Source organism: Anopheles merus, chromosome 3L (assembly GCF_017562075.2).
Source record: "Anopheles merus strain MAF chromosome 3L, AmerM5.1, whole genome shotgun sequence".
In the NCBI taxonomy this organism is placed as follows: domain Eukaryota; kingdom Metazoa; phylum Arthropoda; class Insecta; order Diptera; family Culicidae; genus Anopheles; species Anopheles merus.
Genome location: NC_054085.1, coordinates 1,274,158 through 1,335,105, shown reverse-complemented (window position 1 = coordinate 1,335,105; position 60,948 = coordinate 1,274,158). Strand labels below are relative to the sequence as shown.

The following is a 60,948-nucleotide window of genomic DNA, read 5'->3' as shown; positions in this document are numbered from 1 at the left end:
TTAATTATTTGATATGTTTTTACTGAATTGAACAGTTTTAAACCTTTTGCAATGGTATTTTACATTCAATCAATACGGAAACTATTTTGCATTTGCTAATTTATGTGTCAAATCAGTACAATTTGCTCAAAGAACTGTCAAATTTGGAAAACCGCGTATCTCCGAATCCGCGTATAAGAGGTACCGTGTATCTCGGGGACCGCCTGTATTATTAAAATCATCCAAATAATCGCAATATTATACGAAAAAGCGTTTGACAGCACGTGCGATAAAATCGCATGCGATGGAGCACAGACACGGGCCTAAGGCCGCTGTCAGACTCACCGAAAACATCTTCAAACCAAAAAGTGTGTATACCAGGTGGTCTCGTCCCATACAAATTGCCAACTAAATTCAGAAACAAAAAAAGCTCCTTTTGACAGAATGGGTGAAATTAATTTGCACAGGAACGGTTCGCATTTCTTCGCAACATATACGTATTATACATTGGTGTCCTCATCGACGACATTATTTTGATACAAAAATGGATTTTAATTAGTTCAGATTTGGTTTAGCATACAATTAGAAATATTTTACGTGTTTTTCAAGGTATTTTATTGAAAGAACGAAGAGTTTAAGCGTGTTAGGCTGCGGTCTAATGTTGTTAAGCGCAACATTTTTGCTCGGAAACATCCCAAATAGCCAGAATTGCTTAAGAAGCTCATTTTGGCACGCTAAAGATCGCTGCTCGAATTCGCCTTTTGCAGTAGTTAAACAGCACCAAAATTCTAGGTGAGTCTTTCAAACAGCGCTTAAGCAGCTTCCTTATGCTACGGTGCCGGGGATTATTTTTCTTTGTGTTTTATTTTCAAGCAAGGGTCATCGATGAAATAAACAACAGGATTTGTTTTGTTTGTGTTCATGTGTATATTTTTAAATCCTAAATATTCATGAATTATACAAAATGTCACACAATTTACTGTACAATCACAATCACTTCACTCAATATTCCTTCTTCAATTAACTAATCTAACTTGTGCAGCAGCAATGAGATGATTGACGGCGTCAGACTTTGATAATTTGACAAGAGCCACTTTGTACCGATGTCATGCATTAAAAAGCTATAAAGTTCCACCAAGTTCGGTACGCTTTCTTAACAAGCCTTCAAGTTCCATCATGAACCCTACACATAGTGCTAATCAGCCGCAAAGTTCCAAAGAGTACCATGTGCCTGTTAAAAAGCTCCATAGTTCCGCAAAGTACCGTCTATCTCTTAATCAGCCACAAAGTACGACATCGGAACGATTTTTCGTTAAACAGCCCCAAATCAGCTATGGAGTACGAGCAGGCTATTTGGGATATCGCTGAGGTGGTCTATGAATGTTGCTGGCAACATTTCGCTTTGACATTGTTTAACGTCAAAAATTTGCCAATTAACAGCTCAGAGTTTATTTTTTATGAGTCACTTGTTGAATAAAGTGTTGAAAAAATAATATATATAGGCGGTCCCCGAGATACACGGTTAATGGGGACCTTTTGGGGAGGCGGTCCCCGAGATACACGGTACCTCGTATACGCGGATTCGGAGATACGCGGTTTTCCAATTTGACAGTTCTTTGAGCAAATTTCACTGATATGACACATCCATTGTGACATACCAAATAATTTCCGTATTGATCGAATGTGAAATACCATTTCAAAAGGTTAAAAACTGTTCAATTCAGTAGAAACATATCAAATAATCAATTTGGTAGCTAAAACAACCCCCTACTTGCAAAATTGCACGAAAATTAGGGATATTTTGGCTGGAAATCACGAGATTTGACTTACGCGGAAATTCGAGATACGCGGTATTTTGCGGCCGTTTTCGGTCCCCATTAACCGTGTATCTCGGGGACCGCCTGTACTATATTTGAAGAGTTTAAAAGTGATAGATAAGAATTCATGTTCATGAAGTAGTTATGGTCAAATGTTAATGGTGTAATGTTTGTACCATGGTCGACCTGAGTTCAATTCCATTTTTATTATTTTTTTGATGATTTAAAGTTTTATTTAATTTTTAAAACATCCAGCTCGAATAACTTCAAACCCATTTACTCATTGTTAGAAATGCGTGTTTAATAGTTAAGCTGTTATTTTTATTGTTTTATTTATTTCTTTTAATTCATTTAGTATCAACACCCCTTCATACAACCAAACCAGTAAATAGCACGATAATGAATAATAATATGGTGGCGCAACTGGCAAAGTGATTCGAAGTAGAACTAGCGATGTGGTTGGTAGCATCAAGGATGAAGCATGAGCATGAATTGGAACATGAGTGGAGGGAGTGATTCCGAATTTTCATTTCTATTTTTAGCTCTTTTTTGCATGGGTTCATCTTTCACGTGTGTTCACTACCCCCAAAAAGGATCTGTCCCAACCCAAATAGCCAGAATGGCTTCAGCAGCTCATTTTGGTACGCTAAAGATCGCTGCTCTAATTCGCCTTTTGCAGTAGTTAAACAGCATCAAAGTTCTATGTGGGTCTTTCAAACAGCGCCTAAGCAGCTTCCTTATGCCACGATGCCAGGGATTATTTTTCTTTGTGTTTTATTTTCAAGCAAGCGTCATCGATGAAATAAACAACAAGATTTGTTTCGTTTAAACATATATGTATATTTTTAAATCCATTGTATTCATGAATTACACAAAATTTTACACAATTTACTGATAATTCACAATCACTTCACTCAATTTTCATTCTTCAATTAACGAATCTAACTTGTGCAGCAGCAATGAGATTATTGCCGGCGTCCGTCTTTGACACTTTGACAAGAGCCATCTCGTACCGATGTCATCCATAAAAAAGCTATAAAGTTCCACCAAGTTCGGTACGCTTTCTTAACAAGCCTTCAAGTTCCACCATGAACCCTACACATAGTGCTAATCAGCCACAAAGTACGACATCGGAACGATTTTTCGTTAAACAGCCCCAAATCAGCTATAAAGTACGAGCTGGCTATTTGGGGTATTTCGTTGGTCTTTTCGGGGATAATTCGTTAACGAATTATACCCGAAAAGACCAGCGAAAACCAGCGTGGTCGAGAGCTTGGGGTGTCAATTCATACACCCGATCACCATGACCTAGGTAGGAATAGAGTGCGGGCGTTCGTGCGGAAAAATCAAAATTGTTTGATTCTGACCGTATTAATCAAAGTGTATGAAGATCAGGTGGTCTCATAGCCTGTTTTTATAGCAAAAGTTGAACGTCACTTTTTGACAGCATAGGTGAAAACATTTCCTCAAACAAGCTTTCTGATGACTTGCCTAAACAATCTTAAAATCTTCGTTATTTGCATTGCAATACTTGAAAAGCACTCAAAATATTTCTTTTTGTAAGCTTAACCAAATCTGAACTAATTACAATCCATTATTGGATCAAAATAATGTCGTCGATGAGGACACCAATGTGTACTACATATGTGTTGCTAAGAACAAAGCAAACCGTTCCTATGGAAATTCATTTCACCCATTCTGTCAAAAGGAGCTTTTTTTGATTCCAAAATTAGTTGTCAATTTGTATGGGACGAGATCACCTGGTCTTCATACACTTTGGTATTAATACACGATGCGCAATCTCAGATTGCGCATATATTCGTTTTATCAAAACATATGTCATTTCGCGTAGCCAACCCTGAGCTATAAACGTCATTTGCATACAATTTCAGATTGCACCAAGATTGCGCATAAATTTTAAAGATTATATGTCCGAGATATATATGTATATATATTTTTTGACAGATAAATATATCAAACCGATCCGTTTGACAGAGAAATATATGCGCAATCTGAGATTGCACATCGTTTATTGCTACGGTGACGCATGCGGTTGGAATCTGTCACCCGTTGCGGGTGTCAAATTCCATACATTTTCAGAAAACGCACGCACGCCCGCATCAGCGATTATCGCTACCTTAGGCTGCGCTCTGGCTCCAATCGAACAAGACATCCGACTCGAACAAATCCATATAAACATATGGAGGTGCACTGTCAGACACAAACAAACAAACAAGACAAACATGTCAAATCCCATACATTTTTCATGTTCGATGTCGTGTTCGATTAGTGCTAGAGCGCCGGGTTAGTTTATTCGGCAACCCGCTGCGCAAAGCGACGGAAGGCGTTATGGCGTTCTGAGAATTTTATCATGCCTTCCTTTTCTCTCCAACGGCAAATTTGTCAAGCAGCTCGTCGAGCTACCCGTCCCTGGCTCCGCCTCGTACCCCTCGCCTGAACGCGCTGCCGTAGGCTTGGATGTGTTGGTGCATCAGACGGCGAATCGCTGTCAGCCGTCGTCCGTGCTTTTTCGCTCCATACCGCCATCTCTTTCTCGCGTGTGGTCAATGCTCGCGAGCTGTTGTGGCGGCTAAAAATGCCGTTAACAAACATTGCGGCGATGAAGTTGCATTTTCACAAATCAAACCAAAAAATCGCAATGAGTTCAAACACTGCAATATAAAAATGACTAAGGAATCGCTAGTTTACGCAGGAGGGTTTGCTGTGCAACGCGCAGAATCCTAATCCGCATTAACACGTTCAGTTCGGCGCTGATTTTCATGAGCTTACCGTTCCGCCGGCATCTAGAACGCAAGCTGATTGTGGAACCGGTATACTGGAAAGTTCACTGGCAGTTCCTGGGGCCTGCCATCGTGCTGAACGTGTTAAGCAGTAAGCATAGCACTAAGATTTTGCTTTCGCCTGTTGCAAAAACTGTTACCCGATTACATAGATATGCTAAGCATCCTGCGCATGGTTGTGAGTGTGCGTGTGTATGCAAAACTGTCGCCGAATGTATGCTCTTCCGGAATGTTATGATCCATAGGTCAAAGAAAGAAAGGTGTTCATGAAAGGCGGAAAGACGAATTGAGGCCCCTGTAAATGGTAACTGATGACCGGGAGGAGGGGGTACTGGCACACAGCTGTTGGGAGATAGATTGAACATTATACTTAAATTGCAGGCGGATGGAGGGGGGATGGATGGATTGAACATTATACTTCTCTAGCCACGGGGCACCAACGACCATCTTTCCGGGGGCCGTTGTCGCTAATACTCTGTCCACTTGTAGACATACGACATACTACAGACTAGAAATCTTCGGCGACCGCCTAGTCCGCCTACCGTTAGATCCACCGCTGGTTCATGACGGTGTTTTTTTCTATCGTGGAGGTGCATCCTTCCCCCTGCCTGCAGCGTATGCATCGAGCAGGAGACAGTGTGGCAGTATGCAAGTTGCCCGCTGGATAGGAGCGGTCCCGCGGCACCGCCATCATTCCGCACATCTTAACAGCATGCCCGTCATGGGTTCTAACCGCGTATGAACCGTCCGCCGTAGCAACAATCCGGCTACGTGGTGTTCAAGTCCTGAAATGGCCGGCATGATCGCATAGGCTATTACCCCTACAATAATAATAATAATAAGAAGAAGAACTTAGCATAGCAGTTTACACCTGGGGAAGAGTTTGTCTCGACTTTGTTGCTGCCGGGCTACCGCTGTGACGCGACAAATGCACGGAATGCACTCTACCAAAACATGAACCTACCGATCCGAACTCATTCCAAGGCATTGCCGGCAATCGGCGTCATGATAACGACTACAAACCAACAAGCCACCAGATTCTGGACGGACAGGTGCAGCACCATACGCAGTGGCGGATTTAACGGTGCGCGGACTGAGCGGCCGCGGGGGGCCCCGTCAATGTAGGGGCCCCGTGTATGGTAATTCCAGCATATAGAACAATGTGTACAGTAGTATCAGCGAGAGCTTCTGTGCTAGATAGGGATGAATGGATGAAGGGACTCATAAACTATAGGGCCCCAGCACAGAGAATTCTGAGCACCCCCCCCCCCCCCCCCCCCCCCATCAGCAAACCATTAAAGTGTGTTTGATTCAAAACCTAATGCAACAATATGCACCCCCCCCCCCCACTCGACACCAACCGTGGGGCCTCCACTCCTTTTAACGCTTAGGGCCCCCAATACCCTAAATCCGCCACTGACCATACGCGCATCATAATAAACAAATCCAGAAACCTCTTTTGTATGGATTCAATTAAAAATGTTGTTTCCACTTGCGTCCGCTAGCTGAATTAGAAAGAAATGTGCTTCATATCACACGCACGTTTGCTTCGATCGTGTTTCTTTTTAACACCTCCAACAGCAGAACCGATCGCAAAGATGCCAATGCCAATGGTTGTGTTGTCTGTCAGGTAGCGAGATCGAAAATGCATGGACTTTGATTATGCGTACATTTTCATTCGCTATGGCTACAAATAGTTATGGGGTTTCCAAACGCACACACACAAACACACAAACACGCGCGCTCAAACTCACACACACACGCACGCACACATGCATGAACGCGCGCACGCCAGCACGCACGCACTCACGCACACTCACGCACGCCCGCACGCATGCACGTACGCGCGCACGCGAGCACGAGTGAACGGTCACTTTCCCCGCGCTGTGTGTGTGCGTGTGTGTGACAAGACCCGAAAACGCGAGACAGATTTCGGCACATTAAAAAATATATTTTATTGCCACTATACACTGTGCTACATGATGCTTAGAAGGTCGTTGAAGCGTCAAACATGTTCAAATTAAAAAATATTAGATTAGTGTTAGACGTTCTCCTACGCTTGTTTTAAATAGGCTTCTTCACCCTCAATTGGCAGGGGCATCGAATGGTCTCATCAGCAGCGGCACGAAATAAAATAAACAATCAATAAACCGATAATGCTTTGAATCCCAATCCAGCTTCTCCCACAGCGTCTCAAGGTCACACACAAATTAATAAATGCTAACATCCACCAATAACAATACACAACCGCAATGCACATATGAGTATCAACGCATACACCGCAACAGCCAATCAGCTGGCGGCGGAAGGCACGGGCAGAAGCGCAAGTAAGGCAAGGCAGGGTGAGGGAGGGAGAAGAAGCGGACGAAAAAATGGGCGCCAATATTTTTAAATTTTTTGACCGTTTTTTTTTTGCTCCGCCGCCATAAATAGTTCGTCCATTTCGCCAACAGATGGCGCTAAACTTGCTCGACCCAGCGCAGGAATCGCTGAAGTCCAGCGCGGGGATCGGGCCAAAATCTGCGCTGGCCAGCGCAGATTTTGGTACATTTCCTGCGCTGGAAACTGCTCGAATTTGCGCAGCGGGGGAATTGATCAATACATGCAAGTAATTGCAAGCAAGAATAAAACCCCTCAAAATGTTCAGCGGGCTTATCTCTGCGACCGTTATTCCCCAGTATTCCATACATTTTGTAGGAAAAGTTATACTTTTTCATGTTAAAACTTCAATAATTTTAGTTGTATTGAAAAATAAAATTTCTAATTTGATACAAAGGTATGGACATTAGTCTTATTTACTTTGATGAACAGACGCTAGTTGAAAAATCCTGCTTACTATTTAAATTATTATTTTTAAGTTCGACAACTCACTTCTTCGATGGAAGTCTTTAGTTTTGTTTTCTGATATTACTTATCATTACTTATTTATGAAATACATGGATATAAATTTTATTCATACATTTTTCATGTAATTATTATTACATTTTTTTCCTTTTTTATTGTTTCATAGTAATTCGATCTCTCTTTTCTCTGTTCGTGTTTTTTATGTTAATTGAAATATGAGAAGGATCTTGAACATTTCATAAAATTAAAGAAACATTTAATATATTTGAATCGTTTGATTCAAAATATAAAAAAACCTTATTTAAAAAACTTTTTTTGTTATAAATAATAAAACGCATTAGTCACAATCGTGAATGAATTTCTTTACTAATGTATTTAATAAGGTGCAGTATCAAAGACATGCATATGAAAAATAACCAGTTGTCATAGATCACAAAATATTTTCAAAAAAGGTAAATGAAACCTTAAAATTCTAATTTCTTCATTAAAGTAAATAAGACTAATGCCTTAATCTGTATACCCAACCCAACACAAGATAGGCCGGAACACAAGAATGCAGCGCGCGCCCGCAAGCTACGGTTAAGGCAAGAAACCCGTCAGAACGTGGAGAGCTACAGACGACTGACTAAACAGTAAACCCTGCTCTTCCAGGCCAAGCAGCGCCATTTTGAAGAGTCAGATGAACAGGTGCTGGAGTGGATAGCCCAGTCGAGGGACACCCGCTTATTATACAGGAGATTGAAGGAGGTACGGAGGAAATCTGGAAGGAAATCTCCAGATAGATGAGTGGGAGGTGATCGAAAGGTGGAAGTGCTACTTTGAATGACACCTGAATGGAGCAGATGCAGCTAGTCTACAAAAAGAGCGACAGGCTGAATTGCTCGAATTGCCGCCTACAAGATCCTGTCCCAGATCCTATTCTGACTTACGCTCCTTGCTAGAAATTTCGTCGGCAGCTATCAAGCTGGGGTTGTTGGTGGCAAATCCCCCACCGTCCAAATTTTTATTCTACTCCAGATCCTCCAGAAGTGCCGAGTGCGCAAGATCATACACCTCCTGTTCATCGACTTCAAGGTGGCCTACGACACCATACCGACCGACCGGAATAAGCAATGGAACATTAGAAATATCACAGGGGTCTGAGGGAAGGTGACGGACTCTCCTATATGCTCTTCAACATCGCCCTGGAAGGTGTCATTCGAAGCGCGGGGCTAGACAATGACATCTGTGACACGATCCTCTACCGGTCTCTCCAATTACTTGGCTTCGCGGATAACATCGACATCATCGGGAGGACAACGACGAAGGTGTGTGAGGCGTACACACCACTCAAACGCGAAGCAGCAAAAAATGGATTGAGAATCAATGCGACGAAGACAAAGTGCTTGTCGGAGACTCACACCATCTGAGAAACAGTCGGCCTCAGCACAATTTTTTCGATAGGCGCTCATGTAAAACTGACAGTATAACTATTTCTTTCATACTCTTACATGAAGTCGATTGCCATCGAATTCAGTATTTAGTGTAGGCAAACAATTTTTTTATATGTAACAAACTATTTTTATCACCCAAAATATTGAAAAAGAACCAAAACATTTACCAACTTGCTTTCACATAACATTTTTCAAAATCATTAACCTTGATTTATGGCATTTTTCTGATATTTGATAATTTCCGCAGCTCAATGCGTCGCGGATTTTTCCCCATACAAAGCGGAACGATCGAATTTTTGTAGTATAGTTCATTTTGCTCTTGAGTGTCATGGTATACCAGTTTTCAAAAAGACCAGTAAAATGAACATCTTGGCGGTGAAATGAGTGTCAAATGACATCAAAATGACAGCCGGATCGATCGATTTTTTTCGATCGAAAAATTGTGGTGAGGCCGAGTGACTTTTTGTTACCGTATCAGGATAGTCAGTCCTACGTATGGGGGCACGGTCTATTTGGAGCTTGAACCCATGACGGGCATGTTGTTAAGTCGTACAAGTTGACGACTGTACCACCAGACCGGCCCAAATTATTATTATATTTATTATTAATTATTCCAATCTCTCATTAGCTTGAGCAATAATCAAACTTAAAGAAATGCTCAGTGTTAATCGAACGTGTCGAATTTATCAGAAACATGACTGATATTGCTCGTTATGCGAGATTTTACTCGTTTAAATTAGTATTTCCTGAGCATTTACATTTGCTCGTTATGTGGGGCACTCATAATGAGGGGTTTCACTGTATGTTCAAATGAGCATTTTAAAAGCATTAACCACTTTGATGGTAGGGCCATATGATTCAAAGCGGTTTCCATTAGCCATTTGATAGCAAATTTGTCGATTTCAGGAGATCATATTCGATCAATCCTTCCGGGTATCTGAAAGTTTGTCTTGGGAAGAATCCAGAATAGGTTAGTGATACCACTAATGAGCTATTGTAAAATTAGGGAAATCGAAACAATTGTAGTATGTTATGAAAATAAAATAATTATATATGTCATAAAAATAAGTAAATAAACAACAATAGCCAAGTTTAGAAGAAAAATATAATTGATGTTTTGCAGTTTTCAATAAAGCATACTCGTTGTTTTGCGTTGTACAGCTTCATTGTTTGTATTAATGTGATCTTAAGAATCGTGTGTAGTATAGCAATGCGATGCAGTGAAAAATAAGTTGCAAAATTTGCTGTTCCTCTTTTTATGATAATTGATGTGTGTTTTTGTTTTAAATAGATGAGGGTTTCATATTAGATTGAAGAAAAACTTACACGGATTTGCATTTTTAGACGTATTTAGTCTACCTAATCATAAAACGACACAATCGTAACGACGGCCAAGACCAAAGTCCCATTTGCAATCTTCGTTAGATGAAATAAGAGTACCGAATCGCATGCTACGTTCCATTACTTATTCAGGGCATGTCCATTTATCGCCAAAGTCCAGTTCGACTGCTGAACGTCATCTGTCGGTTCTGTATCCGGGTCTCCCTTAGCATATCAGCTCATCCCAAACTTACTAAGCGACTGGTATGCGGACAACATGAGCCCTTTTGTACGGGATAACAGCATTGCTAGAAAAGTTTACGTGTATCAACGCACCGTATTCCTCGTGTGTGCTGTGAACTGCGGGATGCCGAGATGCAAATTCTTCTCTCGGAACGAAACAATCTCAAAACTTCGTTTCCGGTACCTCATCTACGCAGGGCTTTAGCGCACATGAGTATGCATGCTTGCGTACGACAACGGAGGGAGTCGCAATTGCAAGAGAAAAGCAAAGCAAAATGCAATTAAAACCGGCCGGGCTGGACAAGTTTGGTCGAAATATTGCCACATAATAGCATCAAACTCATCACAAACCGTTGCAGGATTGAGGAAATGGTTTGGCGATGCATAGATTAAGGGAAAATTGCATTGTGTTTTATCGATTGAAACGTATACCACATGCTGGAACTTGTGCTGCGACATTTTATCATAAATGCAGTAGAGACAATGGTTTAAAGAACCTGCTAGCATAGTGTACGTGAATGTTGCGTTGCAAAATCATAAAGTAACTCTCAGAACATGTCACTTGAAACTGCAATCTTACAGCAAAATTCGGAAAGCTTTAAGTAACGGTATAAGGGAATGAAAAAAAATCTTCAACGAATTTAGCAACACTAGGAGTTCATTTCATCTTGTGTTTAAAAAAAGTGTACAACGCACAAAAAAGGTCTTTTTAATGTATTATAATAATTTATTTAATACACCAGTGGAAATGTGTTAGCATGATAACTGCATTGTTCATCTTCCTTATGAAGAGTTCCTTTTGAGTTATCACTTTTTTTGTTTATTTTTTAGAGGCTTTGGGCCGATTGGCCTCATTCGCCTCTTTATTTATCACCTTTGCTGTCATGTAGGAGTATATAACTAAACCTAAACTTGTTAGTATCAAGCAATCATGCTGGTAGACTTTGTATTTCAATGATAGTAATAAAACTTGTCGAGTTTAGTAGTTTATAGCACAGATCCTCCCCGATATACGTTATTAATGTGAACCGGAGGCAATAGCACATCTCGAATATAAGCGGCAAATTTCGAGGTTTTCAAACAAATTACAGCCTCGTATAATTTAGTTTGAAGTGGAAGGTTTTAACCACTAAATTAGTTATTTGATCTGATTTCAACTGATGATTATAATATTGCAAAATTTAAAATTCGATCAAACTAGAATTTATTTTGTCTCTGACATTTGATGTATCAAATCAGTACAATTTGTTCGAAGAACTGTAAAAGAAAATCGCGTATATCGAATATGGCGTATATCGGAGAATAGCTGTATAAATAGTAAAAAGAATAACTGTATATAGCAGATAGTAAAAACTATGTAGTTAATGGAATATGTTTTACATGCAAAAACTTTCCAATTTGAAACATTTTTAACACATTTTAAGGTAGCTGAAACTTTCCTATAATTTTAAAACTATAAATAATTTATTACTTTCCTACAACTTACCTTTTTTGAAGCTGTTTGCGTTGTTTTTTTTTTTGATTTCTAAACGTTTAGTTCTAATTTAAGAAAAAATGTAAATATCTTACCCAGTAATCTTTCGATAAATAAAAAAAAACTTAATTTTTCGATTCATTTCATTGAACTGTATTTCAGCTTTTTTTTCGTTGTTACTGTATTGTATATCGTACCTTTGGATCAATTGGATGCTTCTTTTGTATAACTACACTTTCACAATCAGTACAATTATTCGTTGTACTGTTTGGGACACATAACGTTTGTGGTTTTACATAGCTCGTCCGTGAATGATTCTATTGCTAAGGTTTTTTTCATCTGATGATGATGAAATAAATAATATTTTCATCTTTAATCATCTTCTATGTTTACATTGTGCTTACCCCAGATGTTTTGTCTTTTTTTATTTTGGGTCTATATTTTTTAGATATGATAATTTCAAGCTTTTTCGAAATTTCATAATTTTGGTTGAAATGAATCCATGCAGCAAATGTAATGGGATAGAATTAAGATTTTCTCCATTGCACAATCGGTGCTTTGTATGCATGCAATTGTACATGCACACATACAGATAACGTTTATATTACTATAAAACTAGGAGATTTTTACAGTGCCTTTTACACAATTTGAGCAATCGTTTATGTTCACACAACTACCCTTACGATGCTTTTGGCTTGTGTTCAAAATGATATGGCACGTCTCATATTTGGAGAAGCCGCTCGGCTTGTGCAAGCGCACGAGTCTACCGTTTTCATCTATGATAATTTTCAAAAACAACTCGACAAAGAGCTTTCGTTCGTCACAGTCAGGTGAGCTTCGCGGTATGTTAGCAAAGTGGTGTATACACAAACGGGTAAAAATTTTCTGCTGGGGTTATATTGTTTCAATGATTATAGCATGAAACGTGTAAAGCACGCTTTCAAAAAGTTTTACTTCAGACGTCGTTTAATATACATCTCGTCAATCATTAAGTATACAGGATGACAACAAGCTTGACTTGAGAAGAATTTTCTGTACTGCCGTTAAGTGGTTGATTCTGCAAATCCGGTAGCGAACCGTTGTTGAACAATAAAATGCTGGCTTCTGCTGCTTGACCCAGGTTATAATCTAATCCAGATTGGGGCGTGATGTTAAGCTATGTAGTATGCAACTCTCTTAAGAGTTGAATAAATTCTTAAAAACGTACTGTACAGCGTACGCCAGGCACACAGCTTGAAAAACAAAGTTTAATGGAAGTTTTTTGTTTTTGTTTTAGTTAGAAAAAAAACTGCATGTTATTCTAATTTTTGTTCGGCAATATGTTCGGTAATTAAATATGTATAAGCTCCTATCTTGAAAAGCTGTAGTCAAATGCAAATCAAAACGAATATTTGCTAACATACTACTTAAGCGAGCTGTAATTTACTCCGTGTCAAAGCTTTCTTTGCGTCTTTGTTGTTTGAATCTAAAAAATAATAAAATAAATACGGCAAAGCCCTCAAAATTGTTAATCAGATTTTCGTTTCATTATTTTCTTTGTTAGAGTAAATATGCATTATTTTTGCTGGAATGTTAACATGGTTTTGATTTGTTTTTCTTTTGTTCGTTCTTATTTTGTAGCATAGCTTTACCTATCCTTTGTGATAGCTGTAATTGATCTCTCCTTAGTGGTCCCATAACATAAATTATTTTTACATGAGAACGAAATTGCTATCTCACATATCGTCTTTTGTGCGTATGATGATGCAATAGTCGGTTATTTTCAGTTGCTGTAAAGATTGTAAAATCTTGTTTTTGGGCTGACAGTTTCAGTTACCTTGATTGCAACTGTAACGTGGAAGGAATATACGTTGCAAAAAGATCTATTTACACATGTTTCTGAAGGACTGAGTTTTTGTATATGAAGTTCTATCTTCTAGCTGGATTATTTCAGGATAATAAAATGATTATGTCAATTGTATTTCTGTGGAATGTCTGGAGCGCAAGTACATTGCATGCATCTGGTGTTTGGCGCAACAACCCTCTTTGATCTAGGCCTGATCTTAGCCATATGTGTTTATCTTCTGAGAACAGGGTGGTCAGGAATATCAGTATTCGGTTTCCTTTCCTGATTTGAACCCACAAAAAGGGTATGTTGTTACGTCGCACATTGGTATGACGAGGTCGACTAACTACACGTCTTTGAAAGTATCTGTGTTGGCAATGGTATATGTAACATCATTTGAGTTTGTTTTCATGATTGGTAAAGACAGTGGCTCTAGCGAGTAATGGAAGTGATGTGACGAATGATAAATGGACATTACCAAGCTGACGAGCATAAAATACTTTAGGATCAATTCTGTTTAATACACTTACAAGATTTAAGGGAAGATTGTTATAAGCTGGAACGATAACTCTTTGGTATCGCGTTCGTATATTTTCCCATTTTCTCTAGCCGCACAGTTTCGTAGTGACCCTTATTGTAAATGCATTTAATATATTACACTAACCATGTCAAGCACTTCCATACTATTTGCCATTTGTTGTAATTAATTTTTGTGGCTTCAGCTAGAGCGTTGTTTGTTTCCAACTAAGCTTTAATCAAAGTATTGGGTAGTTATTTTCATGGCAAAAGTATTTATCTACATCATTTACCTAACTGCATATGAAATTCTATTGTGTTTCATTTAGAAATATAAAAATTCCTTGTCAATTGAATCAATCTATGTTTGATTGTGATTGTATCGATAAACACGGCAGCGGAACAATGATCAAATCAACCAAAAAAAAAAAACAGCGAACATAGCGGTGGCGCTTATTCTGTTCCGAAATATATGAAACACTATTGTAAGAGCACCACATGGTTGTCCCTTAAACTTCTTAGTATGCAATTTTGTTGACATCGTAATCGAAACAACTGTCTCATTTGTCCATAACTCATGATAAGGTCTGGGAGTACGTGCTGTGTATGAACTGAACTTAATTTACTAGATTAATGGCAAATTGAAATTGAGTATCGTCGATTGCATGCTTGAATATTCTGTTGCCCATAAATTAGTGGTTGCTGTTGATAATATGTTTCCATACCTGCGGTTCCATAACACACAGTGCCCCGGTGAGGAAATTCGGTGGATTTTTGGTGACTCCGACGGTGTAGTAGTACGGCGAAACGGAAGTGACGATGCTCGGCGTACATGCGAATCCATGTAGCGAGTTTTCAATGATTCATTGGAATGGAAAGTGGAAGATACGCAAATCATACCACCGATAAGGCAGCGTGATACAACGACGGCAGTAGGTGTGTGGTAATTAATACGATGAAAATGGAAAGTGTCCATGATTTATGTAAATGAGTGCCTGTGATCGTACTAGCATCGCTGCTGCTCAGCAGTCCCTTATCTAGCAACCCGGCACCGTGGACGGCAGGTTGTGCGGATGGCTCCAGTTCCATATCTAAGCAAGTGGGAGAGTGCAAGAAAAAAAAAACACCCCAAACCATGTGGGGGTTTAAGAGAAGAACATAGAAACAAAATGTGAGAACAAATCATGTAATTAATGGAAGTAATTTCGTGGTTTGGATGTGTTTTTTGCATTATGTTGGTTTTACTGACAACGACCACGCCGTGTTATAAGTGAATAATTACTTCGAAAACATACGCTTAGAGCAGAAGGACCATACTACATGGAACTCACATGATAGAACAAATGCAATGCCGATTTGTATGCAAAGTTAACAGGTATGTAAACGACAGCATTGCCATGAAAGCACATAAAAAAAAGTCGTTTAAAACAACAAAACTCACCAAACGAGGTATGAAAGTACTTTTTTCTCCTAACGTCGTTTGGCAAACGTTTGCTTTTGGCAATGATTTGAATGAACAGGTAAAATTTATTCTCTAGTGCCCTCACACCAGCGCAAAAAGGAATCGAAATAATGAGATTCACTAATTTCTTGCCGGAAAAGTTTCAGCCACCCATACCGCCCCATACCTGCCCTTCCCCATCCCTACACCCTGCTGCTAGACATACCTTCCGAACGAGTGGAGAAGTGAAATATACTCGACAGCTTGTTCCAACCATGATCGTTCCGCGCCTGTACCCGTGCTTCATAGTTGCTAGCTGGTTTGAGGTTCTTCAGCTGAAAGCTCATCCGATGCCGAATAGTGGGTTGGCGTACGGACGTGGCGTACGGAGGCACCAAATTGTAGAAGTGATTGGGTGCACCGTAATCATTCATCTCCGGTATGACAACGTTTTCCCACTGGTCGCCACCGTGGGCACTGACGCTGCCGCTGAATGGGCTGCTATACAGGTGGCTGTTTGTTGCTGGTCGATCACTGTAGATGTGATTGTCAAGGGGGTTCTCGTGGTGCAAAAGATGCATGCTTTTCGAGGCAAGCCGGAAGAACAGACGATATTCGCGGATTGGAGAGTAGCTTTGTACAGTCCAGGAGATGTTGTACTGATCTCGATAGCTGCTGAGTGTTGGCTGCAATAAATATGATTTTTCACCAAACATTTCTAGACTATACTGTAGACAATAACTGGGACAGGTTGTACATAATTTAGGTAGAATGTTTACGTTTGAAAAGCAAAATAATTGGATTGGTTTTACTGGCGCCGTGTCTTAAGTCATGCGAGGTACGTATCAACTGCTGACATAAGAATGAATTAAACCTAAGTGTTACTGGGAATTGGGGAGTGCTGCTATGTAAAAAATGTAATATCATTTAGAAACAACGAATTTACAGCGAGTGCCGTTTTCGTTAGTCGAGGTTTATTAAAAAAATCGTACGACCTTTGGTGTGGTACTTACCGAGTCAAAGTAACATAGCGTTGGCAATCCGCTGAGGGACAGCGTGCCACGGTCTTTGCCAAGAGCGTTCGATGCCTGACAAGTGTAGTTCCCAATATCTGAGTATGTAACATTACGAATAACGAGACTGTACTTGTTGCCCCGATTCTGTGCGCAAAAGATAAAGAGTACGAGAATCATTAGAAGAAGTAGGATTAAAAATCAGGAAACATGCAATGCTTGCAGAAATAAATGTAACTTGAGCGATTTTTGTCGAATGGGTGACACCATATTTGCTGATTGCGAAATACCGCACTGAGATTCGTTTCCGTTTTATGCGTTTTATCTGCTACGTAGTGGCATTCTATAAAGCGAGAAGATCTGGGGCTGTCTAGTGATTGCACTGGACTGGCAATTCCGATTGTACGAGAGTAAAAACCTTCTCAGTCATTAGACACATTGATTTCACTGTAGTATCATTCTGAATCCGAATAACACTCGCTGGCTTAAACAGGCAATCAGATACATGCAAATGAAAATGTGGGACTTCAAAGATACGCTAGATTCTAAGTTACTAATAATGTGCAATCGATCGAAAGTGGTGTGTCACTATACTTATACTATGCTGGTTTGTAAAAGAATAACTTTTTTTTCCAATTTCGCTTTCCAATACGGAAACCACTTAATCATTTTAAGGACCAAGTATTTATGAGCAACGTACATTTCATACATCAAACCACCTTCGCACATCAAGTAAGAGCCCAAGACGAATAAATGGAGAAAGGGCTCGAGTCTCTTCTACACTGTATGGCAACGTTTCGAGTGATGGCAAACACTGCCATCTCACAGCATGAGAAGCGATAGAACAACATGACGTTCTTGACAGGGTGTGTGCGCTATCATGCTATCTTTATGCTTAGCACGCTTGAGCGTCTGTGTAAGAAGTGTATTGCCTCCCTTTTTGACGGTTGGCTGGTAAGCTCATGCAGGAAAATGGTGGTGGTTTCAATTTCTGTTTCAAAATGAATTATTATAATAAAACTTCCACTCATTTGTCGCGCGAGTCGTGCTACGATATCGTTGAGTTGGAACTTTTGCTTTCCGCACGCCGCCACCATGACTTTTCTCGCAGACGAGTAAATTAAATTGAAAGTTTTAATTTACCAGGCGACACATGGGTAACTGACATTATTCTTGTGAGTGACTGAAATCCGGTATGCAACGATGCGAGGGGTTGGGTTGGAGGTTATTATTATGGAAGTTTTTTTCAGCTTTGTTTAAATGATGTGCGCTAGATGATAGAGTTGTAAAACGCCACGAAGCAAGGAAGACATATGTTGCTTGCATTATTTTCGCCTATTGCTGTATGCGTCTTTCGAGAAAAATATGTGATTAAAAATGTGTCTAATAATGTTTGATAAGGTATATTTATGTATAATAGCATGTTTGTAATGAATGCTGCCAAAATTTATTTATTAATAATTATTGCTTTAAAAATAAAAGGAAAGAGAGTCGCAAATACAACAATAATCATCAAATTTCAGCCAAATTGCCATTTCCAACAATGTTAAACGGGATGATCAATTGTGCCCCCAACTTTGTATTTAGTTCCTCGCTTTATAAGTGAATGTCTTTAACAAATGCACAAAAGTGCAACCAAAAGTCAATTTAATTACAATATGAAGATTTCTGTTAACGTGAAAGATAAACCAAACTGAACATAGTTACGTTGAGTATATAAACTTTATCACCGCCATGGAACAAAGACTAATACAAAATTATACCACCGTCAGTAGTTGCATGACATTCGTTGCACTCAATTCCTCGTAAGCAGGCGTTGTCGATGCAGTAACAATTCTTACTATCATATTTTCGCACACAATCCTACATGAGTAGCTTGCTGAAACGCACCTGTTGTGAGAACTGCTCTGTTATTCCGAGTTGAGTAGTGTCTTGATACCAGACCACACTTGGCGTAGGCTCTCCATGAACGATACACACCAGCTGAGCCTCGTGACCGATTCCACTATGCACAGTTGGTTGTTCTACTTCAATTTCTGGAGGATCTATAAAGATAATAAATCTGGCATGGTAAATTTGCTTATGGGAAAGAAATACATTTTTGCCAAACATTGTTAGAAAAAGATTGCGATATGTTGTTTGTTCGTATGCTCAGTAACTGTTGGGTGCAAATGAATGAAAAAAAAAAAAATTGCGATTGCTGCGCGATTGTACCATGCATCGCATAAAAAGTGTACGCCACCAAACCGTGTCCTTAATTTTGAAATTGTCTAATGAGTGTGATGCTATTATGCTGCAGTAGCTAGGCTCGGCTATTGGTTTTAATTGCATTTTGCCTTGCTTTTCACTTGCAATTGTGACTCTCCCTCCATTACCGTTTCACAAGCATGCATACTCATGTGCGCTAAAGCCCTGCGTAGATGAGGTACCGGAAACGAAGTTTTGAGATTGTTTCGTTCCGAGAGATGAATTTGCATCCCGGCATCCCGCAGTTCACAGCACACACGAGGAATACGGTGCGTTGATACACGTAAACTTTTCTAGCAATGCTGTTATCCCGTACAAAAGGGCTCATGTTGTCCGCATACCAGTCGCTTAGTAAGTTTGGGATGAGCTGATATGCAAGAGGGAAATCGGATACAGAAACGACAGATGACGTCCCACAGTCGTGCTGGACTTTGGCGATAAATGGACATACTCTGAATAAGTAATGGCACGTAGCATGTGATTGGGTACTCCCATTTCGTACTACACGACACTGAAATAGTGTCGTGTGGGTGCTATTGTATGCACTGTCTAAATTTCCACGAAAGAACTGATGAGAAAGTTAGCACATTAAAATGAAAACTGGAAATTTCACTAGAATTTGGTATGTGTTGTGTGTTGTATGGGATGTGTTATTTTTCATTTCATTCTTATAATGTTATCCTCGTTTCTATCGTCTATCTAATACAAGTGAAAACATGTTCAATGAATTAGTTTGATGCAGGAACAAATCGTTTGATTCATATTGTGAAATATAATTCTTGCATAACTGTTTGTATATAATTTTCAACCGATGTTTTGAATACCTACATAATACATTTACGAAAACCTCTCTGGTGTCCGGTTGACCGACACGATTATCTGCAGTACATTTGTAATGACCACTGGTGTGTCGGTTAGCATGCAGTATGTCGAGTACGTTGCCCGTCTTGTTTGCCTCTCCATTTGGCATCATGTTATTCTACAAAATAGATGAAGAAAGATAATTTTGCTTTTTAATAGACTTTAAACGTGCGTGAGGTTCGTCTTTATAAATGACTTAAATTATTATGGTTATAAAATACAACAAAATAGTTATTTTTTCAAGAAATGAATTAAGCATGACGGTCTGCCACATTATTTGTGTCTTAGTAATTGTTACTATGTTTGTTACAGTAAAAAGTGGTTGTATGTTTCATTTTTCTTCTTCTTTGGCACAACAACCGCTGTCGGTCAAGGCCTGCCTTTCTACCCACTGGTGAAGTGAGCTTGGCTTTCTTTGACTTATTGTTACCATAGCAGAATAGTCAGTCCTACGTATGGGGGCTCGGTCTATTCGGGACTTGAACCCATGACGGGCATGTTGTTACGTCGTACGAGTTGACGACTGTACCACCAGACCGGCCCTTTACCAATGATAATAATGTTTCATTACCAATGATAATAAAAACTAATGAGAGAGAGAGAGAAAAATAAAAGAGTTCTTACCTTTCTGGACCACACAATTTTTGGAGTCGGATTACCGGATGCTCGACATTCCATGCGTATCGGTGCTCCTTTATGAATGTCCATTTTGTTCGATGGTGAAATGTAGTCTATTTTTGGAGGTACTAAAATTTCAAGTGTATGTACAATTTCTTTCGGTTCCATCGAACCAATCTGACAAATGTAGTCCCCAGCATCCGAATTGCGCACGTCTCGGATTTCTAAGTTATACCCGGTTGACAACGATCCATGTGGATCAGTATGCGCTTGCACTGGCATTAAGCGAATTCTCGGATTAACGGTAACCTTCACATTTCCAGCCGTTAGTACGGCAATGTCGCGTTTCCATGCCAGCACATATTGACTAGAGTTTTCTATAACAACACGTCAGAGAACAAATCAGTTTAAGGTGTTTGAGAGTGTTTAGTTGGGGTGTGATTATTTCTTGTTGTTTTTGAAAATAGAAGGATAATATTTGATTACCTGTTTCATTAATTTTACACGGCAACACTACTGTAGAACCGATCGCTATACTGTACTTTTGTCCTAGTGTGAGAAATCCAGGAGAATATCTATCTTCCTCTAGAAAATTGCTGTCTGGAAAGTGTCCACTTGGTAGAGCCATAGATTCTGCAAAAAAGAGATAGTTCATGGGGTGTTTTTAAATTAAAAATTTTATTTTTTATATTATATATTCGTATCATATTTTATTCAAAAATATAATGCGACTTCTTTTTATTTTTATATTTTTGTTTATATTTATTATATATTTATTTGTACCAAACAACTTTCAGAAAAAAACCCAATTTCCTAAGAATGTAGCAAGTAGCTTTTAGAAAGACCTGCATTGAAAGATGTAAAACATGAATAAACACTGTATTCGTGTCAATGTGAGACCCGTGGTACAATCATCTACTCGCACTGCTTAAAAAAAACATGCAATTCATCAATTTAAGCTCCGTATGGACCAGTTACCCTTACGCAAAACTGACTATCCTGCTATAGGTTAACATATCAATCTGAGATAGTGTGACTTCTGTTGACAACATTGGAGATGTGCGCCTATCGCAACACCTATGAAGCCGTCTGAGTCGCTGCCAGGACAATCGTCACTACTCTTCAAATTAGGTGGAATCTGGAGAATAAACCATCGGCAAGGCACTGAAGACGAGCTGGACGGCGAATGACGAACAACGGGCGTCTGACTGGTCCAAGGGATAAGACTCTCCGCAAAGGTTACAACAACCTGAAAAGGGACAAATCTCATTGTCCTTATATTTTCTGCTTTTCCTTTTGTCCATGTTTTTATCTATTTTTTTATTTTTTTATTATTTTTTTATTCCCTTTTATTTTCCTCTTAGCAATCTATTGCGTACCAGGACAACTGCAATGTCTAGTAAAAAGTGGTCATAACAATCAACGACTCGTCGTGTTAAGAAGGGCTTTCGTCGTTTAGTCGTTCGAGTTACTAAATAACATGGCCGTCTTCGGTTCAAGCCTAGTATCGATCGTACCTCCGCAGCAAGGATTGACTATCCGGCTGCGTGGTAATTAATTAAGTCTCGAATGCCTTATAGGCCGGCATATCCGCGTTAGGACGTTACGTCAAATAGAAGAAGAAGAAGGTAGTTGTATTACGCATGAAAAGACAACGATTTTTGGACTTTTATCCCTAGGGGAAACGGCAAGCAAAATTGCACCAAAACGTGGCTGAAGGGATGAAGTTATTGTTTTGTGAACATTTTGTGTTTCTGTGCATGTAGATCTGTTGACAATAGTTCCTTAATAGAATACTACATTTAACCTTAAAACACCATACTAATTGACAAAACCATCAATTGCTACCGAATTTCATTGAAAATGAATCAACTCTCGTTAAGTGGTGCGTATTACCGCATGAACCCATAACTCTCAGAACGGCCATATATTAATTCGTTCTTGATTGCTGACTACTTTTTTCGTGACTACAACTCGTGGTTCATAAGAAAATAGAAAAGGTGCATTTTGCCCCAAGGGTGCATATTACCCCAGCAACACCTAATTAAACAATACATATTACAACAAACGTATATCATTGGTAAGCAGTTCGGTATGAAAAATACTTGCGAGTATTTTACACATACATCAATCATCAATCTCAAAGCGTAATTTAAGATGTTTTGAAATATGGAGGCTCATTCATATTACTTCGGTTATTTACTTTTTCTATGCATCACCAGCCCAGCCGCTCATATCACATCATGCGAATCACCATAGAAAATATGATTATCAATTATAGTGAGCAGTATTGTGCTACCTTAGCTTATTTTCTTTTTTCAATACCAAAGATCGATGTTCATGTATTTTACAATAATCAGGAGATAGTTCTTTTCGAAGTATGATTGCTTCCCTGTACCGCATAATTGAAGAACATGTCTTGCTAATGCTTGTTGAGAATTTGTTTTGGTGCACAATCATACGTCGGTACGTATATAAGGTAAAGAATATTTGAAACTACGTGTGTTCACGTTCATAAAAGTGCCCCAATGACTTTAAGTGCACAATCAAATTCAGAACATCAGCTTTATATCATAGATGACAAGACGTACGGTTACTCGCGTCTATCAGAAACATATTCTTTATGCTATGTGGAAATTGATACATTTCTCTTTCCATGATTTCAATGATGCTCGTTTAGGAATGCCTTATCAACCTCAGGGTACAACTTTTTTTTCTACAAAACATGACAGAGTCGGCCAAGTACAGCCAAAGTCGTTAAATAAACTTAAACATAAGTAAATACATAAATACATATGAGAATCACAGTTACAAATAGTTACTTCTTATAATATCTGAATAATGTAATAATTTTAAATCAAAGAGATTTTCTACAAAAGACAGTAAATATCGAAGTTATACAAAATCATATGTGTATGTATGACCAACTCTGTGTATTACTTGTTACGGCATTATACGAATTTCGCGATACTTTATGTACGAACATTTGGAGCAAGTAATTGTTTTTAATTTGACAGCTTATTGTGTGTGTGTTTTCGTGTTTAAATATTTCAATTCTTTCATTTGGTCACGAAGGACTGATTTTTTTTAGCTGAAGCATAAATATTGTATTAAAAAAACTTAAAAACTGTTGATATTTTTAAATATATCAAAAGTACTATAACCCATTTCAAACAGAAAAAATAAAACAAAACGATTTTAAAGTGCATCTTTGTTCGATCATAAATGATATGGCGTAAAAGTTGTGCGTATTGACGACTGTACCACGAGAGTGGCCTAAAGTACACTTTATAATAGATGCATTTTTCTTACTCCCTTTTCTTCAAGAAGTTGATTGCAAAAAAGGCAAAAATAGAAAATTATATAAAATCGATCAACGAACATAAATAGTCCAAAACACCTAGAAACAATCCCAAGCGCTATCAGTTCTTATACTATAGAATATTTTGATGAGAATATAAACATCTGTTTAGCTTTAGTTTTTGTGAAGCGTTCTTGTGCACGGCGTATTTTAAATATTATTCCCTCCTAAAAACTGGAACAGCTTGCTGTTACTATTGGGATAGCGTTTTCATCACAATCATAAAACCAACAACAATTTGCTATGTCCAGAATTTGAGTTGCTATGTTTCACATCATTCGAAAAATTATGCAAATTGTTTTGCTGACCATTTTTGGGGAATGAACCCTCTTCATTCACTGAGCCATCTATCGACGATTTGGGTAGCTGTTTTTAAGAGGTGGGTAGAAAACCAATAGCAGCAAATGAACGATCCAGTTTCTACGAAAATCATACCAATTCGCGGAATCTAGAAATAGAAACTAGTAATATGCATATGAATATCTGAGATGATATAAATTTTGCGATACTACTACATTAGGACATAGGGGTTTTATGTATGTATGCTTGAATTTTAAACTACTGTTTACAATATTTTTGTGTTATTTCACCTAAATAAACCAATAAACCTAATAACTGCAACAGCAAGAAGAATGGCACATGATAAGATAAAGTGAAAAGTCCGTAACTTTAGGGCTCAAATTGATCGCACGCAAAAACACTGATAGCCGTTCGTTGAATCAAAAGGCGAAAACGGTGTAGCTGTTTACCCTTGTGCGTATCGTCACAATCCAGGACGTGTCAATGAGTCCTAGCGCGCAGCAGGCACCAGCTTTTTCGACCATTCCCATAAAATACACTTAAAAAGCTCCATCCTACTCTTGTTGGTAGCGGGATCCATAATGTTAGATTATGTCGTAAAGTGTGGTATGTAGTATTTGTATAAAAAGATAGCAAAGTGCCAAGGGCGTATAGAGGACACGCTGAGGCAGTTAAAGACACATTTACTGTAGAAGACTGGCTTTCACTGCATACGCAGGTGCATACTTGATTCAAGCTCTATTGTGGAAGGTTTGTTTGAGCTAACCGATGTCTCAATCATGATGGTGGCAAGTATGAACACACCATGCATGCTAATTTACTTCATCGCAGGCAAAGATAATCAATGTTAGTTCTGTTTACTTTTTGAAAAGCTTAACTAATAATCATAGTAATAAAGTAAACAAAAACTGGGATGATTTAAATTTAGGGAAAGCGAAATTAATACAATGTATGCTGTAACAATGAAAACCAAATAGCAACAATAAATGGATACTGATAAAATACAACGCATGGTATGAATGGATGGTTATATAGTATATTTTTATATTACAACTTATTTTATAATTTATTACGAAGCCATTCCAAAACTGAACTAAATCAATCATTTAATATATGTTATATCGCTCTTTCCCTTAAAGAAAGTTATTCTTATTACTTATACTTGGTCTTGTGATTTAACAAGTAACGAGTCCAGACGGTTTAGCCTGAAAAGTTTTCAAAGAAACATTTACAATCACAAATTTTGTTTAAGGTCAATCGTTTCTTACTATCTTGCTTTCGAACATAAATAACCACTTGGTCCATCCGTTTTTCACTTTAGCAATTATAATCTACAAAATCAACGAAAGCTTTCAAAAGAATGTCCCTCCCAATAAGAGAAAGATTTATTATTGGAAGGGATTTAATGGCCGGTTGATATCGGTACTTAGCGAATGACGTCGAGGGAAGCGTTTTCACCTTTTTATTTTTAATGTTACAGGCGCTACTTAAAATAAGCCATTAATTGAAAGCTGAGAAAAGCCTATCTACGGGGAGAATTCACCAATAGCTCGACCGTTTTGTCAGCACAGCGGGAACATCCATTTACGAATCAGGTAGGCGTTTTGCTATTACTTCTGTCGTACTACAACTCCGAGATGATAGAATCGTATGTATCATAAAAAATAACGTGGCATGTAAGAGCGTTCTATCTTTCACTGAAAGGAACTCATTTATAAGCGCCTTAGTAGTAATGAACATTTCTGCAAACAAAAGGGATAGTACAATCAGCAAATTGATATGTGAGATTTTCAACACTGTTCTTAATTATTCGCTGAAATAACTCTCAAGCGTGTTCGATTAATTTTTTCCACTTCCTACCATGTGTCCCTTTCTGGTCGCGGTGTTCTGTATGTGGCAATCGCACTGTTACAAAAGGTGTAGTAGTCTCACCATCTGCCCTTATCTGCCTTTGGTCAACCCTCCTGTTTGAACTCTACCGTTAGCTGGGGTGGCTGGGCTCGAGCCGGGAATTTAATTTCATGGGAATGAATTTCCAATTATGGGATTTCAAACCAACGACGAACATTCTTAATATCCGCTTAAGATGCATTCAGGCACATCAGGCAATAAATTTCAGACATATCTATTAGGAAATGCGGCTCAAATTCGACAGTTATTATGCAATGGATCTTATAAAAAGGGATACATTAAATTGAATTAGTCTTGACGGAATTGAGTTTTCAATTACTTAAGTTGCGTGAGCTTCAATTTAGCTATGTATACAAAATGGCTTGCCTTTTGCTCTTGTTGTTATTATTTATGCCAGTGATAGTTTCGCTTAACATACGTACTGCTGTTTTTCAGGATGAACAACACAAATGAATTAAAATTTAAACATTTTGTTTCAAATTAAGTTTGAATTGTACTTCAGTTTCTTGGAATCACTTTTAAATTAAACTGGTACAAGTTGGAATTAAACACAAATGTAAATGTATGATTGCTACCACCGCAGATGGTAATCGTGCAAGGACTCGCTATTTGCAATGCATTTTTGTATGCAAAGGTTGTGGAGGATTATGAAAATTTTATGAATAATCATTAGTACAAACAATTGCGATTTATTCGAGTAAGTTCGCATCGGCAACAGGGATGCTTTGCGATTCATGGAGAAATCGTTAACATGCGCTGAAAGAATCCCAAGTTCAAATGCAGGATGTGTTAGCAGAGGTGTCCGTCCCTAACGGAAGGGCGACAGATGACAGGCGGATTTCAAGTAGTCATTTTCTCTATCCCTCTGAAGGGATGAGCGTAAATGCAATAGCCCCAGGCTCGCCCGGAGTCTTATTAAACGGTCTTTTGAAACGAGGGTTCTCGGCGCATCCGGGATCCCTTGATTGTTTGAACAAAGTCTCTCGGTGTGTGCATTGGGTAGCAGTGCAGTTGAGGCGATGAGTTGGTACAATGTTAACTGCTCGGAAGGTAGGACGATGCTTACTTAGCGGTTTCAATAAAACTCAACCAGATAGGGAAATATGAAGCGTGCTATGGCGCTTTCACCAAACGAGACCCCTCGATTCCATTAGACATGTTGAACAGGAGGAAATTAAGACGGTGTAAGCAAACAGAGACTCCGTAAATTGCGGCTAGCAAGAGGAAATATTAATACAAATGACTTTTAAAGGCACATTTGATGTGAAACATACTTTGATTGAAAAAGAAAGAAGGCATTTAAATTGAATTGGATTTAAGCTGGAGTTGAAATTTTAGTTACAATTTTAATGTAAAAGTTAACGAATCAACAGTCGATTGGCTCAGAGTAGCTGAGTATATTTTGTAGTATAGTTGATGGTATAGTGCATTAGTGACTAGTTAATTCATGCAACTTGCAGGGTCGGTCCCGTGGTAAAGTCGTCAACTCGTACAAGTCAATAACATGTCTGTCATGGGCCTCATATGGACTGTTCCTCCGTAGCAAGGACGGACTATTCGGCTGCTTTGCATTGAATAAGTTGCGAAAACCTGTAGAAGCAAGCCGGCATGTCCGCGTAGCCAAATAGAAGACGTCATACATCTTGTCTAACGATCTGAATAAAATCCGTTAAACGTGTGATACACGTTGACCGTAAACACTCTAAAAACATGCAATGTTTTATTTTTCTTTAAAGGTAAGTTTGGTCAAAAGCAACAACAAGTATATGTCAGTGAACCGAATGTAATGAAAAGCGCACGGCTAAATTTTTTACCAATATGAATCATTGTTTCACATCGAGAATATGTTTCAGGGGGAAGAAACACACCTATAACTAAGGCTAAATCCTACCCTAATGCACAGTCAGCTGCGGTAAGAATGGTCGCCTAGCATATTGGGTAACATATTGGTTTATATCGGTTAATTACCATCCGCACCCTGGGTATCGCATTGTTGCGGCTAACACGAATAAAAGGTCAACGACTCACAAAGGAAACACATGGAACCGCGGCGAACTGAAGGGCTCATTTGTACTTCCACATTTAACCTATCAGTGAACAATCCAACGTGACAACGCCTCGATCTGAATGCTTCTAGCAGCTATTAAAGAGTGGCAGGACGTGCAGCCGGCGAATGATTTACAACGTGTATCCATTTCGTATCCTAATGGCAACGCGAGAGGTACTTCACTGAACCGTAACCAAATAGGCAATCGTAGCACGGTAATGTTTCGTTTCCTCCGAGACACAGGCAGAGCATAATGTTGTTCTGTAAGCTGCGCTTGAAACATAATAAAATAATTAATGCCAAAAGCGCTGCGAGTAATATGTTCGAGTGCTTTTTTTTGCACATTGCTATTCGTTAGATATTTTCGCACCGCTTGGTTACAAAATATAACTACATCGTTGTAATAATTATGCAATCAAATCGTAGAATAGTTCTTAGATAAATTTTCTGAAATAATTTGAGGGTTGAAGGGAGCATGTTGCTCCAAAAAGTTGCTTTAAAATGAAAAGAATAATACAAACTTTCAAACATTATTGCTATTATTGCTATTGGTGCTATTATTTATGCCCATTTTAGTGTTTTAAATTAAATGAACACTAAATTATACAACTCATAATGAGTATCGATGCTTATGCGGGCTTTAATTGATAATCTCTGTTTGTTGAATGGTTCCGCTGCCTCTGCTAGGGCTGGATAGTAAGCGTATAATTAAAATTTATTTACGTAAATCTTCTATGTTCCATCAATGAATAGTAGTGTCTCATGGCCGGCTTCAATTGGAGACGTCGAAACAGCACGTATTACTGTCTAGCTCATCGGAAAGAAAAAGTTTTGACGTCGTAAGAATGCCGTAGCCTTTCATAAACTTCAGATGCATACCGAGAGTTCTGAGTTGAAATGAAGAAAATGAAACGTTTCCAGCCGAACAATGCCATCGAACTGAAACGAAAAAGTTGAAACACTTCCACCCGCATACACAGAGCTACAGAGAGTGACACGGCATGGAAGATATGAATGGTTGTCTTAATTAGTGTTTCGCATTTGCGACGGGCTGAGCAATAAAAGCATCCCGGGTAGGATGTAGATTTATTTTAATTGATGCTAGTAAACTTTTCCTACCGCGACCTGAATGTTGCCTGACATCTGGTGCACTCAATATAAGCGATTGATGCCGCCAGAGATAATCTCAGGGAAAAGGGTTGATCAAAGCGTTTTTGTGGTGTTTTATTTCCCATCGCACGTGTGTTTGAAGTAGATACAACCCAAACTGTGAACTAATTCACACATTTAACCTTGGCGAGCTACTATTTCCAAACTCATCAAATGTGTTTGCTTGCTCCAATATTCTTTTTTAAATCATTTTGTTAAATTAAACCCTTGCTACATATTGCGTTATACACAACGATGTAATTCTGTCGCTGAAATATTCATATTCAACGGTCAAACTAACCTGAATGCTACGAAATTCTCCAAACGGCCATTACTAACCGCAAAATAATGAAGGAAAAATTGTGTCCATTCTCGAAAAAATGTTATGCGATTGTGAAAAAAAGCATCCTGAAGGAAAAAGCATCGGTAGGGTATGTTCCCGCTCGTTTTGTGTATGCCCTAGAGATCGCAAGCGACACACTCCATTTATATGGTTGCAATTGCGTCCATTCTTCACGTAAAAGTTGACCATGTCGAACACATGTAGTGGTCACAGCTGTACTAAAGAACCTTATAAATAGGATTATTTTCGTTTTCAATGATTGTGTATCTGTCTGTATGTCAGTGTGTGTGTCCCTTTTATATTCAGTGGACATGATAAATCTTGTTGTTGAACGAAGTTCAATAAAATGTGTGTGTGTGTATGTTTTTTTTTTGTATTGCATTTCCTGCAGACCTTCACTCTGTGCTTGTTGGTATTAACAATATTTATCCTTTTCCTACCGGTTATAGATAACCAAAGGTGCACAGAAGTATGAAACGAAAGCGCTTCAATTATAAAATAAAATATACTGATTTGACTTCATAAATCATAGGTGCTGGTTTATAAGGTCATTTTTACCTGCTGGTTACACTGCATAACACCGTTTGCGTCACAAACTCGAAGCTATAAATTGCCTGTGTCTGGTTTCGGTATGCCTACAAACTAGGGTTGGCTGAATTTCGTGTACCCAACATGGTTGCTAATGCTATAAAAATGAGCTCTATTCAGTTTGTTATTTGGTATATTTTACTAACAACCCATCTTGCTACTCCCTAAGGAGTAATTTTACTAGGGAATCAAAAATCCCTTTGGAAAAGGAAGAACCGTAATGGGTAGACAACATTCAGTGGTAATGATGATGATTTCTAAATTGTATCGATCACGTCAAAGTAAAAAGTAAAGGGAATTCGGAAAGCCTGACTCTCCCAGAAAAAGAGTATTGTAAAGGGGAAGTCGCGATTTCTTATGAATTGGTTCTCAGGTTGGTCTTAAACCGATGTAAACGTTCCAAACCCATTCTTTACAGTCAACGGACACAGTAAGGGCATTTACTGTGTGCAGTTGTGTGTTGACTGATCATTCAAAAAACAGTATGAAAAAGATATAAAATCCACTAGAACAGCGGTCGGCAAACTTTTGAGGCAACGGGCCAAATTTAGTTAATGATCTGAAGCCGCGGGCCAGGACAATGCGGTAATACAATTATTGTGATTTAATTATTACTTTATAAAATTTTACAAAACAAAATAATTGATTAATGATATCAAGCAATGTGATTGGTATTATTGCTGTTTTCCTATAATCGTGTCATCCAAGCATGGTTCAAAATTGATATAACCTACTTATTAACATTTTTTTTAGTATACAAAAATATAAATCATAAAATTTCGTATGCGACCTTCATTTCGATAGGCTTATTATGGTGTTAAAATGATGTTAATATTACATAACGGTTGCATTAAAAAATGGACAACAATTATCGATTTTTCATGGGTTTATCTTAACCCGCACTAACAAAACGTTAATTACACTTTGACCAGTAGTATCCCATTAGTTAACAGACAAAATTTGACTCCTCTATCAGTCGAACTCTAACCGTGATGGCCAAAAAGTGAATCAAAAGCGTGCGCGATCAAAGAATGGCACCCCGTAGCGTCCAAAATGGACTCCGTGCGGAAGTTTTTGGACGTCGTATATACCCGTTTTTGCATTTTGGTCGCCAACGTCTTGGAACTATAAGGCAACAATGAAAGCATCATAAGAAAGCCCAGGTTCATTTTTGAGGAAGAACAAAGAAGCTGAAATGAAGACAGAGGGACAAGTGGCTACATTACTGCGTTAGCTGAACCGGAATATCGATGCAACCCACCAAACAGTAAAATAATACCTGGGAAACATGAAGAAACAGATCAGGAATTAGGAATCGCATCCACTGGCTTCGCTGTGGCAAACAATTACGCGAAAACTCAATGCAATCATTTCAGGTGAATTTCAACAGAATTTCGATATACCACCCTAGTCCGCAAACTGATGCAAAAACTCTACTCTAACAATTTTGTAGCAAAAACTTAGGAGGAATTGATGAAAATCGAAGGTAGAACTTAAATCATGGATGTCTCCGTCCACCGTGGTGAAAATTCCTAATAACTGACGAAAGGCAATTCACAAAATCTTTAACTTATTTGTGCAAGTAATCTGAAATAATTCCCTTTCAACAGATGTAAAAGTAAAGAAATTATCTTTCCTAGTTTTTCTACAACCAGCCGAAAATGGCATATTTTCATCACAGTCGTTATCAGGTACACGGTGGCGGTGCAAATCGAACCTCAAAACATGGTTGATTGAAACTTGTAGTGTTTAATTAAAACCAGCTCCGAAAGGTCACAAAGCACAAGCGACTAACTGCACTTTAAAGTTTTCAAGTTTTTTACATTATCATGCTAAAGTTACGGGGATATTGACCTCGAGCTCGAACATACTGAACGGTCCGTCATTCCATAGTACTTTAAGTAAAAGTTGAAAAAGTACGATGGTTTAATATGGTATATTAAAAGATCTTCAGTAATTTGTGAACGATCGTTTCGTTTCTTCGTTTCTTCCCATCTTTCAAAATCAGTCAAATCCTCTCGCGGGCCGGATTGAATGTTGTGGCGGGCCGCATTTGGACCGCGGGCCGGACTTTGCCGACCGCTGCACTAGAATGATGAGAGGCATAATAAAGGATCATCAATTTGCAATGGCGTGGCGATATGATGTCTAACTTCTGCTGAGAAGTCTTAAGCAAGTGTTAATTAATATAAATTGAATCAATTACCCTTGTCAAGCACATTTCAAAGTGCAAAACGAAAAGAAAACCCAAATATGTTTCAGTTGGCAACTTCGTACCACTGTGAGCGATTCAATGAATATTTTGGTTGAAGTTAAAAAGTTTTGTTTTGGATTTTATTCGGAACTCCAGCACTTTCTCGTCTATAAATACTACTTTTTATAATAATCAACTCTTTCAGCAGATGGATCTACAGGATTCATTTTGCCGTTTACAAAAGCGAGACAATACTCAGCAGGAAAATGTATTAATAAAAAACATCCAGTCTACATCGTCTTTTCATAATCATATATGTTTGGCATCGTACTTGAATGATCTAACTGGTTCTTTAACATGTTCGCATAACATTTTCGTGTTGGTTTTGGTTTTAGAAAGCTACTATTGTAAATTTAGACCAGAATTCATTTGGGCTTCCCATTTCAACGGTATCGGTTTTGTTACATTGATTTTCGGTTCGGTTGTGAATGCAGCACCCAAAAACCCCTGAAAATAGAAATAATGTAACCAAGATTCGGTTTTTTGACAGTTAGCATGCTGAAATTCGAGAGTTTCAGTGGCGTGTCAAATCTGAAAGATCAGCAAATCGGTCGCATGGTTTTATCTTTATCGGTATCCTCGGGTAAGACCCGAATCGAGGACAAAAAATCTCATGTTTCCAAGCTTGTAGATGGTTAAGAATTTGATATCAGTTACACCTTTTCCACTGATTGCTATACAGAAGGGACCTTTCTTTACAATCCCTAGAGATTTTTTTCTTCTCTTCACAGCGAACATCAATAAGTTTCGTTATAAGAAAGTGTAGCTTTCGAAATTTTACCGACACGGTTTGAGTTTGTGTGTGTGTGTGTGTGTGTGTGTGTGTGTGTGTGTGTGTGTGTGTGTGTGTGTGTGTGTGTGTTCAAAAGAATCACGTACAAATCGAGCTCGGAAAAGTTGTATATTTTTTCCACAATGATTTCACCCATCCCTTTATTTCGATACCTTTCCTCCACCTTTCTGACAGAGGACCGTCATTCAAAGAGGACAGCGAGAAACAGCATGTTGTTCTTTTTAAAGTTCTTTATAGAGCTTATTGAATTCAATCCCACAAGCTGTAGCCTAGCAGCTAGGCGGTGTGCGAACACTCGACGCTCGATGGTCGAAAGGGCATGCTATGTACGGTAGCGCAGCACCACAGATTACCGTTTTCGGACGAGTAAAGCACACAAAGTTATAAAATGGCAAAGCGACAAAATTGATAGCGTGGCAAATCAGTGAGAAAAAGGTTGTGATTTTTGTATCCGTGCAGCCATTCTTTTCGAACGGTTGAGACATTCAAGAGAAGATCCAAATCCAGCGGATAAAATTATGATTAATGGGTTTCGGAAAACGATTATCCCTCAAGTGCTTTGATCTGACGACAAGTAGTGTACTATTGAGAGTAAACTTTCGTAATTGCTCCTTCTAAAGCAATTGAAAGCTAAGAACGGATAAGATTTTAATAGAGCATGATCTACAAAGCGTTTTTTTAAAGAATCAATTGCTTTGAAAGGGAAAACTGATGGATTATTTCATGCTAAGATTAATTTTTCCCTTCATATTACAATTAATTTATTTTTATCTTGAACCATTCTCATCTTTATACAACAATTATTTTTATACATAAGTTTTTTTTTATTTTTAAAATTCTTAACAGTAGTTTTATTATTATTGATCACCAGTGCTAAAATATAAATATTTATTAAAATCCAAGAATGTAATTCATTGTAATTATACTTATGCATGATGTATTGGTTGCACCTACGACTGCAAATTATCAGTCAGCTTAAGTTCTTTTTAATTTTATTTTTCTTATACGCCTTATTTTGTCCTTCTTTTTCTTTTTATTTTAGTACTGATTAACATTTTTTATTTTCTTTTTATTTTTATTCTTCTATGCCACACAACAGAATAGACTAGTACTTGCTACGAGAAAACTGTTCGGTTCGCATAAGAATGTCATCCGTTTAGTCATGCGCATTAAGTGCTAAAATTATAATCTGAAAATGATTTGTTTAACACATTATCAGATAAAAGACAAAAAAATCAACAGTTTTGGAATCTTTTATGAATAAACTGCTGTACTCATTAGGTTTCCTTCTTAAAGTCACACATGCACACTCTGCATAACGATCTATCTGTATTTTTTTTTTTTTTGCAAATGGAAATTTTCTTTAAAGTTTATTTTATTCGGAATATCGGATGCTATACATATTAAAGTAGATGAGTGGTACCAGCTTAGTAAAAAAGTTGGAATTATAAGCTAGATTTGGAATACTGTGCATGTACTTACCTTTAACTAAAGACAGCACCACAGAAATGAAAAACATTGCCGATGTCATTGTGCTATGTTTCCTTCCTGTTTTTTTAGCGGTATCCATTTAAATCCAAATGTTGTGTTCCTGTTTGGACCTGCTCGGGTCGTAACGGAATTGGTGTGATTTTGGGGTGAAGGATTGTTTAAACTGCACTTGAACTTATTTTAACACAGCAATATTTTAGCACAGAAACTTTGTAGAAACTTTCTCACTTTCAAATCCTATTAGGGACCATTTAAAATAAATGTAATATAAATATATCACTTGAAAATGGCAGTTTGTCACAATTCAATATAAACTTTTGTTGTTGTCGGATTAATTTCATTGCTTGGATATTGTATTAAATGCTGAAATAATTTAAGTGAGAAAAATTACACACTCGATCTTAATCGAACACAAAACTTAAGAAATTAATGTCAGACTCTATATTCACTTTGATTTCTATTAATCTTTTCAATTATAATATCAATATATACATTCTGTTTCACATCCTTTCACAAGGTGGCAAACAATTCGATCAATTTAAAACTACATAGTCACATTCCAGCATGTGCAACTGCTCCACTTACAAAACGGCTTAGTTGATGTTTTCAATCTCACATAAAACATGTTTTTTTATGAAGATATAATACACTGCAAATCCTTTGTTGCATCCGTGATTTGGTAATCCTTTGCAGTTGTTAATCATTAAATTGAGAAAAGTGCTAGCCAGCAACAGTTTCCACTATACGTCGATAAGATTTATTTGAGTTTGTTGTTGGAGAAACTCAAATTTCTCCCAGGTTTCGACTATCACTGTTGACGATCGTAGTTTGTACTATTCCCACACATAAAATTAAAACGTTGTAATGTAAAACGAGCAGTTTCCACAAATCCACACAGAAACAATCTTCAATAACACCAGCACAATTATTAGGATGGTATATAATTCAAAAGGAAATTAAAACTAAACCGATAAACCTTATTTTGTAATTTCACGCTTTCGTACAAAATCGTTCAGCGTATCTTGATGTTTTCCAAGTACACTACACATAGTTGCGCGCTGCTACACGACTGAACAACCGGCAGCCGGTAACGCTCTCGTCATACTGGAAAACTGAAGCTTGTTTGTGCATGGTTGTCCTGTGAAAATTACAGGGGTGTTCAGTGTGATTTTGAATGTAGCATGGGCTTGTTTATTGTTACAAATACTTTGGGTCTGTTGGCTTCATTTGACTGAAATAAATCAAAATGTTGGTATTGTAATGAAAATTTAAAAAGTAAATGATATTTTCTGTAATATTTTCAAGGATAAATTAACGACTTGGCATGATACTGATGTTATTGACATTATTATGGATAAAACATATGTGGTTGAACTTTTGAATGCTGGAGATGGAACTTTAAAAAGTTTAACTATAGTCAAAGTTCCTTGACATAATTATTTTAAACACCCTATGTTTTCATAAGCTCACAAATACAACCTTTGTACGGTCCGATCCGTCTTGTGTGAACAATACCCACATTTTTTTATGATCCATCGATCATTATGGTTTTTTACCGTTATTTTTTTAAAGATGAACAATTAATACAAACTTTTGAAAACTAAACTAGCCTATTTTATATACCGAATATCAGCGCTACCTTAAATGCTTAGGATCTTGTAAGAATGAAATCAAAATCCGAACTGTGACGAAATCTAAAACCCTGCATCCAAATCACAAATTGCCGAAACTTTCCGACGAATGAACTCTTCCTTCGCGTGACTACCGAAGCTGAATTCAACCGAAATGAACATGCAACATTGGAGTGGAATGTATGAAAACATTTTTACAAGGAATGGATCATGTTGTTTTTTACAAAACACAGTTTAATTGGAAATCCTAAAACGTTTTTGGAATCCGTATAAATAAAATCGGACACCAATGATATCCTAACGAATTATAAGATTAACTCAAATGAACACTTAAGTCTCCATATTGTGTGCGGCTTGTACGATTTGAAGAAAATCGTAATTAAAAGCATTAAAAATAATTTACCAAGAAAAAATAATCAATTGCCTATCAAATCGCTTTTTAAAATTGATTTTAAATTATCTTTAATTTGCTATTTTAAAATAATTTAATAATAAGCGAAAACTATTTTGTGGGCGTTTTCAGGTGACTACTCATCCAAAAGCAATGTTTCTAATATTTTATCGATTCTAGGTATCAGCATTTAAATTAAGATATGTGTTAAAAAATAATAAAAAATGTATCATACAATGTGACGATCAACAAAAGTGAAAAATATTAATAAATTCGTGATTAGCTTCAAACCGGTTCGAACTTAAAATATGATTATTGATGTTGAATGGATGATGATTTCATTCTGTTATAACTATGATATTCCCCAATTTTTGTATATTCTTTTTTAGAACGTTTTTTAGTGATGTAAAATACTCAACGAAATCTCAACAACGTAACAAGCTATAAATAAAACGTCATTTGGGTAAACCATGGTGCAAATAGTTCCCATACAATTTAAAATCGTAAACTCGATCCAAACATTTACACCGACCAAAAAAAACCGCGTAAAGGCAATTGAAGAACACGCTGCTGCTAGGGTGATCTACCATCTATAACATACTATAGCGTTATCTTGTTCCACTCTATACCACGCGTCGACGTTGTGCATATGATAGCGTCGTTCGTATGATAACAAAACACCCCCTTTCTGAAATGCTGCCGGTTCAATCTGGCACATGTAGAGAAGCAATTTTCCGAAACGTTTCGCACAATGACCGTTGACGTTGTTCCAAAATCTAATCATCAGCTCAACCGATCTACGTGCGACCACCAACAGGATAAACAAATCCAGCCAACGGGCGTTTGTTTTGTTTTGTTTTGCGTTTTTCCCATCTTTTACCTTCCATGTGAACGCGGGTCTCTAGGCAGCCACGTCCACCACACACTCACTCTAGTGCCCTCCAGATCCGCTAGGTGCTATCCTTACCGCGGGCAATAGTTGCAACTCACCACGACCTTCAATGAACAGCGACACGTGACGTTACGCCAAAGGGACAAACAAATAGTAACCCAGCACGTTTGCCAAGGCATTGATTAGCATATGGTAAGCGTAAAGTGACGGTGGTTTAGGACGGCTGGCAGGTCGGCGTGGGTTGCCAACAGTACACAACGGAGGGTTGGAAACGTAGCCTTCATATCCATCGTACCATACAGGACGTGGTTACATTAAAATATATATATATATAAATACGCCGTTGATAAGCAACCCAGCCAGACGGTGGCTGGTGAATAATGAGGAAACATTAAACGAATCGAGATATTTCCTTTCCTGGTAATTCGATTTCTTTTAAGAAGGTGATTATTAATGCGTTTAAGGAAGAAAGTTGTGTACGTGCTGTTGCAGAGAAGTTTTGCTTGTTTGTTGCTCTGCAACATCAAGGAGTTAGTAGATGTACACACACAAACACATACAGTTTCCGGAAGGATAATAAATGCTTAATTACTAGCGCACTCGAAGGTCGAAAAAGGCCCCATTTGTGACTAGGGCGAATGACGTGACGAGTCCTTTTTAATGTTTCGAAAAGGGTAGCAAGGTTCTTTATGAAAAGTGAACACGCAAGAAAATGGGGACCCCAGCCAGGTTGCATGAAGTGAAAGCTTCTCAACTTCTCAAGCATAAAAAAGTGTACACTTTTTTAATATTTATGTTTTGCGGGTATAAAACATTACTCACTCAAAAGATTTTTAATGTCTCCCTATGCAAACGTCTACTGTCACAAGAGCAGTAAATGACTTTATATTATATAAATCATAAGAGGCATAAAAACTACCAAGAAATATTATCGTTAAAATATACACCTGCAGTGACCGTTTTAAATCTTTTTTTTATGTTAAAACTAATTAATTTATGTATTATGGTTTATTAATTTAACTGTATCAATAAAGTTTTATACGGTCGTAATAATAAAGAAATTCTATTTTTTGTGTATTTTTGCGGGAAAATCGCTTAAGAATTAAGTAATATAATTTATATTTTTTTCAATTTTATTGCACTAGTGCACGTTTTGATATTTCATAGATTAGTCGTATTTCAATCAACTTCTACTTGATATTACTTATACACCAATCTTTGTCGTACCTTGCCCCACAGAGAGCAGTATATGCATATGTGAAGAAAAAAAATAACAACAATCTAACAATCTAACAAACAACCAACTATTCCGATTGCCATGGGTAACATATCGCAAACACGGAATGTATATTATTTGCATAGAAAACAATTCAGGACTGAAATGTAACTTTTGGAAAAACACAAAAAAAATGTTGACGAAAAGCCCGACGCATGCCTATAAAATATGCGTTCTTGATGTGTCATTTGCGAATAGTAATGACTTCGTAGGGTTCTTTGAATTATCATGTGCGTGTGTGGCAAACATTTTTCAAACAACTGCAAACCATCCAAAACACGTGTTCTACTACGATTCACATTTAGTAATTCGTTTATTGCACGTTATTGTTTTATTTGAAAAATAAAATAAAGTCAGATAGAAATATAAAACAAAATATTGAGAATGATTACAAAACAATGGAGCACAAATTATTATATGAATAGACTTCAATTGTTGTAGGCGAAACATACTGTTACATTTGTTATTGCTTATTTTGGGTGTTGAAATGATGACACAGTTTGAAAGCAAGTTTGTGTTTTTTTTTAGATATTTAATTCTACGGGAAAACGTAACAACACATTGTTTTGTCTTTATTTTAGTATAGAATGTAGAGAAAACATAAAGCCACAAAAAATCTACCTCAGTCTATTTTCCCGCAGTTTCCCTTTTACTCGCTCACCGTAGAGGTAAGTTTGGTTGTAAGTGTTTTTTTTACACAGCTGGCATAACATCAGCTTTCTTTTTGATGAAAAAAAAAAGAATCTCACGAAGGGAGCAACGCTTTGATACGCATGCCCATTATAGGATGATAAACCAAGCGTAACAAAGGGACTGCATACAAGGGGTGAAAGTATAATTTTTAGTTCATTTTCCTCTTCCAACACCATTCTGGTATTGACCTATCCACACTACAACACCAGCTGTAGGTCGGACGGTTTATCACACCAGTTTGCAACAATAGGTGGATTATGGTTGATTAGAGCATAATCCGCTCTTGAAGGATTGAAATCGTGAGACGTATTATTTGCTCATAGATTTGCAACAAGATTAAGCAACATTTGTATGAGTAAGCATTATTACGATGCAGAGCTTCATATGAAGCCGCTTCTGGTGTGTAATTCGAAACAAAAAAATACATCAAAAGGACCTAAACTAGAAGTTGCAAGAACAAAAATGGTTTAAAAATAAAGCAAAATTGCAGAATAAAAGTGTGTATGGATGCAAAGACCATATTTATACAAAAACTAGTGTTAAAAATGTATTCTGCTGTAGAGAAATCGACAAAATGTTCGAAACATTCGTACATCAACTGTGCCGACTTGCAACTAAAAATTTGATAATACAATAACAATAGACTATCCCATCTTGAAAGGATATATCACGTCGAGGTTGTGTTAATTGCTTTCAAACCCCTTTAAATGCGTGTAATGTGGTTTTAATTAAATGTACTTAACGCGTGCACTCCGCCGCACCAAATTAGCATAGGAAAGCCATTTAAGCCCTGCGGGTGTCACAAAGGCACGTGAGTGTGTTGGTAAAAAGGCTACCAAAGCTGTTGATGTTTAAAACGAGAGGGTGCAAAAGTTTTAACTAAGAATTTCAGTCATAAAATTAAAAGTAAAGTGGCAACAATGTTTGCTTGTATGGAACAGTTTTAAAATAAGTATATTCACACTCCTCTCCTCCTGCTACTATAGAGTTTGAAGAAAATAGGGAGGTAAGATTCAATTTCAATATTTTTTAATTTCATTTCATGGTACCATTTTTATATTGAATAGCATTGAACGATTGTAGTAGTGTCATAAACATTTTTTATTTCTTTTATTCTACTCGTTTGTTTGTCGTTCGTTTGTTGTTTTCACTAAGTTAGAAAATTTATGCCATTGAAAGTCCTAGTCAACGGTATTTGCTGTGTAAAATAATACTAACGATACAGTGCTTTCAAGGATAACAACATACCCAACGTTTGTTAAAAAAGTTTCGAATGAACAGAGTCTGAATAAAATGGTCTGGTTGACAAGTATAACCAAAGCTTCTTACTTGTTTTATGGTTGTCTGATGCAAAATAACTACCTATAGCGAAACATACATAAAACACTGCGGCATAGTGCACTATACATCATGTATAATTGAATAATTGTGAAATCTAAACGACGATACCCCGATATCCAAATAACAATCATTGTGCCTGACCGTGCCTTTACATGCCTTTAAATATTAGATTGAAATTGCTCCTAATATTACTCCTGTTAGTGAGTTAATATTTGAACATTGAAGGATTTTGAAAACTATAAATTACTCTCAAAAGGTTTTATATCGTTTTATTTTTCCAAGGAGATCAAGGAGATTGGATACTGTAGCGAGTAATGTCTATCATCACAATATTATTATCATCGTCCGCCTCAATTTTCCTCCAATTTTCGAACTAGCTAATGTTTGACCAACAATTAACGATAACAACATAATTGCTTTCCTTCAGTAAGAAAGCATGAAGAACGAACTGAAGTTCCCTCATTCAACATTGCGACATTTTATTTGACGATTATATTTTATTGTTTTAGCGTCTAGCAGAGCTGGATTAGAAACAAAATTCATCACGTTACACTTTGTTTGATTATTACAACGCGTCATGCAATTACAGATAGTTTATAACATTATACTTTTGGTCTAACGAACTGTCGATTCGTAACGAATATGTAAAACATATTTTGTACAGTGTTTGTAAGGTACATTTTAGTATAGACCAGGCCGTGTATCTGTTGAAAAGAATTATAATACATTTTAAGTAGTATTTAAAATTTAAAAATTATTATACACTACAAACACTACATTAAATAATCACGTGCACATTCAAACACGTTGGCTTTGTGTTGTGTTCTTATTTAAACAAAAATATACATATGAAACCCAACTAAGTAATGGGTGCGTTTAAAGTGCTTTCTGCCTGATTGAGACATTTTTACACATAACTGTTTCTTACTCAATTATGTTGACAAAAGAAAAGCAATTTGCAGCCTTGCGAAACGAAGCAAAACATATCGAAATGTTGAAGAACAATGTTGGTACGCTTGTTTTTGGAAAAGCTCATTTATATTTTCATAAGAACTAACGAGGCAATAAAATGCTCGTTCGTGAAAGTATTGAGACATATCGAGTCATGGGAAATGGGTAGAAAATTAAACTGAGCCACTGGTAGAGTGGAAGATCCGAAAGCGAACTTGTGTGGCAATCGGTTTGCAGCAGGAAAAGTAATTCGATTGTTTACTTTCAATGATTAAATACGATTTTTGTTTGGATTTTGAATTGTAATAGAAAACATCTTCTACTCCAATCTATTGTAGCACAGTGTTTACCGTAGCCATTGATTACAGTTTGCAATAAATTGAAAATCAACTTTACGTGTCATGTGTTAATAAAATGTGTTTTATATAAAAAAACTGTATAAACATGTTTGTAGAAATTAAAATAAACAAGGTTTTTTAAATTACCAATATTTGTTCATTTCATATGTTTTGTATCATGATATATGAGAAAAATATTAAACTTTCTCCAGTACTTATTTCAATTATTTAACTTTGATTCATTGATGATTCATGATTCAGCGAGATTCTTGTTATTAATTCACACTTTATAAACGTTCATACTTCTCTATTTGCAATATAATCGGTTCTACCACGGTACGATCGGTACGGTCAGAACGTGTAATGTAAGCCATACTAATTGCTTTTCAAATAACCAACCTTATTGGTAGTCTACTCCAAGTAATAACAATCATCTTTTTTTTCTTTCTTCCCTGCAATCGGTTGAAAACAACTCGCCAGTCGGGATAACCGAGAACTAATGAAATAACTTTACTCCGGCCTACTTAGTACACACTTTGCCCAACTCTCTCACTCCCGAGTTAAAAGCAACGTTGTAAGCACGCGTTCAGCATTTTTAGGATCTTTCAATGGGCTACTTGTTTTCGCTGCATGATACGTATGTGCACGAAAAAAGTAAATTGTAATTTGGCCGTACACTGGGTTCTGTTGCAATAATAAAAAACTATAAGGAAATAAAATGTGTTTGTCGATATTTTATTTACATTTTTATTATATTCTTGTCTAAAACGAAATACGCTATTGAAACAACTTTCAAGCTTAGGCCAGACCAAATGTGATATGATATCCGCTTGTGGCAGCAAGTGCATCTATGATTTAAACTGTTAGAATACGCCTGCGTTATAGGCAAACAAATATTCAAGTACATTAAAAATTATAATTATAATATATGTACCTATTCTGAACCTGCCTAGCATCATTGGATATGGATAAGACATGTATGATTAGAATGTGTAGCTTTTGTAGTATTTTCAATGCAGCATAATAGTCGAAATGCAAGGTAAATTTATGATATGACAATTTAATGAATAATTTTCGGAACCGGGTGCAAGTAAATAAACATGAACCGTTGTGTATCTTTATCTTTTAATTATATGTTGTTCAACATAATTTTCTTCCTTGCATATTATTTGCTAACTGTTTGAAAGCGTGAAGCAAAATAAATAAAGTTGCTCTCATCCAGAGGAGAGCAGAGCTCGCAATTTCTCCAATTTTAATTTTAAACTTCTGCAAGTATCAATTGGCCTCGGGTGCTACCGTTGGTATCATGTTTAGCCTAACCAGCTTGGTTTTGTAATTGATTTGTAGCAAAGGTACAAACTAATGAAGCGATGAATTTCAATTTCAATCTTGGAATTTATCTAGAATTGGGTATTACACAACGGTGACGATAAAACGACTTTGATTGCTTGGATGATTAAATTTCTAAACTGGCGGTAGTATATTGATTTTTGGCTTGGTTTTGATTTCAGTTCTGTTTGAATCGAGATCTGTCTTGCCAGTTTACTTGCCAGATATGTGTGTGTGTTTTTTGCATGTGTCTATCGTTTAAGGATAGTTATTTATGTATTTATATAGTAAATTAACTGTTTCTGGTCGTATATGTAAGTGATCATGTGGTTTATTTGTTTAATTTATTTTATTGTTAAGTTATTGTTTTTTATCATTTTTATATTACCTGATTTTTTTTATTAAAAAAAAACAGAGAGTTCCTTGCATTTCCTAGTCTATTCTCAGGACACAATTTACTCCTAACATGATGATCGACCCAAAAACGAACGCGCCACTTGAAATTCACATCGTTAACGGAAAGTACTTGAACTGAATGCAACTAGAAGAAGTTTTGAGCATCAATTGTACAAAGCGCTGCCTGATTGCATAAAAAAATAACTGACCTTTCGTGGGTGACGCTAACGAGCATGCTAAAGTCCTGTTACGTGATTGCACTAATGCACGTGCCTTGAAATTGTGACATTTTCCTTACTTTTCGTGTGACTCGTTTCTCAATTTGTTCAATTTACTTATTTCAAATGTTCGTTTTGACGCTTATTTTATTAAAACTAACTATCCATTACCTTGTGCAGTTTTTTGTGCACTTTTGTGTGGCAGCACCTATATACGTTGTCGAACAAAATAAGAGCATTTGAAACAATTTCCATGGCAGTGAGCAGTATTTACACTGCTGGGGCATCGAAGCCGTCCCATGTGTTATTGATGCATAGTTTGGTTCAAAGTAAACATTACCATTGTCTTTTTAAGCATGAACATGGTAGAGTATATTCAAATAACAAAATTCCGTATGACTGTGAGAAAACGGTGCTGACGTTTTGAGCTTCTAAAACCATTTGTTCCATGAACAGATTAATAACAAGAGCATATGCCTATCAAAAGGAATATTATTTGTCGACAAAGCGATACAACAGTAAAAGTGGGTTAGAAAATTGGTCAAGATTCGCTCTATAAATTATGTTGTACTACAAAATATTCTAATAATCATATTTTTCTCTTTCAAGTCTCATTTTACTTATTTTATTTATGAAATTTTCATGCAAAACAAATACTTGAACAAACAGTACTTGTTGGGATTAACGGCTGTTCTGCAGCCAACTTGTGCACTAAACCGCATAATAATTTAAATATCCCGACAAACCCCATACATCAGGCGCCATCCATCGTGGCGTAGTTCATATTTATGTTGCACAAACCAGATACCGGCCTATCAGTTCACGAGCACAAATTTGTGGATTCTTTCAGCACACTGACAAACGACGGTAATCCAGAACAATGAAGTGTTAAAAGCAATCGAGCGGAAAAAACAGAACACATGGTCTCCAGTCACATGGCAATGATGCTACAGTTCACACAACCCTTTTGAAGTATTGTTGATGCTCAGTATGCACGTCAACCGGCATTTTGGCGCTTTTGTCCGTATTTTAGTGTGTACAAGATTATAAAACTGTTTGTTTTACAAAGCTGTGTTTTTATTTTACAACAGTACAGGGAAGATAATTCATACTTTTATTGTTCGTTTTGTTTCTGAGCGTTATAAATGGAATGTCTAGCAATTTAAGAGACTTTATACTTATTGATTGGACCTCAATATTACAATAAGCTTGTAAGAAAAAAAACTGATTAATCACCTAGGACCCGATGTCAGTAAGACATCCTGTTATTGCAAGGGAAAAATCAGTCTTTTTGTTTAAAATCTCAGCTAAAATAGCTTTTTTACTCAGAATGCTACCTCGTTACTTAACAAAAACGAACAGTGCACATCATTTTCTAGTTAACTATTCAATTAAAAAGATGAATGGAAATTTCAAAATGATGTCAATACACTTGTGTACTAGCAGACAACACTTAACTCTCACGGGATCAGCAGGATGTATGATTGATGGTAGATTGAAATTAAATTAAAACCACACCTACAGCGACCGCGGTGGCAGTATCCACGATGAAGATTTTACCATATACTTAACGAATTAAAACGACATGTTATGACCGGACCGCTAACGTACTAGGTACGATGCATAATTCCAGCAATAGCGTTCTTTCTGCCCGGCAGCACAGAGTATCCGTTTGCTACGTGACGCGTATACACACGCAAAGGTCTTTGAAATGCATTTCCCGAGCACGTTGCAACGTTGAAAGATCGTGTGCTTATCGTTTTGATGTGGTTACGTGTGGCAGCTGTCCTTGATGACAAGATGCAACGTACCGACCGTGTACTCGGAGAGTGAAATCGAGAAGATAGAGTTATTAATTAAACTGTATCGAACGCTTTGCTGGTCGCTGTTTGTCATAATGAATATTAGTAATCATATTGGCGCATGTTGCCGTACTCTGATGCACTGACGAGCAGCTGAAGAAGTTTCTTTAAGGACTGCCTTTATCACACTACTCCTTTGTGAAATGTCTTACTGGGCCTCCTCACACAGTTCACAGAGCCAAGAGTGATTCGAGAACAAAAGCACTTTTGCACAACATAGTTGCCAAATAATTACTTTGACATTCATCGTTCATTGGAGCTTTGATGGATGGAAGCGTTGGTTTATTAAGATTCGTATTAATATCTCGTTTTAAATTAAACTCGTGTTACAAACAGATAATTCAACGCCAAAATTAACAGTAGCAAAATCTGTGATATTAAAATAATTCTCTTTGGACAGTTAGGCTTCAACAACAGATATCAATGGCACAATGTAGAGCGAGTAGCTTAAATGTAGGATCAGGAATGTAGCAGGAAGAATTTAAGTTCAATGCTTATTATCGTTTATGGAACTTTCCGTTATTATGTTATGAAAACGTATTGTTATGTTAAATTTTTATGAATGACCGTTTCAACATGGAATGAATGAATAAACGAATTAATGAACAATTCAAATTAGGGATGAACAGCAAACTATTCATGAGTAACTTTAATATAATTTCACTATGTAGGGGAATGTGGGGCAATATGGTTAAGTGGGCAAAATGATCACCTACATTATTGGCAAAATAAAACGTTTACGATGACTTCTAATGATTACAAAACATCAAATACAATGTTTAGAGCATACCACGAATGTTTCATAACCTATGATTTCAAAATTAATAAATAAATAAAAAATATGTAAAATAATTGCTCCAAACGATGTTATTTTGACCGTCTCGAAAATAAACTTAAGTAAAATTTTAGCAAATAATTATAGAAAAAAAGGATGTGTATCCATGCACATAGCATTTATGAATTATTTACGTGAAACAAGTAAGCATTTTAATGGAATGTAAAGATTTTAAACTCATTTTTTCTTAATTTTTGCTTGTGGTAAAATGATCGTTTCATCTTGGGGCAAAAAGGACGGTTTGTTTTGACAGGAGCAATATGATTAGGCTGTGGTGTAAACTAAGCTCGCTATATATTATATATTAGTTATACACAAATAAAACTGTACTATATGTATACTATATCCACAAGAAAAATGACTGACAACACGTGAATTATTGAAATATTCCAGCATTTTTCTAAATTATATAACAAAACACAATTAACAACTCTCACAATTCTACCTAGATTCAAGTGCTTAAAACCAGAGCCTAAAGTCCAATGTTGTCCAATTTTGCCCAAGGACTGTGTTGGAACGAGGTCAAATATTAGCCAACAGTCCTTCATTTTGCCCCTTTGTTTTGGTGTGTGCTGGCATTTGGTGTATGACCATTTTTCCCCATAGGGAGACCACTTTACCCCGCACAATACATTTTATCAAATTTTGATGTTGATTTTTAAGTTTCATTTTATTCATTTGAATTTGTTATTCATGCGCCAACTTCTAATTGTTTTTCATTAAAAAGATGTTGAAGCATAGATTGCCTTCAACATGTCAGTTTAAAGTGGTTTATCCAATGAGATGTAGAGCAAAATCGTTAACAGTGCCAGTTTGCCCCGTTGTTCCCTGTTAAGTCACTGGTGAGCTTGGTTATCTGTGACTTGTTGCTGCAGCCCAACATATGTAGTCCTCAGTCCATTCAGAGCTTGTACTCATGACGGATATGTTGTTAAGTAGTTAGACTGGGCAACTACACCACGGTACCGGGCCCTACACAAGCTATACGTTTTCATCAAATTATATTGTAAATTAAACAAAATGATTAATTCAGTAGTGAAGTTGTGTTCAGTTTTATTATAAGAAATTTTACTTGCTTCTGTGACATGACATTTTTACAAAACATTGAATGATTGAAATTTATTTTAAAATATTTCCTCTTTTCCTTTTTCTAACACTGCATCCACCGCAACCAATTACGGTAAATAATGCAAATGAAGCACCCAATCAGTCTTCCAACGACTACCGCAGGGCAGCGTGATTATGCTTCCTTTTTTGTAGCTTCTGAGCAGGAAAATGGTTATTAAAACTATCAAAATGTTTTACTCAATATGAAACGTAAAAAAAGAAAAGAGGCGGAAAAACATCTATGCTATTCAAGAGAGTGAAATATTGACTGGAAGTAAATGACGTCTTGCATAATAAAGGTACAATATTACCCTTTTCACAGTCTCATCTTGATGTCTGACAGCGTCTGGCATGCCAACTACACCAACGGATACGGGCGTCTTAAAAGGGGGCTAATGTTAATTTCACTAAATAATTATTCATACTGCTTTGCATATCAACCGCCAGCCGACAGTTCTCGCACATACCGGCGCCATCCTCTAGCGGGAAAATGGGAAAGGAATGAGGGTATGGGGAATGAATGCGTGGGTAGTATATGAGGCACATTTTTCAATGTTAATTATTAATTGAAATATGAGAATGTAATTAATTTCAGCTATACCGCGCACCAGTGTATTGTGTACATGGCTTAGCAAAAGGATATTATATCACTACCCCAAAAAGAGACGCCTTTTTGTGGGTGACGAATGAAAATGCTTCAAATAATTGCAATTCTATGCAGTAACTAGGGGTCATTTATAGGTCTAAAATAAACTCATCGTACAGCATGGATTTTCATAACTGTTAAACAATCTGATAACTTCAGACATAATTTCTGATCTTGACTTAACCAAAATGCGAGAAATTAAACGATTGTAGAATACATTCTATCGTTAGAGAAAACGATTGTTTAGATAACTTCTGTTGAGCTATTTAAAAAAACAGTTTGTATACTATCACAAAATACAACCATTTGAAAACAGATTCCACACCGCACATAGTAAGCAAAATGAACGAAAACCCGTCATCAATAGTTACATTTTCATTTCTCGCTAGTCTCGTGCGCTAAAATGTGTCACCCTGGCAATAAATGCACATGGGTATTGGACACGTTGCCGCAGAACAGCCGACACAATATATCATTTTTTGAACCAGAACGTATATGACTTTGCACTCGAAACATTACACATCACGGTGCAAATATGTTGCTCTCTAGGTTAACCAACTCCTGGGTAGCTGGTAGCGGTGCGTATCGGATGCCATAGAACGCACAGTGAAATTAGCACACGCTTGAACGAGACCCATGCCGTTCATTCAGAACCCTGCACACCGAACGGCGATGATAGCTATTGTGAAACGTACTTAGAAATCCCACGGCTGCGATAGTCCCTTGCCGTTTGACGTATTTCTGGGACGAAAAGTTTATTATTGCGGTGTCCCTCGAAACACCACTATATGCGGCAACGGCGTTTGGCCCTGTTGGGCTCAAAAACTTTACAACTCGCGCGTGTGCGTTACGTTGTAGCAATTCCCCAGATTCACACATAGCTCTAGCAAGGATGACTAATCATTATGAATACAGACGAGTTCGTAGAACCACATTTTACGTAGAAAGACACTTAGATTTCCACAGTCGTGGATTCCGAAAAAAAATGCGACGACACGCAATCTGTGTTGATATGTGCTTTATCTCTATTTTCATTTGCTTTTTTACTCCTCAAAGCTGGGTAAATTATATAAGTTGAAAATATTACCCTTTTTGAACATGTGTTCAAACAAGAATGTTTGAGCAACTTCTTTTTGTTGTTTTCAGATTTGTTGCCTAAGTAACAGGTCCAGTAACCAAGTCCAGCAAGGCAGAACGTGGCTCGACTCCCTTCCCGACTGTCATAACTCCATATCAAGCTTTTATAACGCAACATTGTTATGTTGGTCTAATAAAACTTTTCACTTGTTATGTTTTGACCAAACTATCCTGAAATTACAAACCATATTAAAGCATAGAACCACGTTCATAACTTTTTGAAAGCACTGATTCTTTATATCTCAACACGTACAACATAAACATCTTTATTCCATATAGAAAAAAACAGCAAACAATAATCATCTCAGAGAGGAAGAGAAAAAATGATCTAATATAATTTGCAAAAGGATTCTAGTGCATATGACGAAAGAGTCCAAAGTCACTATAATTTCTTAGACAGACAGACAGACAAACAATAATCATCCTGCTGCTTCGTCTAGATTTTGTCCTACGTTACTAAAAGATCGTGCAAACACTTGTTACGCATTAAGCAATGCTACCAATTCTATACTTCGTAATAATCGCCAAATTATGTACATTTACTTCAACGAATGCCATAATTTTGGAATTTTGGATTATGTACTTTGACTTTATGCAATGCTCTTATAATAGCTAAAAATTATTATTATTTTTATTCATAATTATGTGTCCCGTATCAGGCCATTTTTATGACGATAAACCAACATAAGTGCTGATATCCATTTATTTCTTCCAGTATATATATATATATATATATATATATATATATATATATATATATATATATATATATATATATATATATATATATATATATATATATATATATATATATATATATATATATATATCAGTTTATGTTTTATGTCTAAGTTGTTTTTTCACAAACTCTGTTATTATTGTAATACAAGTAAAACGTGTGGCAAACTTTTCTAAAGATGATATTGTACATTACCCGATTTATGATACAGCTGTCATGATGCTGTTCAGTTGGAATGATCATGCAAAAATGTATGTCATTATTAGGTTTTCTCTGGCACATTCATCTGACTTGTTAAAAGGACTAACGAGCCCTTGGCATCGAAGCATAGTTTTTGCCTAATATCGCAGAAAAAAAGAGAGTTTATGATTATGTCACTGTGAGCCCTCAGGAACTTTGGTACATTAACAGACAATTCGATCTTTCCTATCCACTCTGCTCTTCGGGTGATACAAGACCACTCTCCTAGTCAAAGAATTAAGTTGTTTGTAGACTGCAGTATCCATACAAGTACGGGTACCATGCTTTTAAAGTACGATCGGTGCTTGGCATTTATGTTAATAGGCCGATGAGAAGACTATTTTATACGCACATTTGCATCAGTCACACCCAATCATGAAGGAGCGTAATTTATTAGCATTTTTTTTGCATGTATCTTTTAATCTTTGCTTGCTGCGCATAGCACAACAACAGCGAAATATTGAATGCTTTATTAGGGGTTGCTTTACTGTTATGGAAAATTGAAACTGGTTCGAATACATTGAATGGTCGTGATAGTATCCTTCTTTGGCACTCATACGTTATCTTCACTTGTAGCCATTGGAAGTAGCTGCTGTTTGAACTGTTCTTGCTGCTGTAGCATATCATATATGGTTTGCCTTACCGACTTTTACGTATCATAGGTGCTGGGATGGAAATCTCATTTAAATCTACCCTTTTATGCGGTAAACATAAAAAGTCTTTAAGTCAATAGAAACGTTGTTTGACCAAAAAGGTCGTTACAGCAAACACAAAGAAGAAGAAGAAGAAGAAGAAGAAGAAGAAGAAGAAGAGGAAGAAACACAATTTAAGAGATGGGGTAGTCCTTTCAGCCGCTAATGCCATCATTGAAACTGGCATGTCCATTAGTAGTGCTGGTAGGCGCTTTCAAGGGAAATCTTAATCCGTCCAACATTTATTTTAAATGGTGCCATGTTATGATAGGAGGCGTTTTACGAGGTAGGAAAGATTACGTTATAGATGTGGTCAATTTTACAAATGCGCTATAGATGTATTGTATAAACACAAATCCTTGGGAAATAAATGAGTTTTGAATAGAGTGCAGTGCTTAACTGAAAAAACGATACACTAAATTCATACAAAGTAGCTAATATGTTAGATATGGACTGATTCAAGTGGTTGCTGTATAAAGAGGAATTTATTATTCGTTAATAAAATTGAAACGAAATATCTACTAATAGTTATCAGAACATTCATCCTGCTGGTTTTTGCTTTTCATCCATTTCTCAAAGCAAAAAATTGATTTGAAAAAGCTTTGAAAAGCTAAAAGCATTAGCACGTAAAAAACTATGTAGCATTTGTATGTTTAACGAAGCCGGAAAACCGAGTCCAGCAAAACTGAGGATAATTCAACAAATTTCTATTCGGTATAAATTAGGTTTTTACTGTTTTCTAAACCAGAACGCGCGTACACACGTATACACGCAAGCCCTCGACCAGTTCTGGCGTTATCCGTGCAATCCAGCTCCAGCTAGGGATGTAAACATTTCGCGTCCTTCCTACTCAAGCACCGTCGAGTACAATTTTAATCGTTACTCATTGCTCTTCATGCCGTGCAACCGTATACAGCGTTTAATGCGGTTTGCCTTAGCATGCGAAAATCATTTTCCCTTCTAAAGGTACGTAAATATGTATGATGTTTATGCTCGCAGGAGGAGCATCTCGCAGTGTTGTGGCATCGTCGGAAGCCCTCGTTATCACTAACCGCAACATAGCACCAAAGGAGCGGAGAAAAAATAGGTGCAAGAGGCAGATGATGAACACATGAGTGTTATCAACAACATCGTGATGAGGCTGGAAATGTTCATCCTTTTTGAATGAAGAATTGATTTCAAGTACATTTTCCGTTAGTAAAAAAAGAGAAAGAATAACAACACTCCGATAAGATCGCTCATTTCATCCAAGTGCCTGGTATCTCGATGCTTGTGGGTTGGTTGAAAATAACAAAAAAAATAATAAAGAGATATACCACAGGCGCGAGGTTTTAGTATCCTGCGGGTATGAAGCGGATAAAACAATCTTTTAAAATTATGTTTTCTACGTTGTGATTGTATATAACAAGAGCATTTAATAGTTACTTTTCTGCATTATTTTCTAGCATCAAATGTTCTTGCAATACGCTAGCAAAGCAAAAGAGTCAAATCAAATTTATAAAAACATTTCATACAAATACAAAGTAACATATTAGTAATGTGATAACCTCCCTATTTAAATTTTTAACAAATAAACTCTCTATTACGCCAATGAGTTAATATAAAAAAATGGTCTAACATATTCCCTTAGTTTTGAAACTGAATTCCATCTTTCTTTCCACCGTTGTAACTTGTTCGTAATCTGCTTGTATTCAAATTCTAGTTTGTCAAAAAATATGCAACTATTTTACATCCATACAAGTTACATAACAAATAAAAATCCATTCCTTTGGAGATGTATTTTTGTCCATGAAATGTTTTGATTTTTTGTAATGTATGTTTCCGCACATTTGAACAAATCTCCCGAGCGAGCGAGTCAGCCTCCAAAAAAAAACATTCAATTCAATTGTGATGAATATAATCTCCTCAAACCGTAAGTACGCTGGAATGTTACCATTTTTTGAAGGGAAGACTTTTTTATTTTCTTTTTCTTTTTGCCACGAATGCGCGAAAATGAATAACTACCAAGAGTGAAAACATAATTTCTTTCATTTTTGTAGCGTGCATATTTAAATGTCTGTGTTAGGTAATCTAACTTTGGTTGCGTGTTGTCACGAATCCTTATGTTATTTTCATGAAGCTCCCGTTTTTGTATTTACTTACTATTAAATATTCTTGTTGAATATGAGTTTGTACATTGGCAGTTAATAGTTTTTTTGTATATATAAATTTGATGGACGAACATAGCGTAAAAGTTTGTCAGGATGACATTTCCAGTTAAAGTTGAAAACTGATTATCTTAAACACAAAGTCTCGCTTTTCTTCTTCTACTTTTGGCTCAACAACCGTTGTCGGTCAAGGCCTGCCTGTATCACTACTTGTGGACTTGGCTTTTAGTGAATTATTGATATCCTGCTATGTGGGGGCAGGATAGTCAGTCCTACGCATGGCAGCACGGTCGATTTCGGGCTTGAACCCATGACGGCCGTCCATGTTGTTAGGTCGTACGAGTTGACGACTGTTCTACGAGACCGGCTCTCACTTTTCTTACATTAATTAATTATATCCTACTACCACTTACTACTTGCAAATAATAATTGCAAGGTCAAGAATATGGTACAGCTCCATAGTAGCATAGCCTCGATTTAGAAAAATAGTTACCAATGGGCTTGACTTGATTGGTTTACGGGTGAGCACAACACGGCCGTTAAATGCATATGGGGGACACGGTCAATAGCTTGAACAAATGATGAATACTATCAAATCGTACGACGAATGTAGCTACCACGAAACTGATGCTTTGAATTACTAGTATACCAAAATTACGTATTTCGATCGCTAATGTCTTAGCGTTTATCAGAGCTTCTGGGGTTTTATGCATTATTATATTTGAAATAAATTTAATTCAACAAAAATTAAAGGCACTCTCACGCTGTTTTTATGTCTATGTATTTCAAAATATGTACTTTTTTCTATTTTGTTTATTGAGTCCAGCCCAAATTTGTATTAATTTAACCATACTTTCTTATATACGTATTATTTATCGAAATAAAAAATATCATTCAATTAATTTTATTTACCAAATTGATATATCTTTGTAATATGTGAAAATAGTGTGTTTACTTGAAAGAATATCGTAGAATATAACAAACGCTCGATGACCTGTTCTGAACGCGAATTGCAGTACAAGAGCTAATGTGGATCTTTTCTTTCAAGAATAGCGAGTAGCTTTTTATAACGCATCACTTGCATCTCATAGCATCGTTTTTATTACGAATAATTCAACACACTTTTTTCTTGTATATCTTCTTACACCTATCTACTCAATAGAAAGATCCCTTTTTAAGTGAATTGTGAAAGTTCCTATTGAAAAGGGAATCTCCTTTTTTTATCGCAAAATAATTCCTTCAACCAGTTGCTGGGTGTAGGTCCGCAACTCTGTGGCTTATGATTTACACTTTGCCGAACAAGTTATTCGTTTGATCCACGTGAAACCAAATATAAGATACACGAGATCAAAATCTTGTGTGTAATGAGGTTGGGATGAACTTTTGGAATTACCAACCGGGTACCGGCTTTGCTGGTAGAGCACGTAACTTTACATGAAATACCCATCATTTGGCGGGCTTACTACCGTCAACTGTAGATAACACCGTTGAAAGAAATGTCTTATCGGGTAGGAACAATCTCTCCACACAGAAACAGAACTGCTTAAATGGTTCTGTAATAGATCAAAAATAAAAAAATGTGTGAACAAAGATACAATTTAAATATTGGATTAATTATTATAGGAGCATTACGAATAGCAGTTTGTTGTGCATTTTTTTCAGTTTCTACAAAAAATCACTGCACAACCCGGTAGTCAAATGGTACAGACGCTACATCCTACAAAGTCATTTGTGATTCGAGTCTCTGGGAATGTCTCATAGGAACAAACACATCAAAACAGAATCAAGTCAAAATCTATTAAAACTATTTGGAACCAATTTGATCAGTCTATTGTAAGTAATTCAAGTAACACAAATATGCATAAACTTCATTAAATTAAATATAAATAACTTGAGCTATATTGAGACAAACAAAGACAAACAACCAAATAACAAACAGTTAAATAACATGCATGTATCACATCTTGTTTGATTTGCAAACGCTCAAAAAATGCACTTCTAACGGCAAGCTTCTGGGGAGCAATTTTATTGCAATCTAAAAGCAAAAGATAAAGTCAACAAGCTTGAAAGGCGCTATAGCACAGCATGATAACCTTCGTCGTCGTAGATACTATCGAACAGTTTTTATGCTACAACACTTTATATCGTAACGCTGAAAGCACAAGTAAAGATCAAACGAAATTCTTACTTCTGACATAGTCAAGATGCAATTTTAGATAAGTAAAATATGACACATAAACTTGACACACTTAAAAAGGGCTTATTTACCAGAACTGTTTGTCACGTTTCATCTGAATAAAAATCCTTGCCTTATTGCAATTTGTAAACGTTGCAACATGCAATGTTTATCGTTATTATAACAAACATAAGTATTTTCAACGTATTTGCTCAAAATATATAAGTAAATATTTTTTATATATTATTTGTTTAACACATGCAAAGATAACTTTGTCCCTCATGTTCACCCCATTAGCTCTCTCTATATGTATGTGACGAGGGGATTAATGGTTGACAAATTCTCAAATTGTTCGCATTTATCATGCTCTTTAATACATCACCACCTAACACCGAGTCCCTTGTGGCGGAAGGAAAATCCCTCGCATTCGCGTATGAGAAGACGGGTCTTAAAACACCAAACATTACTTAGAGCGATAAAATATTCATTCATCTGTAAGCAAGAATCATCCGTACTCCTTTTATAATTCATAATAAAACGAAGAGCTGGTTGATAGTCGCACTATGTGAAGCACAACATAAACGCGACCTAATACAAACTGATACTCTTGTCACTATGATAGCTACCCCAGCTAGCTGAATTCGTAGGTAGCAATTTGGATCAATCAATAATATAATTATAAATTATCAAACCTGACATATGCTGAGTAGTTCCTAGCCTTTTCCATATATAATCCATTCAACTGTCAACAAATGAGCATTCTTATGATCTACACACTACGTAATACAAACACTTTTGTTCGCTAACGAGCTGTAAGCGACACTACTAAACATTAGCCTACCATAATAAGGACAAGATGCGAGCATTTGAAATATTTTCTTGTCTTTAATTACTTCCACGTGATATGAATAATGGCTTTCATATTCTTTGCGTGACACGAATTAAATCTCTCTTGAGTAGATATGCCTTGGTCCTTAAAACGCACAGTAACGTGAGACGATGGTATAAGATTGATGATATAATTAGAATATGAGATTTCATACCACCGCCCCAGCTGCTCATGCCATTTGGATACGAATATCAAGGCAATAGAAAACCAATCACCAAACTAAGAAATAATTATTATTTTATACTAAGAATAATGGTCCTGCAATTGTGATAAGAAACAGATTTATGAATAACGTGTCTATGATCTTTTCGACAGACATGGTCATGGTTTCGTACCGGCTGGAAGTTGCTCAGTTTTCATACGAACCGTCTTACTGATTATCCGAATGATTGATAAAAGAAGCTAATTAATTAAGCTTATAAGCTTATAATTTATTAAGCTACTAATAAGGATGAGTAGGTCTTATGTGTTTAAACACTTATGGATTCTGCGCCACTGATGTTCAAGGACATGTCCTTTATTATTATGTTTTCAACATGTGCGATTTGCACCTTCTTATAGTTAGCTCGTTCCGCAAGCTAATGGTTTCAAAAGGGTAAATGTTTTTTTTTAATTATTGCTCAAAGCAGGTCCTTTTGCTCGATAGGTTATATTTTCAATTGTTTCATTTGCATTATTATTGTATGTAACTGACTCATTCGCTAGAGGTTGGCAGATTGTTTCAAACATACAGCAGTCAGCGGGTCATAAATATAAATGAAAGGTATGCCAACAGCACAAAATATTTACAACATTATTATTGAAGAAATTGCCCAAAACCAGCGAAACACGGACGTATCATCAAAGCAAATTTTACGTGTGACCCTTGCCGGCCATTCACCCTCGTAAAGCAGAACAATCAAATACCGTTCCGTAGCCTAAACCCGTCGTAGAAGGAAAGCACACACAGGGGAAAAAATGTATCGTTTAACCATAAAACTCGTACATGTGTTGTTTTTATTCATTTGTATGTTAATATTTTACCTTTTCACATTCAAAAGTTCACCTGGTTCGGTATGGTATGGTGAGCGTTGGTTTGTTCGTTTACAATATCGGAAAGATTCACATAAAAAAGGCTATAAAAATGAAATAAAGTTCCTAATATATATATGCACACCTATGATTAAATCAGGCTGAAGAGATATATCCACGTTGTGCATAAACGTTTAGACTCATTTCTGAGTTATGTTGACGGAAAACATAAAGATTAGTCTATCTAAAGACGCCATTTAACCATTTGTTTATTGGATTTTGTTCGAGTAGATAAATACAACGAACTATTTCTTAAACAAAAAACCAAACATTCCGTAGTTGAAATATTTCATTTTTGTTTTATCAGCTAACCGAAAAGATCACACTAGACCAGCATTGTGCATGGGGCAGAGTGCAAAAGTGTATAATTCACAACGATGCTCCCTAGCATTTAAACCGTCGAATAACAAACGATGCTAATGTAGTGTTAAAAAGCATTCGACTGGAAAACACTACACACTCGAAAGTCACATGGCAAGTGACACGGTGTTCGGCACACTCTGGGGAAGTTATGTCAATGCGTAATTTACTCTTTTGGAATGGCATTAAATTATGCATAAAAAAAAACATTCTGCATCGTTGAAGAATGAGTTCCAAAACTACTGAAACAACATTACCACCACGATGGATTAATCTCCTCCAAATAATCTATGTATACGATGAACAGTTAGAATACATTATACTTCATCATCGCTATCATTTTTATTCTAAAATATTTAAAACTAATAAAATGTATAAAAGCTGTTGCCACGATGTGTAAAATCAACGTAAAATGGCGGTATTAAGATGTCGAAGAATAAGCTATTCATGTCATCCGTTTAAAAAAAAACAAAAGAGTAACTTAAAATCGTTAGTCACGTGGTTAGATAGTTATTAATGTCACACGATAGCATGTCTATCATCTATCGTCTTTTTTACGTGCTTACTTGTGTAATTTTCTAAAATAATTTCTAATTTCCTAGAAACTGAAACAGTCTCTTAGAAATATCCTAAAATATGAAAAATAAAAAATAAATAATATTTAATGTACGTAATTTGATCGATGCTCGATCCACTTTATTTGTTAGTTTTTTTTATTATGGTTTAGGTTGCTCGTGGTTGCTAATATGTTTATGCTTTTATTCGAACTCATATTTAGTTTGAAATGTGTTTTTTTTTTTCATTTTCTCCTATTAAGAGACGTGTATATTGCATGTTTGTGCGAGTGACACTGCCTAGTTTCAATTGTTTGTGATTATTATCTTTGGTCCTATTGCGAGATGCGCTTATATGCTCATACGTCGCGATCATGCTTGGTAGTGTTATAGCAATACCTCGGTGATATGGGGATAAAGTCGAAACCTGTAGAAGGTTAACATAGGCTCTCCATCCCCTACTCCCATCCGATATGTCCCTGTCGTACAGAATGGTTACATGTCTCTCAATTATCCATACTTACGGGTTGCTTGAGTATACGGGAAACCCTACTCCTTGGGATGATGGGTTGCATGGCTAAATTGAGAGGGGGAGGGTCGATAATTGATCTCCATGAGTCTTCTTGGGAGCATCTGATCTCAATGCTATGCTTCCCCGGAAGCTAGGAGCGGGGTCTAAGGCAAGGTGAGGGACTTTCCTCAGACTGCATGCTCTTCAACATCGCCCTGGAAAGTGGAAAGATAACAGCGAAAGTGTGTGTACGCCTCATCCGACTCAAACGCCAAGCAGTAAGAATTGGATTGATAATCAATGCGACGAAGACTCAGACCATCTGGAAAGCAGTGTATTAGTTGATGGCGACAATCTTGAGGTAGAAAGGAGCTCTGCTATCTTGGCATAGTCGTTTCTTCGGACAATGACATCATGAACGTCGAGCTTGCTGAGCTGTGTATGCTGACGGTGGCGAATGCTGGCAGGATACGATGGCTGGGGCATGTTAGGAGGATGTCGGACTTATGCCCCACCAAGAAGGTGTTCGACAGGAACCCCCAATTCGGCCAAAATAGCAAGACCTGTCGGAGATCGAAAGTCTACATCTACACAAGTCTACATCTACAAGTCTACAGTCTACAGCGTACTGCAAAATAATTGTTGAACCTTCCACGCCACGACGATGTGCTCCATTAAATAAGAAAACTATAACGAACCACATAAAGTTCCCATCCCCTCATGTATCTGAAACGTACCTGTTAAAGAACCATCATAGATTGATCACTGTTGCCACCATGCCCCACGACGTACCAAATGACTTCAGAAAGCAGAAGAGAAAAATTGCCGATAAAACGATGTGCTATATCAGCAAAGTTTTTTTCGGCCGCCATAAGAATGGAGGGGGCGTGATAGGCCCAAATTGAGGTGACAAGGTGGCATGGAGATGTCCGTCATTAAGGCTGGGATAACTAATTGACGAGCCAAGACCGCAAAGCGATAGTAGCGCCAGATAAGTAAAGATGTAAGCTGTGATTAAATTCAAAAAAAGTAAAAATATACAAAATGACACAAATATAGTCCTGAGCATAGTATCTTTCAACTAGATTTATTAGTCCCAGCTTCTATTGCATTCATCGTACCGAGTGAAACAGTTGATGAGATTTTTCATTTCCGTTGTACTGCGTTGTGTTGTTTGTTCGTAATTTGGATGCAATCTTGGGTTCATTCAACAGCTCGATAGTGTAACGTAGCTAGTTTATTTACAATGTGTTGTCCGCTGCTACCTTATTTCTTTTGATGGAATAATGGATCGTTATATTCTTGGGCGGCATATAGCTAGCTGGCTTATGAGTGAGTTTCTAGGCATAAAACAAGATTCCCAATGCAATGAAGCATACTAGTATTTCTTTTTGTAAAGACTACACGTCTCGTACATGGCTGCATCGATTGTGAAATGCCCTTGGCATATTGTGATGTGTTGGAAAATTAAAATCTCTATCAAATTATAATAAATTATAGTTTCAGCAAGGTCTTTTTTCGGTCTCTCAAATATCTTATCCTAAGTCTTCAAAAGACTCATATGAAATACACAGTTTGCTATTTACGGCGCGAGCAATGTAGACATTCTGCAACATCTTAAAGATTCAAATTCCATACGAAAAAAACTGCAATTCTTTAAAAAAACAGAATTAAGCCAAAACTAATCACCTGAATATCGTTGCCAATCGAACTTTAATATGCATCGTATCATCGAAATCCTCTATAACTTCTTTTATCGTTTTTTTTTTTTCAAAGCCGCGAAGAACACGTTATTGAATAGATAGGATTGAGATTTACTTCACACCCAGCACCTTATTAACGGCAGTGACAACATCA

General features: G+C 36.9%; 2 protein-coding genes across 6 annotated transcripts in view; both read right to left on the bottom strand.

Moving 5' to 3' along the window:
* Positions 1 to 13,973: 13,973 nt before the first annotated feature.
* Positions 13,974 to 42,652, bottom strand: LOC121599810 (neuronal growth regulator 1-like). 5 transcript variants are annotated; one of them, XM_041927883.1, is made up of 9 exons: positions 35,646 to 35,782; positions 34,661 to 35,032; positions 20,919 to 21,065; positions 20,439 to 20,809; positions 19,782 to 19,932; positions 18,597 to 18,751; positions 16,707 to 16,853; positions 15,920 to 16,379; positions 13,974 to 15,343 (listed from the first exon to the last, which is right to left on the bottom strand). In XM_041927883.1, exons 2-9 carry the CDS (start codon positions 34,746 to 34,748, stop codon positions 15,147 to 15,149), a joined length of 1,716 nt encoding a protein of 571 aa, XP_041783817.1. In that variant the 5' UTR covers positions 34,749 to 35,032; positions 35,646 to 35,782; the 3' UTR covers positions 13,974 to 15,146. The 5 variants fall into 5 exon arrangements, with proteins under 5 accessions (XP_041783817.1, XP_041783819.1, XP_041783818.1 ...); XM_041927885.1 differs by having other exon boundaries at positions 34,661 to 34,906; XM_041927884.1 differs by having other exon boundaries at positions 35,674 to 35,781.
* Positions 42,653 to 60,159: 17,507 nt separating this feature from the next.
* Positions 60,160 to 60,948, bottom strand: part of LOC121599822 (pyruvate dehydrogenase E1 component subunit beta, mitochondrial) — a 2,736-nt gene continuing 1,947 nt past the window's right edge. The window contains exon 6 of the mRNA XM_041927908.1: positions 60,160 to 60,948. This exon is cut by the window's right edge and continues 61 nt beyond it. Coding sequence (XP_041783842.1) covers positions 60,906 to 60,948 — 43 coding nt within the window. The 3' untranslated portion in view covers positions 60,160 to 60,905.

What these genes read in the sequence shown, in the direction of transcription:
- LOC121599810 (XM_041927883.1), bottom strand. Translation starts at nt 34,748, where the DNA reads ATGGATACCGCTAAAAAAACAGGAAGGAAACATAGCACAATGACATCG. An exon ending in CGCTATGTTACTTTGACTCG is followed by an intron (nt 16,380 to 16,706) that starts GTAAGTACCACA and finishes TATTTATTGCAG; the next exon opens with CCAACACTCAGCAGCTATCG. An exon ending in CTTCTCCACTCGTTCGGAAG is followed by an intron (nt 15,344 to 15,919) that starts GTATGTCTAGCA and finishes CCACTTGCTTAG; the next exon opens with ATATGGAACTGGAGCCATCC.